This window comes from Gymnoscopelus braueri (assembly GCF_963280865.1).
Source record: "Gymnoscopelus braueri genome assembly, chromosome: 6".
Classification (NCBI taxonomy): Eukaryota; Metazoa; Chordata; class Actinopteri; order Myctophiformes; family Myctophidae; genus Gymnoscopelus; species Gymnoscopelus braueri.
Genome location: NC_137607.1, coordinates 49,789,054 through 49,852,910, shown reverse-complemented (window position 1 = coordinate 49,852,910; position 63,857 = coordinate 49,789,054). Strand labels below are relative to the sequence as shown.

General features: G+C 40.3%; 4 protein-coding genes across 9 annotated transcripts in view; 3 read left to right on the top strand and 1 right to left on the bottom strand.

The window, feature by feature from the left end:
* The window catches only part of atcaya (ATCAY kinesin light chain interacting caytaxin a), a 13,668-nt gene extending 11,953 nt beyond the window's left edge, over positions 1 to 1,715 (bottom strand). Inside the window, exons 1-2 of the mRNA XM_080430688.1 lie at positions 1,593 to 1,715; positions 11 to 110 (exon numbers count right to left, since the gene is read on the bottom strand). Coding sequence (XP_080286814.1) covers positions 11 to 87 — 77 coding nt within the window. The 5' untranslated portion in view covers positions 88 to 110; positions 1,593 to 1,715. The remainder of the gene's footprint in view (positions 1 to 10; positions 111 to 1,592) is intronic.
* A 2,245-nt stretch (positions 1,716 to 3,960) lies between these two features.
* On the top strand, positions 3,961 to 32,795 carry zfr2 (zinc finger RNA binding protein 2; the record flags this gene model as incomplete). Of its 6 annotated transcripts, none has more annotated exons than XM_080431775.1 (19): positions 3,961 to 4,089; positions 10,395 to 10,638; positions 11,345 to 11,459; positions 11,834 to 12,034; positions 14,256 to 14,572; positions 14,899 to 15,087; positions 15,835 to 16,084; positions 16,567 to 16,727; positions 18,431 to 18,550; positions 19,203 to 19,366; positions 21,213 to 21,339; positions 21,508 to 21,791; positions 22,220 to 22,388; positions 24,834 to 25,008; positions 27,241 to 27,329; positions 27,643 to 27,738; positions 28,610 to 28,721; positions 30,116 to 30,213; positions 30,324 to 32,795. In XM_080431775.1, the coding sequence occupies 19 exons, from the start codon at positions 4,037 to 4,039 to the stop codon at positions 30,495 to 30,497; spliced, it is 3,138 nt and encodes a 1,045-aa protein (XP_080287901.1). The 6 variants fall into 6 exon arrangements, with proteins under 6 accessions (XP_080287901.1, XP_080287900.1, XP_080287902.1 ...); XM_080431774.1 differs by having other exon boundaries at positions 10,395 to 10,653; positions 11,837 to 12,034; XM_080431776.1 differs by having other exon boundaries at positions 10,395 to 10,653; positions 19,203 to 19,348.
* A 1,008-nt stretch (positions 32,796 to 33,803) lies between these two features.
* Positions 33,804 to 46,978, top strand: matk (megakaryocyte-associated tyrosine kinase). The gene is made up of 13 exons (XM_080429975.1): positions 33,804 to 33,926; positions 34,051 to 34,114; positions 34,253 to 34,366; positions 34,848 to 34,963; positions 35,555 to 35,774; positions 39,789 to 39,882; positions 40,329 to 40,394; positions 40,530 to 40,629; positions 41,175 to 41,259; positions 41,693 to 41,766; positions 42,166 to 42,361; positions 44,011 to 44,097; positions 44,665 to 46,978. Exons 2-13 carry the CDS (start codon positions 34,106 to 34,108, stop codon positions 44,896 to 44,898), a joined length of 1,395 nt encoding a protein of 464 aa, XP_080286101.1. The 5' UTR covers positions 33,804 to 33,926; positions 34,051 to 34,105; the 3' UTR covers positions 44,899 to 46,978.
* Positions 46,979 to 54,264: 7,286 nt separating this feature from the next.
* On the top strand, positions 54,265 to 59,388 carry rx1 (retinal homeobox gene 1; the record flags this gene model as incomplete). The annotated part of the gene is made up of 3 exons (XM_080430074.1): positions 54,265 to 54,580; positions 57,501 to 57,754; positions 58,876 to 59,388. 3 exons carry the CDS (start codon positions 54,265 to 54,267, stop codon positions 59,386 to 59,388), a joined length of 1,083 nt encoding a protein of 360 aa, XP_080286200.1.
* Between the last annotated feature and the right edge of the window lie 4,469 nt (positions 59,389 to 63,857).

Here is a 63,857-nt window from a genome sequence, read left to right as displayed (position 1 = left end):
TGAATCCAACCTTGGGAAGTCTTCATCCTGCCACTCATCCTTTACCTCCATGTTCTCCATTCTGAGAGTTGCCTCTGTTGTGCCCATCCCTTGGAGGGGAGAGGAGGGGCCTAGGAGTGTACAGAGAACTGCATTATTTATTCATGTTCACCATTTATAATGACAAAAGAAAACTGTCACAAAAATGCTTCTAACTATAGACAGACAGCTGCACTGCTGTGCTATATTAGCTGCACAGCAGAAAAACTAGAGGATTTTATCCTGCTAATTAGCTTTCTATGGTTACAATTTAGGGTCTCAATCAGGGTCACATGGCTTTCATCCTTCTCCTCATAGGGCTCCACATGAGAGGCGTGTGACTGATTCTGACAGGTCCCTTCTTATTGGTGTTGGCTGCTTTCAAAGTCAACTACCATGCGGATCCTGGGTGGAATTCAAGAGGCTGGGAAAAGGGAGCAGAATTAAAACTTAATCCTTCTACATCAACCCTAATCCTTCTGTGCTGGCAACTTTTTGATCAATATTCAGAGTTACACAACAAGTACATGCTGGCTGTGTTATAGCCTGATGTTATAGCTGATGTATAGATTAATTCCCTTTATTCGAATTCAAAAGGGATTAAGAATAAGGGTGTAGATGTTTTATGCTTATTCTAATGCATCATCATAACCTACATTCAGGAATTTCTACAGGAAAATTTACTCTCAAACTAAATTATTGACAGAAAAATTGCTGACATTAACTTCACTAACCGTACAAACAGTAAGAGCACAAAATAGCATTGCACTAAGAGCCTAACATACTGTAGATCCTGTTCTACCTATCCACTCATGTGTAAAACAACCTGTCTTCCATTGAGTGTCTGAGGACATTTTTCATTGTCTTCTACACTGTATGTTGCTGATGATGACGATAAGCTTGCATCAACATGAGCATGGATGTGGTGCAGTACATGTCCCTGTGAAATATTTATAATTCATGGAAGTGGTAGTGTTACTCTTTTTGGACAGTATTTACGCTGAAACAACATCCACTGCAGGTTTTGCATCATACATTACTATGCAAATGTCAACCTATATTTTTCAGAAATTCTGACAATCATCCTTTCACACAGTAAATATGCATAAGATTGCATCATAAGCCAAATACACTGTGCAAATCATTATAACCTACAGGGTACCAAAATAAAAAAAGAGTGTTAATTATCTTCTTCATGATGCCACGGCTGCCAATACCAATGGTATGGATTTGGTTCACCTCTGAATTGTGTGGTAGATTACATCACAGCGTAAAATTATAGAATAGACATTTGGATGGATGGACAAATGGGTTTAACTGGCTACCATGCATCAGATCTGTTGTTCACTGTTACTCCACCTGCTGTGGTGAATCAACAAATGTGTTGGGAGAGCACCACAAATAGTACCCAGTGTTCATTTCAATGAATTTATTTTATTTCGTTTAAAAAAACCGACCCAAATGGAACCTGTTCATTTGACCCTGACCATTTAGGTACAATTTTAAATGTGTAATGATTTTGATGTGTAGAACACAAATGCAAAGGCATTGTAATGAATGACTATAGTACTCACATGGGCAGTGTGAGACCCCTTGAATATCTCTTGCTCGTCTGTGCCTGGGCGTCCTTCCTCGTCAGTCACAGATGCAATGTTTTAATGGTTGAAACCTGGAGTCCTCCAAATCAATGCATGAGTTAGGGCTGAATCTCCCGCTCATTCTCATGTGCATACAAACACATACACATGCACACACTTTCTCACACACACACATACACTTCCAAAGTGTCCTCACGCCAGTAGCAGGTGCCTCAAGACAGGGGCCACCTCTGTGCTCGTCTCCCCCTCATCTCCTCCTCCTCTTCTGCCCACCTTTGTCTAGGAAGGAGAGAGTAAAAAACTGGCGTGAAGAGACAGCCGACGCGTTGCCTCCCAGCTCAGCGTTTCACCCCACCAAGACACAAAATCCTTTAATTAGAATACATCTGCTCTGGCATCATGCTCTCTCTCTCTCTCTCTCTCTCTCTCTCTCTCTCTCTCTCTCTCTCTCTCTCTCTCTCTCTCTCTCTCTTTCAGCTGCAAACCCCTTCTTATATATTTCCTGTCTACCCAACAATCAGCTCTTCATTCTTCACTGATTTCACACAAAATCTATGTGGTCCATAAACAAATAAATCACATAATAATTAGGTCATCTGTTTGCTTCCTTGGTGTCACAAATCAGCTTGTTTAGTCCTAAAGGATCCATTTGGTAATCCTGCTGCTGTCAATGGTCCCCTATGTGGCCACTGTTCCCTGGCAACAGCATATCTCCCTATTATTATTGGTCCCTCTCTCTCTCTCTCTCTCTCTCTCTCTCTCTCTCTCTCTCTCTCTCTCTCTCTCTCTCTCTCTCTCTCTCTCCTCCCCAGTTTTTCCAACCCAGTCAGTTGCATAAAAAAGCTGTCACCCTCATGCATTGCTTCTATACGCAGACACACACAAAAATTCAGGTCCACACTTCCATCCAATCATATCACTCTCATCCAGTTTTCAGCACACGTTCTGCTCCACCCTTCCACAATCCTGTCTTTTCTGTTTTCACTCTGTCTGCTTGCAATGGCAGTGGCACGACACATCCATTGTCCACGTCCATTTAGCCACTAAAAACCAGTAGCTAAATGGACTTGGCCTGTCTGCTATACCTGAGTAGCAGGATGCCCTGACCTATTAGCTATATTATATCTGTCTTTATTAAACATTTATTTGCAAACTGTCTTACCTCTACATAATCAATTTGACCCTGTTGCTACAGTGAGGCAAAGCAAAGTGCAAGAATTGGGGAGGATACAGGATAGGTGCCGGTGGGCACTAGGGACATCTGGGCACCTCGATGTAAAATTGGCTATTTTGTCCAAAATTTTTAAAATATATAAATAATGAAAAATGGTCTTAAGTAATGTAGTAGAAGTATACATGATGTGAACATGCACGGTACATCATTATCAGACTTCATTTTATCCTTTAACTTCTTGCCCAAAATGACTGGTTTTGTCGCAATTTGTAGCAATTGTCGAAATATTAGACCTTAATTGTTGTGTTTTAAGCATGTTCACATCATACTTTACATTACTCAAATATTTTTACATTTTTCAAATATATATTCTTTTATAATTTTGGACTAAATAGCCAATTTCACGTCGAGGTGCCCAGATGTCCCTAGTGCCCACCTATTAGTTACCATTGGAAGCCAAGGTCAAAGATGTGGGCCTGTCAATTAATCATCAGTCAGTTGGACAAAACACTTATACATAGCTGCTACAGTAGCCTATGAGGAGAGCGCCCGTGAAAGCGAGACAGTTTGTCTACTGACATTAATTCAGATGTTAAACTGGTTCACAGCGGTGGGTGGTACAGTGTCTGCATCATAAATAAGTACAGTCGGCTCTCAGCTGAGCCTGTCACTTAGCGCTGGTAGAGTTAACGCAGCAAGCGGACGGGCGCCCCTGAGTCAGCGTTGCCATGTCTGCTTATTATAAGCGACTTTTGGGCTTGTTTTTTTTCGGTAAAGTTGCTTACAAATATTGGAAGTTGCGAGTTGCAGTTTTTGGGGCTTGTTTCTAACACGTAGTTGCTTATTTGGGCTTCCTTCCTAAATATTGTTTAAAGTTAGTTGTAAGTAGTTGTTCTAAAACATGGTCATTGGTCAGGTCAAGGACCCCCAGATTAAAATGTATTTGTTCGTAGACCACCCCCGTACCAGATTTGCGTTGTTAAATTGTTTCAAAAACTTGATTACTAGATTCTTGAAAATAGAAGATCTACAAGCTCACAATGCGTCGCATCGTGGCGCGTTGTGAGCTTGTAGATTGTAGCATAGTGGTCGCTTCTTTTGGACTTGTTTTCATAGACCTGGTTGCTTATTTCTCTCGCAAAATCTGGCAAAGCTGCCCCCTGAACAAGTGACAGACACACGTGACGACGCAGCGGATACTGGCCCGTCCGTACAGCGCTGCTGCTGAACGGAGAGAGATGCCAAGATGGCTGCGAGCAATTATTATGGCTTTACACATGGTGCCGGTCCGCAGTACAGGTAATTCAGTTGATGCGTGCGGTTTTTTTATTGTGTGTGTCAGCGTGCTTTGGCGTTTCACATTCACATGTAACGCTGTCATTAGTCTTATTAGCAACCTCCCACACACACACACCGCTGTTGATGCGGGTTATTAACTGCGTGTCCGTGCAGTGGACGAGCTCGTTTAGCTAGTCTTTCTGGTAAACGGAAGACTCGCCCCAAAACACGCCCGCCCCCCATTTTTTTTCGCGGACCAGCGGTTCTTGTATTCTCGTGTTTGTTTTACTGAGGATAAGGTTAGAGTTAAGTCTCGGCCGGGTTAGACATAGTTTGGCTGAGGTTAAGTTTAGGAATAAGGTTAGGTTTATATATAGTTTCACTGAGGTTGAGTTTAAGAATAAGGCTAGGTTATAGGCATAGTTAACTGAGGTGACGTTTAGGAATACCGGGTGGAGAGCGTTCCGAGGTCGCCGGATTTGCCCCGGGGCGACTGTGTTTTGGGGCGAGCGTTTTGGTGTTCGTTCTTCTGCGCTAGCTTTAGCATGCTATCCTGCAGGAGGCCAGCGGTCGCAGACGCATTTGGCATGAAGCGGCGAGCCTAAAAAATGGTCACACTTGGGATAGAAAGTTGAGAGAGCAGCAGCAGCAGCAATGGACTTCTATGTGTTCAGCTAGCTATGTTACGAAGGCAGACAAGCCCCCCAAGCTATAGCTAACGTTGCTGGCAGCCTGGCTGGCACTGTCTGTTGCAGACTGCAGTTTTTAATGTCTGTGTGACTATAGCCTTGGATCAAGACTATCATAGATGTATTTATTCGAGTCTGACTTTTACCTTCGTATCTATCATAGTCATAGATATGCAAATGTAAAAATCGATTAAAAAATACATCTATGAATCTATGATAGTCTTGATCCAAGGCTAGTGTGACGGGTAGAGGTTTTGACCAACATCACATACCTATTTGATCTTAAAAAGAAGGAAACAAAACAACTGTTTGGCATTTTGTGGGGAATGTCTCTTGACAGTAGTGTGCTAAAGGTAACAGTATAGGTGGGCGCTATGGACATCTGGGCACCTCGATGTAAAATTGTCTATTTTGTCCAAAATCTGAAGAAAAACATTTTTTGGTAAGTAAAATTTACATGATGTAAACATTAGACAATTTCTCTAATATTTCTACAATTGCTTCAAAACCTGTATATCCAGTCATTTTGGGCATAAACAATAATTTGAAGGATACAATTAAGTCTGATAATGATGTATCGTGCATGTTCACATCATGTATACTTTACTTTACTTAATTACCATTACATTTTTCAAAAATATATATATATTTTTAAACATTTTGGACAAAATAGCCAATTGTACATCGGGGTGCCCAGATGTCCCTATAGTGCCCACCTATCCTGTATCCGAGGTAAACAACCGTTGTAATATTTGTCTTTTTATTTAGTGTTTATTTATTTAGTTTTGCAACATCGTGCAAGTTGCAACTGGAGTAGCCATGGATCACAGGACGATGGTATGACATCATGTTTCAAGGCTACCAACTGGAGGAGCCTTTTCTAGTCTAACGATGACAGGGTGGGAAATAAACACCCCATCAGCCAAACTTTGGGTGCTTTACTTTAGTCCGAGACTTGTAAGGAGTGTCTGGTTAATCACTGCATTTAGCAGCCAACGTGGAGTGGACAAAAATATGTCCTGCCTAATTTTGAGTACAAAGTTTGATTGATATTGCTATTCTGAACCATTGGCACACATACCATACCATCTGGTCTCCACATTAATGAGTTCTGACTTTACTTTAAAAGTTTTACCTTTAGCTACTTAACTGCACACACCATCTCATGATTCAAGTATAAATTAAGCACTTTGGTATCCACATTTATAATGATACCAAATTTAGTTTAAAGATAAAAAGAAATAAGTAATAATATTTATTGGCCTTACATAACACTGGGAGATATCTGGATATGGTCTAAATTTGCTATATCATCTGATATACGTTTATATTGTTTTAAATATATAGACCTATTATTATTTAATATTTTTTTGCCTAATTTAGATATTCAATATGGCTTGATGTGTGTGAGTGAGTGTATTGTATTGTATTTATTGCCGAATATTCCTAAATATTAATAGGTTTCCTTTCAGTGTTAATTTTGAGGTTATGACTATATTTATATGGCCTGTATACATGTTGAATACAATTCTAGAATAAAATAATTGCTACAGTACATATAAAGTGAATACAATTATGTACATGTTTGTAATGTGTGCTAGAGAGAGAGAGTGAGAGGTGTGTGTGTCAGAAAGAGGCAGGTAGGGCTGTCACGATTACAAATGTAAGTTGACGATTCATTTGTCACACAAATAATTGCGATTTAATTATTTGAACATTGCAACATATGAATACAATTAAAATGTCTGTTTGGTTTACTTTTTAGGCTTCATAATCACAAATTTGCACAGGGCAGATATGACAAATAACTTAAATATACAAAAGAATTACACAACAAGTTTATACCTTAAAAAATAGCGGAAAACTTAGCGGGAATAGCTATTTCTGCTATTTTTGGGAAATGTTTGAAAATTTACGATTTTGGCGATTATGACAATTATGCAAAATAATTGCGATTATCTCGTATAATTGCGATTAGGCGATTATGTAATAATTGTGACAGGCCTAGAGGCAGGGGGAGAGAAAGAGGAGGAATGGCATTCTCTTACCGATGACAAGATGCAGCATTGTGCCCAAATTATTGCACTCTTTGCCAACTACTTAAACCCTAGTTGATCAGGGTCCGCCTCCTCCAGGGGTCTAGACTTGGACGGTCCGCTCCTTTTTTTCCCTCTGCACCAAATCTCTTTGCAAGCTTTTGTGAGCTTGTAAATCTGCTATTTTCACCAAAGGTTCGCCCCAGAATATGGACAGTCGGACACTAAGTGGTTAAGGCTCTTGCCTTGATAACATTGCTGCCATTATCTGTGGTGACACAAACCAACCACTCCCCGTAAAACGTCCAGGAATTTAACGCATCTTTAAGCAATTGTCTCGCCTGTATGATCTGTGCATAGCTTGTCTGCAAACATGTACTTCTCAGCTCGAGGTCTTCGACATAGTGCTCAGTGAGGCTCAAATAGAGTTGCATTTGTACGACTAGACCACGGGATGGTCGTGAAGTGGTTTACAGCTGACATTTTTGCTGGAACTTTTTCAACTGTGCTGAGCCGAGTGGAGTCACGTCTCACTTTAGCTCGATACATTCATTGTACTTGACGATGTATTTTATCTGATCGAACAGATTTGTTGTGTTGCCTGTTTTCATCGCAACAGCTTTCATGCAAGACTTACAGACAATGATTGTTTGTTCAATGTTCTGTATCATTTAGCCTGTAACCAAACCATTTGCAATTGGTTACAGGCAAACGGCTGATATTTAACGTGTCCTCTTGTTGGAACTAATTGATTTAATTTAGACTCATGATCTATAGCCCAGCAGCACTAGGCTGGCCTAACAGGACATCAGCTTGTTAACACTGTTAATACTTAGAGATCTGTTTTCCTATTCAAACTCTTAATCAGTGTTACTTTTTTTGTTGCTACTGCTTGGTTTTCATCCTGGGTCCAGTATCATATTATTGGATAAAATAGTGCCATTCTTACAACCCTGCTTGCCTTGAATACTACTAGTTTATGTCCCTATTTTGCTGCATCCATGCACCTGTAGTTGGCCAACACTTAGCTATCTATTCCATCCTCCATTGCACTTGTTTTTTCGCCCTTTCCTGTCCTTGTCTATCTTGACACCAAATGCTTTGCTGCTGACAGCATCGGGTACAGTCTGTCAGTGCCAGTGACGGTAACAGTATAGGTGGGCACCAAGGAAGAGTGGGCACCTCTGTGTTAAATTGGCATTTCTTTCCCAAAATGTTCCAAAAAATAAAATATTTGGAAAATGTTTAAAGTAAAGTATACATGATTAGAACATGCTTAAACATTCGAGAATTAAGGTCTAATATTTCTACAATCGCTACAAATTGCTACAAAACCTGAGGTATAAACAAGAAGTTGAAAGTCTGATAATGATGTACCGTGGTGCATGTTCACATCATGTATATACTATACTTTACATTACTTCAGTTCAGACCATTTTAAAAATATTAAATTTTTAACATTTTGGACAAAATAGCCAATTTTACATCAAGGTGCCCAGATGTCCCTAGTGCCCACCTGTCCTGTATCCCCAGTGACTGCTATTGGTTTGCATCGCAAAGAATGCTAATGTTATTGCTTCCATAAATACACATGGTTGTCTTCTTGGCATTACTGCAAATTCCGCTGAGAATACGATTTTCTTTTCTTTTTTCAGTAAGTAGGTCAGTGTGTACTGGACGGTGCCTTCTGACTTTACTGCCCAATGTAATGCCTAAAGTTCTTTTGGCCAATACACCATTAGTACCTGTGGTATTAGTTGAGCCTCTTGTCGGTGCTTCATTATGAGAAACACATTGTACAGCACCTAAAGTAGTCTGCTCTGACATAAGGAGCTTAATAATGGAATGCATCTGATTCTGGTAGAACCTAAATTAGAGGGGAACTGCTGATATTTAACGTGAGACACAGAACACATTGCGAAGTGTTATGTACGTTTTTTCACATGTCCCCAGTCCCCATGATCCCATCAAATTATGGCGATAGGATTCACATTAGATAACAGCAATGTTCCCCTTTGTCTAGATGTTTAGGCATACTGTCAGTGTAGTGTGGAGTGTAGATGGAACCTACCTAACCTCAGCCAGCTTAACACACTGAAGTTACTGCTGTGAAGGATTTTTCTGAGCAGGCTTTTTCACGGCAGGATTTTAGAATAGAACACATCAACACAATCAATCTTTAAACACAATTTGAATCAATGGCTTATTTCCAAACAAAAGATTTCTATTGAAGGCAATGGACCCTTCGCTAAACCCCACCCCAAAAGCGATTGTCCAATGCCAGCTTAGCAACTGTTGTTAGCCTGGCATAGGTCTGGCAAGCTTTCGTCACCTGCCATGGCTGTCAATGTTATTTCGCCCGCACACACACAATCATTTGCAACATAATAGCAAGAATAGGAATACCACGATAACGCAATGGTGACTATGAACCACGTACCCAAACCCGTTGGAGGCTGCTTTTCCCAAGCTGAAATCTGCACTTAAACTGCAAGGCTGCATGGCTGTGTTGTTGAACACATACACAGCTTAACGTCGGGAAAGTTACACGACTCACTCGCCCAGGTGGTGTCAATAATAGGCTGCTAATCACCGTAATCGTAACAAAATTCAGATTCGCAGCGCTGCCTGTTTCGGATTCCGCACGTTAAAGTATATTAATTCATTTGTTCGTCTATTTATTAACCACTACTGCAGTCTTACCCTGCGGTACATGAAAACTCCTGTTACAGTCATGGATCAACTTCAACCTGGTGTTTGAACTTTCTCCATTTACGCCGTACATCTATATAAACGTTCAGATTTCAAATATAAAGTGCTTACCCCATGGCCACGGATGTTACAATTATGCACAGGACTCTTAAAAGTGCCCGTATATTCTGTATTGTTCAATAAAAAGCATTTTAATCCGATCAGTGGCCATTTTCTCATAATGTATCGGAGTGCAATACACCTACCAACCGATAGGGTCACTCAGTTGAAAGCATATGGAGAAAATGGCCACCGATCAGATTAAAATGCTTTTTATTGAACAATACGGATGATACGGGTACTTCTGAGAGCCCGTACATACATGTAAAATCCGTGGCCATGGGATAAGCACTTTATATTTGAAATATGAACGTTTATGTAGCTGTACGGGCCATAAATGGAGAAAGTGCAAACACCAGGTTGAAGTTCATCCATGACGGTCGTGACAGTCGACCGTCGTGTATCCATGGCTATTACTCCCTCTAACATTTCCCATGTTTTTAGTGTATTGAAATAATATCATGCACATTTGTCCAGTGCATAGCCTACTGCAGGCCTTGTTGACTAGATTTAGAAGAGATTTTGAAGCTCTTGCTCCTGAAATGATCGATTATTTTTAAGGGGAAAAGCCATAATTTAACATGCAAGTCAATGGGTGAGAAGCAGAGCTTGCCAGGCGCTGCCAGGCCTGGGTGTGACTAACTTCGCACCACCAGTCACAGAGTGGAGTGGGTGGGGCTTACCGAAGGGTCCATTGCGTACACACCAGCTAGTTAATTAAACTGTGCTTCTCTCTCTCCTCTCTTCCCGCTCATTTCCTTCCCTCTTCCTCAACTGTTCCTTCCAACAGTACCCAGCCTCCCCCATCCTACACCCACCCCTCCACAGCCAGCTACAGTGTGCAGCAGGCTCCGGCTGTGGCTCACGCTGTGACTGCTTCCTACGCTCCAGCCCCAGTTCAGGCAGCCCGACCAGTGGTCTCTGCTGCTTATCCTGCCTATCAGACCCACCAGGCACCCCCGGACTATGGCTACAGGCAGCCAGACCCCCCAGCACCCCCCCAGCCCACCACCACCCCACAGACGTATACTCAGGTATACTCAGACATGGTCAGTCTGATTTCACTTTGCTTGTGATACTGTTGTAAATTCTCATGGCACGTTGTGTTCATGTTTGATTTAACATCCGAGATGTTATGACTCAATAAAAAGCGTTATTGAATGCAATATTTTACAATGTGGACATTACAACTGTACATTAATTGAATGAAATGCTTTGGGGTTACTTGCTGCAATTCTTCAGTGTAGATCTATTATTTGACATAACTGTTTGGTGGATTTTATTACACATAAAGGATGGTGGATTTTATTACACATAAAGGATAATAAAGGAGTGACAACTTATTGATGATAGACTATCATAATTATGTAATTATAACTAATTATAGACTGTATGGATTAACTTGAAATTCAAGTGCCGTTTGCAATTTTTGTTCACGTCTGTTTTTGCAACATGTTCAATTTTTGACATAAGTAAGTAAGCCCTGCCGAGCCATGTGGTCCGTAGGGCAGGAGCCTATCTCCTGTTTCTTTAGCGCGAGGCGGCTTGATGTACAAGTACACCCCCTGGACATGACGCTAGTATGTCGCAATTCTTCAGTGTAGATTAGATATAACATTTGACTTAACTGTTTGGTGGATTTTGTTACACATAAAGGATAATAAAGTAGTGACAATTTATTGATGATAGACTATAGATTGTGCATCTATTGATGAATACCTTGGATACCAACACTTACAGGACAGCTACAGCTATGGACGGGCCCCAGCAGTGACTGCCTATGATAATAAACAGTACTACCAGACCAGTATAGCCCCAGCCCAGAGGACAGCCACAGACAACTACTACCAGACTGGTAAGTCCATCTGCATTTATTCTGTCCGTCATCATTGCGTTTCATATAACCTGCAGCTGGAGACTGTTCCCGTTTCAATTACAGTTGAGAACTTAAAATAGTAATTTGCAGTACTTTGGTGGAGGGGTGATTTGCCTACAATCTTTGTATTGTTTGTTTCACACTTTCTAAGTATATAAGTGTAATGTGATATGCTAAGGAATGTGTCTGGTGTCCAAATGCTGGTGTAAGGTGGATTAGATAGCTTGACTGCCTTGCCCGTAGTTCTCTGACAGGCAGTCCCAGAGGATGTGATTCGAGAATCAAATATCTCTCTCTCTCACTCTCTGCCTTTCCCTTCCTTTCTGCACTGCTCTTCCCTTCCTCACTCTCAGTAGGTGTAAAGAGTGGCTACACTCCTGCCTCCTCCACGGTGTACAGCCAGCCCCCTCCTCCACAGAGGCAGGTGACAGCCTTGAAACCCCTGACTCCAGCCTGCTCCAGCTATAACATCTACCCAGTGTCCACAAGTGTCCAGCAGTCTCCCTCACCCATATCCTCCTACACGCCCACGGCATCTGCCACCTCCTATTCTGGTGAGAGAGATGAGGAACTGCAGTACATTTAGATTGTCCTAACGTCTAGTTTAGCCCAATTCCACATGTAATAAGACCGTTATGTCAGAAGTAAGTTTCCCATATTTTTTTCTTACCAATGCACAGGATCTAGCAGGAGCAGGAAGAGCATGCATACGCCTGGTTTGCGTGTTATAGGAAATTGCTTGTTACCAAGGGAGTGCTTCTAATGACTGATGTTTAGTTGAATTCGGTCCACAACACTAGGAACTTATGCAGACTAGAATTGTATATTGTTAACTGCTCTTGGCGCTTGCAAGACATACACCTGCTTAGTTGTGCCATTGTGTGCATCATTTTGAGTGTGTTCGTGAATTAACTCTGGGGGAACGCTTTTGAGTGTTCTGGCTTGTCATTATGGAATTCAGAGCATTCACTGCATTCCTGATCGAAAAATTCAGAGCACTGTGCTCTGGGAGCACTCAAAGCGCACACCAGATACTCCAGCTGAAAAGACTCTTTGTCCGAGCATCAAAATGTGATGGGTATGGCAAATGGTGATGGTAGGTATTGTTATCAGCTATGCAAAAACAAAAGTGTATTATTCATATACACTATAAGAAGTAGACAACCCATAAGTTGTTTTCAGAACGTGCAACGTTGGCAAACATAACTTGGGCTTGTGTCTGTTTGCCATCTTGACACACTGGTTAATGCAGTATGTCTTTCTGAAGAAAAGAAAATATATATTTTTACAAATTCTACCGTCTTTCACAGCAGAGCGTTAGAGTGGATATACGAACGCACCTTTTATCGAAAGCACTTCACAGTATCATCTTATATTAACCCATTGACTGCCAATCGCGTAGATCTACGCGAACCTATTTAAAGCCGCCACGTGCCAGTCGCGTAGATCTACGCAAATTCTTTTTTTGAGCCAAAGACCAAGGAGATATGATTTTTCGAAGATCTAGACTCCTATCCACTTCCTTGTTAACTTAAAACTTAAAAATTCTGTATCTCGGCTCCTGAGTATTTATTAATTTTCAATGAAAAATCTCTGGCAGTGGGCAAACGCGGCCAGAAATAATTCAGGCAGTGAATGAGTTCAAATTGGCTTAAGGGAGGACCGGCCGGCAGACCACGTCGTCACGCTCTTGTCACTATGACTCAGTTATAACCATGTAAGGAGTTCCCAATGCAGCGACGCTCAAATATGGAATGTGTTGTCTAACCTCATTGTGTCGTCATGGCATCAAAGGCGCAAACAAATCAGTCAGCTCCATATATGAGCACAAAGGGGCATGCCCATATATGGACATATACTGATGACATGAGCGATCTCCATATATGGGCATAAACGGCACAAGGACTGACTGATACAGCGATCCGGTTGTCCAGAAGAACCACAGTTCTGACTGATATGCCCACATTATGGTCACATGCATATATGGGACCTTGCATTGTCTCCTTGCTTTCTCCTAAAACATTTATGTGGAGACAATGAGTGAAAGAAAGAGTGTCTGTTTAATTGGACAAAGAGATATTGAGTGACTGGCAGGTGCCTCTCTACACGTATTCAACTCCTGCATTTGACTTCATGCTCCTTGCTCAGTCTACTAATTATAGACTGTATGGATTAACACTTGATGAAATTCAAGTACCCTTTGCATATCTTGTGCATGTCTGTTTTTGCAACGTGTTCAATTTGACACAAGTAAGTAAGCCTTGCCGAGCCATGTGGCCCATAGGGCAGGAGCCTATCTCCTGTTGCTGTAGTGTGAGGCAGCTTGATACTAGTACACCCACTGGACATGATGCATTGGGTCCCATTTTTATGGAGGTCTTTTCTTTTGGTATGACCCGACTGGGGAATCAAACCCCGACCTCCCAATCTCAGGATGGACACTGGCCACAAGGCCACTGAGCTGGCATACACGCTCTCTGTCTCTCTAATGGCAAAGTTGCCAATTTGTAACCCGAATCCTAATGTTTGATTGCGAAGAGCACATCTAAAAATCATAACATCACTTAAAGCATTGTGTGTGTCTGTGTGTCGAGACCTCGTTTCAAGGGAGGTGGAACATTTCTGCTAGCCTACTTAAAACGAAGCATTTTACATAGGCTAGCAGCTAGTAGGCTTCATCTAAAAGGGCGACGTTGCCCTTAAAGCATTTCTCTGTCTTTCTGTCTGTCCTTCCAGTTGCCCTGGATCACTATTTTACTGTCCTCTCACTTTCAGGCATCAGCTACTCCAGTTACGACTCAAGTGGCTACACCTCCACTTCCACCCCCTCATACTACCAGCCAACACAGGTTACAGTCTCCCAGCCCCAGCCCCTTCCCCAGCAGACCCAGCCCTCCATCCAGCAACCCCCCAAACAGCTGACCAGCTCTTCCTGGAGCAATGCGGGCAGCAACATGGTGACAACCCCGGCTATAAACACCTACAAAAAACCAATGTTCCATCAGAGCAAGTTGCAGAAACCCAAAGGGCCTCCCAAGCAGCCACAACTCCATTACTGTGACATATGTAAGATTAGCTGTGCTGGCCCTCAGGTAAGAGTGTACAACAATGCATTGTGAAAATCCAACTCCTTTTATGACTCCTTTTTCAGTGACCACGTGGTTGGAGGCACTTTAGGTTCAATTCCCTCTACTACCAAATTATGATCATAATGGTATATTATGATCAATCATATACTGTATGTCCTCTTGACATTTCCTTGAGCAGCAGTACTGTAGCTCTGAATCAGAACATTAGCTAAGTGTAAATGTGTTTATTAGACTCTTAACATAAACAGGATTATCACATGGTGCTGTTATAGAACAATCAATGGTGGTCAGTGATGTCTTGACCCTTTAACTGTGTCCACTTCTCTTAGACGTATCGGGAGCACCTGGAGGGCCAGAAGCACAAAAAGAAGGAGGCGGCCCTAAAGTCTGGGGGCCAGGCAGGCGCCAACAATGGGCCCAGAGGGATTCAAACTCAGTTACGCTGTGAGCTTTGCGACGTGTCCTGCACCGGGGTTGATGCCTATGCTGCTCATATCCGTGGGGCCAAACACCAAAAGGTTAGCAGTTAGCACAACTTAGCAGCTTTATGTTACTGACTGGCTGACTGCTATCAAGAAAAGTATATTTATAGGAGGAATAGGAGGCAGCCATAGAAAATATTGAAGCAAATAAATCACACTGGATATTGGTGCAGTGAGTACTCATGTGACCCCTGAAAGCTGCCAAGTCTCGTACCGATACCTCCCTCAGGGATCTGTTAAGGCATTAGGTGTCTACAGCACTCGCACAGTGCCATCTCCCCTTTTCTTTTTTGAGAACGTTTTTTTCGGTTTCATGTTGCCATAAAATAACCTTTATACATAAAATGCTGGTATGCACCAGCACATTATGTGCACAAAGACCTAAATCCATATGCTTACATACATCCATATTACTATACTATGTATGCATGTACACTTCAAAATATAAAGAAATATACAAATTAACCCCCCAAAATTCAGTGGCTTGTAACCAGAAAGACTGTACCTCAGAGCGTTCCTCAAACAAACTGTATGTGTAAAAGTAACTATGGAGCTTTGTAGACATAGTTGAGATCAGTCTAACTTGATTAGATGTCTAATTCTAGGCTTTAAGTTCTATTTATGAATCTTAGGTCAAAGTTTTGGTGATTAGGATTTTCTGAAGCTTTTCTAATGTTATTCCAAATAGTTTTCTATAGCTATTTCAGGAAAAATAGAGCTATAGTAATTTTGTTTGGATTGCAATTGGTTTATAGGAACATTGTCTTGTATTTCTTTGGAAAGGTGGTGAAACTCCACACCAAGCTGGGGAAACCCATACCTTCAACTGAGCCAGTGTTGGTGAATTCTGCACCGGTTTATACGACAACGACAGCCGGGAAACATCCCGCGTCAGCTTCGGCTCCGACCTCGTCAGCTTCTACAGCAATGGCGACCACACCTGCAACGCTGGCCAAACCAGCAGTCATGAACACCACTACCAAAACAACGCCATTGGTCAAGAAGCCAGCTCCTTCTAAAATAACCGTCCTTTGTAAGTTGGCTGCTTAAATCTGCACCTTTTTTTTATGTGAGTGAAAGTAAACCCATTGATGTGTTGTGTAGCTTTTATAATATGTTGTGATATAGATGGCGGCCATTGCTGAATGCGTTGATAGGCCGCCTGGGAAACAGATGGTCCCTGGTTTTTGTGTCAAAGTGTTCCTGAGCAAGGCACTTAACCCTAACTGCTCCCTGGTCACTTTATTAATGGCAGTTGACCACTGCTCCTAATAGTTAGGATGGGTTAAATGCAAAGCAAAACATTTGTATGTGCATAATGTACTGTAACAAAAATGTACCTCAAAGGAGTGGGTGGGGGACCATATTGTTATGTTAATATTATATTATCGCCTGATAGAATGTTACAGTGGTTATAAACCAACTTTGCCTCCATTAATTCTAGGTTTTATAGATCATATTTAAAGTGTTTCGGTAATTAACATCTGGAATACTGACATGTTGCTCGTCTCACAGCCAGCAAGCCGGCCAGCGCTCCAGCAGTAGTACCAGTGAAAGCAGAGGAGCCTAAGCATCCGAAGATGGAACAACAGAGTGATGATGAAGAAGATGAGGATAGTGACAGAGCAGGGGGTCAGGGAGATGTCCAACCTGTGGGACATGACTATGTTGAGGAGGTAGGTAAACAACAATTATTATGTGTGATATAGTATTCATAAAAAATATTACATTTCAGTTCCTAAACTCGCTAATAATCGTCCATCATTCATTAATTTTCCCTTTATTGGCAACAGTGATGATTTTGTCGACTAAAACTATGACGGAAAAAGTTCGTCGACTACCTTTTTTTCACTGACAAAAACGAAATAAAAACGTAAGCTACGTTGACTAAAACTAAGACTAAATATATTGACAATTTCATCAACAAATAACAGCTAGACTAAAATGTTAGTGAGGGACGAGTGGAGAAGAGGTCCAGTAGAACTAAAAGACTAATCACTTTGTGTTTGGTTGCGCTCGGGTGTTGCGCTCTGAAAATAGCAGATCTACACGTTGTGAGATTGTAGATCGGCTATTCTCAGCATGCATTCAACCAAGTGTAAAATCAGCCATTACGACGCCATCGCGACCCGCCAAAATACATTTTAGTCGACTAAATCAACTGTAGATTTAGTCGACTATTATCTTATGATATTTAGTCGACTAAACTAGGCAAAAACTAAAACATTTCAGATGACTAAAACTAAATGGAATTTTATTCAAAAGACCATGACTAAAACTAAATAAAAATGTGCTGTCAAAATCAACACTGATTGGCAACGAGAACTGGGTGTCGCTACTACCTGTCGCTGGCTGTACTGTCTGGAGGTGCTAGAGAGATGGCAAAGTTGCCAACTGGCTGATGTCTTGTCTTGCGCTCTCGGAGACTGCAAGACATAAAACTGTACACTCTCAGATCGATGCCATGTCCACTCATTATTCTAACAACCATGCATGGTGCAGTCACTAAGTGTACTAAGTGCTAAAATCACTGTCCCCCATCCAGCCGACGGTGCTTAAATACGTGTGCATATACTTGCACCTACATGAGCTATTGAAGGGTTTCCTATAAATACAACAAGCGCTCAAAATGTTATCCACAAATGGTTCAACAACTACTGCTTTCCACTGTTCGTTATGGAATAGGGAATATGAGGCTAATATTCATTACAGTTCTTAAAGTTGACAATTATTGATGTAACATTAGTTTAGAGGGACAGTTGTTAATTTAAATATCTGTATTTTCTGGACAAAACATTCCAGCATTGCCTCTATCTCACGTACTACTAATATACACAGTTTGTACAAGTAGTACTAAATACTATTTACTTCAGTTAACGCTTAAAAGAAGAAAGATATTTTACCTCTTCACACATATATGATTGAGTTTTCTTTTTCTTTCTCTTCTGCACTGTAATTGTATTTATTTTTTACTTCTATTGTTTTATGCATCCTAATGTAATTTTAGAATTGTGTTTCCTTTGTTTGATGTTTTGTGTAAAGCACATGGAATTGCTGTGTGTGTTTGTGTGTATATATTAGGGCTGTCAGAACGAATTTCACTATTCGAAAATAATTCGAATGTGAATTCTTTTTTATAATATTCGAATGCTAAAATTGCCGTTACGTTTAAAGTTACGTTTTAAAAAGTTATGTTTAAAAAAAAGAATTATAAATTATATAACATATTCGAAAATATTCGAATATTAAAAATAATAAAGCATTGAAATTCGAATGGGATTATAGAGGAGAACTGACAGCCCTAGTATATATATAAATATGATTTTCAGCCCTTCATCTGTGTGTATTTCATGTGTCCATTGTCTTGAATTATCTCCAGGTTCGTAATGATGATGGCAAGGTCATTCGCTTCCACTGTAAACTCTGTGAATGCAGCTTCAATGACCCTAATGCTAAAGACATGCACCTGAAGGGAAGAAGACACAGACTGCAATACAAGGTAAAAGATTTAAAAAAAATCTCTATTGTTAAGACATCTTTAGAGATGGATGCTCCAGTAGAAGGTCATTTTATGGTACTTTTAATTGCAGGTTAATGAAGTTAATCATACTTGGATAAAGTATTTGAGTTCTGAGTTAAAGTGATATTCCATGATATTTCAAGCCCTATCTACTATCTGGAACAAGGTTCTATCATCTCAACTGGTCAAAATGGTCTATGAAATAAAGCTCCTCAAAGTGCACAACAAAACAAACATTACCCAAACACAGAGAGAGTGATTTCCTACATTACTCATGATACATTTTGCCCTGCGACTAGCAGACAGGCAATAATAGTAAATGAGAAATAGTGTCACTGTGTGACATTGTTATTCACTGGCCACAAGATGTCGTATTTGCTTCTGAAAAGATCTTTGCTACCTCTGGATTTTTAAAGCAGTGTACAGCTCTTTGTACTTATTTTTTAAAGATAATGTAACTAATAATATGTATTTAATATAATTATTTGCAATACAACTATAATATATATTTAATATAATTTTATATTAGATATTTTATGATATGGTGTCTGAAATATTGTGTCTGAGAGATTGCAGGAAGAAGTGCATGCATTAAGTCTCTAGTTTTGCCCGGTTCTTGGTCCCTGTGCAGAAGAAAGTGAACCCGGAGCTTCCTGTGGAAATCAAGCCCAGTAACCGTGCCAGGAAGCTGCAGGAGGGCAAGCTGAGAAAACAGAAGCAGAAGGCAGTGCTGAAGAGACAGAGAGATGACGAGCAGCGCTGGCACATGGAGATGAGGTCAGACTCATGGCCAAGGCAAGGATGATCAGTGCTGTAGTCCGGCTGCAGTGTGCCAACTCTTTTCATGTGTGATCTGTGAAATAAGGTTTGATCTTGTATTTGTTTGGTACAGAACAAAGAGAAAGGGAAATATATGGAAGATACCAATGTATCGCCAAAGTATATGTAAAAGAGGCTTTAATGAAGTTGATATCAGTATGGGGAAAAAGTTGGTCAGTTCACTGTATATGGCACACATGGGCAACATACGGCCATGTTAATGGTTTTGAGAGTAATTAATTTAACTTGACTCCAATTAATAGTAATTAATATTTACCATTTCAGTACTATACTTGCATTCCTCCATCCGTATATGTACTCAAATGTTCTATGTTTATAATTTAACAGTGAAACAGTCAACCTTGAGTCCATATTTATAACAATGCAATGTGTTTTGGAGTGGTGCATATCAGTTAAGATAAGATCCTGTATAAATGTATAGGCTCATTTAAAAGTTGATACGGCATTGACGTGGATTGTTTTATGTAAGTAATCTTTTCATTTTAACGCCAGAGTACACCAGAGTGATACAGTACAGTACAGCTGTAAAAAAAATCTACATTTTGTAACTGAAAATTCTTGAAAGCAAGGACCTTATTATAAAGATAGTCTGGCATGTCTACCAAATTCATGCAGTTTGAACATAATTCAGCACTATGTTTTTCAAGTTTTCAATCCAATTGTACAATGTGTGGCCCCTCATTCACTTTATTGTGAAGTATGGCCCTCTGGAAATAAATGCTGCCCACCCTTGGTATATGGCTATCAGTACTTACGGTATTAGATCTTTCCCTATTGCTTGACCTTTTTTTTGGGTGATTTTATAATTTTGTTTTATCATTTGTGTGACTGCAGGAGTCTAGCTGTCAATAAGATTGTCAGTTTCTCTCCTCAAATTGTTTTTCATAATTGTTTTCTACTTTTTCCAATATGTAACTTACATTTTTATAATGTAAGTCAATGGGGCTGTGATCGGGCTGAAACGCATTTTGAGTATTGTGTCATAGATGCTTGACATCACAGGCTGGCCACATGAACTCTGAGATCCACATTAGAGCCAGTGTTGATTTCGTCGACTAAAACTATGACAAAATGTTCGTCGACTACCTTTTTTCACTGACGAAAACTAAATGAAAACGAAATAAAAAGCTATGGTGACTAAAACTAAATATACTGACAATTTCGTCAACAAATCAAAAACTAGACTAAGATGTTATGGAGGCATCTAGTGGAGAAGAGATCCAGTAGAGCTAAAAGACAAGTCATTTTATGTTTGGTTGCGCTCGGGTGTTGTGCTCTGAAAATAGCCGATCTACAAGCTCACAACGCGTCGCGCTGAGACGCGTTGTGAGCTTGTAGATCGGCTATTTTCAGCATGCAACCAAGTGTAAAATCAGCCATTACGACGCCATCAAGGCACCGCCAAAATACATTTTAGCCGACTAAATCAACTTTAGATTTAGTCGACTATAACCTTATGATATTTAGTTGACGAAACTAGACAAAAACAAACATTTCAGATGACTAAAATATGATTAAAACTAAATAGAATTTTATTCAAAAGACTATGACTAAAACTAAATCAAAATGTGCTGTCAAAATCAACACTGATTAGAGCCACACCGTTCCCATGTGGATCCCGACATCCACATGATTTGATTTTATTTCCAGTCATGATTATCTGTACTGTATGTGTAGATAGAACATCCACAATCCCCCCCCCCCAATGTATAGCATGTGCCCTTTAATCTGTGGTTTTATGCACAGATGGATTCATAAATGTCTTGTTCTACTGTCACCTCCCTTTCCCTCTCTCCTCCAGACGCTATGAGGAGGACCTGTACTGGAGGAGGATGGAGGAGGAGCAGATGTACTGGGGGGAGCAGAGACGTAGGTTGGCTCCACCTCCCCTGATGAGCCGCCCGGGGATGCCAGTACCTCCTCTGCTGGTGAGCGCTAACTGCAACGCTGTTTTGCGGTTGTGTTCAATTTGTTTTAACAGGATGGATTTAAGATAAGATCATGGATTTGGATTGATGCCATCCACTCCCTCCAAAACATATTCTATTTTGTAGTGTATTTAACATTTTCATCTAAACTTGCATCTACCCCCTCAGACATGTGTCCGGCGGCCAGATTCCCCTGATGACCGCCACATCATGGCCAAGCACTCCACCATCTACCCTGTGGAGGAGGAGCTGCAGGCTGTCCAGAGGATCGTCTCTCACTCAGAGAGAGCCCTCAAACTGGTGTCTGACTCCTTGTTGGAGAAAGAGACACCACCTGCTGCTGCTGCTGCTGCTGCTCCTCCTCCTGCTACTCCTGCTACTCCTGCTACTCCAGCTACTCCAGCTACACCCACCACACCCACCACTGCTACTGAGGATGGAGAGGAAAAAGAGTAAGTGAAGGGTTCCCATATATTTTAAAAAGGACGTTCTATGTATGTCACTTAATACATGGCATCATTAAATCACAGCAGGAGACTATCTGATATATGGTGCAATTTTATGGTCAAGGTTGTTGATTGGTGAACCAATTGATCTGCCTGTTGGTTCTATTCACTTGATTTCCTACCATAGGGCTAATTTAAGTGTTAACCACTTAAACCCCATACGGGTAACAGGAGTCCCTCAGGGCTCAATACTAGTGTATTTTCTGTTCTCTGTTATTGTGGGGAAAGATTTCGCTGAAAATAGCCGATCAACAAGCACCCAAACTGAGCTTGTCGATCTTCTATGTTCAGTGAAAGCTTTCCTCGCAATACCGATACTGAGGTTTAAGTGGTTAAGGTAAAAGACTTGATTTCTGACTCTTTCTCTGTGACAGTGTTGAGATTCCTGGACGGCTGCTAAAAGGAGTGATGAGGGTGGGCATCTTGGCCAAAGGCCTGCTTCTCCATGGAGACAGGAACGTTGAGCTTATCCTGCTGACTGCTAAGAAACCCACTGTTACTTTACTGAGGACCATAACCAAGCAGCTACCCAAGGAACTGGCTGTAAGTAAAGTCACCTGTCTTGCCTCAGGCTTACAGAGATGTAGAGGTCATTCATTGACTGTTAATGTAGGAAATGGTTGGATCCCCTTCCCAGTGCTCTGCATCAGGTTATGAGAGGGCTTTTGGTATATATTTGGAATCCATGCAAGTCATTTAATGATTTTGCTTAAACAAAACTTTAGTCTCATGTTTTCATGAGAGCAACTCATAAGCCATTGCCTTCCATGGGGGTGCGTGTGAGATACATTAAATCTAAAACTTCTTAAATTCTTAAATAATTTGTTGACCGGGGTCTCCCAGGGTTCTGTACTTGGCCACCTGCTTTTTTCGCTAAGCCGAAAATACAGATCTACAACTCGCAATGTGTCACATTGAGACACGTTATGAGCTTGTAGATATTATTGCCGAATGTTAACCTATTTTGGGGAATGTTCGCCTATTATGACATGCGCAAAGTAGGGATGCTAGGGTTAGGTGGTTAAGAACCATGGGTAAAGGTTAGATGAGAAAGAGTCCTAAATTACCCATTATCACTATTTTACTCAATGTCATATGGAAGAATGCTGTACGTAATCACAAACAGGGAATTATTTTCTGTCAAATAATAAATCACTGTTTTCCTTTTTATGCATGAAACCAACAGGACTCGCAAGCATAAGAGCATGGGTGCTCCGCTCGCAAAGATTTATTTTCCGCTCTGGGACGGAAAAAAAAGCTTGTCTGTGCGTATTCTCGTAGAAATACTTTGTATATTTTGGATGACTAGACGTGCCGGTTTGGGGACACAATCAAGAGCGTGTGCGACACGTTTTGGGTGGGTTCGGTGCATAATTGTGCTAGAGTAAAGAACATGGGGGCAAAAAAGTGCTTTATTAATTGAATGTCATGATTTAGCAGTGATACAGTTATGTATAGCAGTGATTTTTTTAATTGAGTTCTCTTTATCTGCCTTTAGGACTGATTTAGCTGATATCCAAGAAGAAATGTGGAAGATTCTCAAAGGCTTCACAAACTTTCAAGCACCAATGTATATTCATAATATGAATATGAATGAATTTTATTGTCTTGGATGCTTAACTCTTTAACTGAGTTTTTCAGAAAAGTGTCAAGCCACTGCCAGCGATTCCGAGTGTCAATCATGGAATATTTTCCGTGATCGCCTCATTACATGTACGGGGGTCTCAGAGAATCGGGGAAAAAATGTGCCCGGTCGCGATAATCCTTTCCATAGTTAAGGGCAGTTCAATGTAGTTTGTTTTCGCCTAAAAGCAACAGAAAACAGAGTAAAATGGATTTGTATAAATCCTATAATACTGAACAAAACCAGCTATAAATCCTATAATACTGAGCTTAATTTTGTTGTGATCCCGTGATTTCTGTGTGTACTCTTCTTCGGTGATCCTGGGATCATTTACAGGCTGCGGAACAGTGCCCTCTTTCGTAAACCACTGAAAACAGAAACTCGTCATTGGCGGTGTGAGCCTTGGCAAAATATGACGAGATTTCTCGTCATTCGCAGTCAAAGAGTTAAAGACTATATTATAGTCTTTTAGCAGCCAGGACAATAAAATCAGTCTCACTAAATATCACTTCATGCTTTATACCCGTAGCTTTTGAAATGCATATGACTGAATTTGAGAATGCAAATGGATTTTCTTCTGTGCCCTACAACAGTTCAAGTTTGCATCAGTTAACATTCATTACAGTGTCCAAAGATACTTAATCCTGCTCCTTGCTCCTGCAACTTAAACTTGGAGTAAGTGTCTGAGCAATTATCTTAGGATATCTTGCTCTAGTACTACTGTATTATAAAATAATTTGATTGGAAGTGCAAACAGACATTCTTTATGTCCTCAAAGCGTTCCCATTTACTCAATTTCCAGACTGCTTTGTCTTAAATCTAAATGGCATAATAGGAGTCTTGGATTTCTCGATTCAAGCAGATGAACTGTCTTAGGCCACAGGAATGACGTGTGGAGTTTTAAATTGACTGGTATTTCCCTTTTGAAGGCTGTTCAGGAGACATGTAAAGAAGACCGCTAATTGGGATGTGTTTTATAATTAATCTCTTCCTCCTACTACTTGCTGTAGTTGTAATGAGTGTTTCATCACAAGTGCTTTTAACTGATCTTTAGATCCACTGCCTGGTTATGACACCCAAATCCTACAGAGTGAGACTGGGGAATTTATTTTTCAGAAAGAAAACATGTTTCCCATGTTTAGCACATCTCATAGAAAACATTATTTGTACCCAAACTTGAGAAATACAATTATCAACATAGCTCACCATTTTAAATAAGGGGTCTCAAATCCCAGTAGTTATTTGAAAGCCCCCCCCACCAAAGCTGGCCCTTTTGCCTATTTTTTATATTCACAAAGAGACTGTCCCCTGCATCCCCTAACTCCTCTGTAGAGAGTAATCCCCAGTGTCCTTTTAACCGGCAGACATTTTCTGAAGATCAGTATGAGGTGCAGGCTCACCCAGAGGAGGCCAACATCGTGATATTTTCAAGCAAGGAGCCCAAAATGCAGGTGACGATTTCCCTCACCTCGCCGCTGATGAGGGAGGACCCTGCCACTGAGAAGGACAAGCAGGCAGGAGGAAAAGCGGCTGAGAAAGGTTAGAGAAGCCAAAGCTTTTAGTACCAAGGTGACTTTAATGTTAAGCCTGATTTATACTTCGTCGTACGAGGGTGTCCTGTGCCAAAAATGGCCGATCTACAAGCTCTCACAATGTATCAAAGTGTGTTGCGAGCTTGTAGATCTGCTCTGGTCGGTGTGAGGCACCGTTGTACAACAGAGTATAAATTAGGCGTTAGCATTGTGTGTTTTGCACTATAAATCCCTCCCACAATTAGCCTATATTTTAGGCTGAAAAGACCCTAAATGAGGCCAAACTAGAAATGGGACTTTTAACCAAGCCCATATACAGTATCATCTTTCTAACTAAAACAACAAAAACGGTGTTCATATATATTTTTCTTTATCCCCTTCCCACTTTAAAACCCAAAAGATTTGACTCACACCCATTCATTTGTCCCATTGCTTTTTATTTCCCCATTGTTTGCAGTTATACTAGTGCCAAACAGATTCTTTGTTTTTCTCCAACATGGGAATCTAAAGCCGGGCTCTCCGACCTTTCTGTGCCTGTAAGGGTGTGTGTTTTTCTATGAATACACACTCTGTTAAACCTTTTGGAAATTCGAATGAAAATGGACAATGGAAGTGATTTAAGAAGTGATGTTCAGATAATGCCCAGGGATGAGACTGCATCACAGCATTGATACGAATAGTAGTTTTTAAGATTTCCTATTGCACTCTTCATGAGATGTTTTGTTGATAATGATCATAGGAGGTCCACGACTTCCCACTCCCTTATCTCTCATCCCTGCGATGTTAAATGGCATTATCAGTATTGATAAGGTGTTGGAGTGTCATTCTATTTCCTCGCAATGGTCTCTACTGAAATAATGAGATTAGTAACACCTTTATTGTTACTCGCCCCCTGCATTGCAGTGCCAGATCATTGTGATATAAACACTCCTTCACCTACTACAATAAAGATGCCGTTCAGCATGTACATTTTGTTTTTCTCCCCATTTAGAAAACATTAAATAAATGTTTTCTGTGGCCTTTCTTTTTTTGCTTGGGTTTGTTGATCAGTGCCCCCCAACTCCTGTATCAGCAGACCTAGGCAATCCATTGGCTATTCTGAAGTCCACACTCGTATACATACCACTAAGAATGGTGAAATGAATAAATAAAATGAAAACACTCACCTATTTGTTAAAGCTCTTCAGAGTAGGTATGACTATGACCTTCTATTGCACAGTGATCAGTCACTCGCATCAATTGACCATATTCACACGGTCATTTTGCTTATGCTGAATGATATACTAGAATAATACCCTGCACCCAGTATGACACTATGGTGAAATGGCCACTGTATGAATATGTTCAATTCTCCCTACTCTAGATTGGTTCTAAGTGGTATGGCAGAGTAGACTTTGCAATCTAGCCTGCTTTAATGTACAGTATTTCCCCTGTAATAAATCTAATGTTTTCTGTTCTTGATACAGTGCTAGTCAGCATGGAAGTGTGGAAAGCCCCTAGAATTGTGAAGTATTATCACATGACAATTCTCATTAACTGAAGTGGATGGATTTGGGAGGGAGGGATGCCATTTTCATGACAATTTTCACTAACTGAGGTGGATGGATTGGGGAGGTGATGCCATTTTGAGGTGACAAACACATTTTTGAGAGCATATAATCAATTGGTCATATAATCAAACAGATTTTCTGGCATTAAAAAATCCATCGCTTCCTTAACCAATGAAGCTTTGCTTTCCTATCATCCATAGAGGTCAGTGATAAGGCTTGCTTTGACATTTTGGTGAACAGATTTTACCTCTCGGAGAATGCTTTGCTCTTTGTCAGTTGTTAGAATAGTGAGACGTTCAATGACATTTTCTTTTTGCTCTTGTGCTTTACCAGCTTGGGACGATACGCCATTACTGTACATCCAAAATAGTGCTTGACTGATTGGTCGGGCCCTAATGGAAAAGCAGTGCTCATATGCTTTCCTTCATTTCTTATATTGTAAAACCACATTAAAGGAATCAAGGAAAGATTTTAGGGAACCATGGGAATGTTTTTATTTTTTTATTTTTTACGTTCGACCAAACATCACTCAAGTTAAACAAAATGCTTGAAATATTTTCACACTCACTTCCTTGGTCAGTGATCGCACCAATAACATGTCATTGATTGACCTGTGTCAGTGATCAGTTTAGCTATCATCTGCTGTATGTCTAACAGTAAGCCATGAGCTAGTCTGTTATCTCTGTCAGGTGTGGCTGAGAAGGAGATTCCTGATGTCCTGAACAAGAAGAAATGCCTAGAATATCTTGCTGCACTGCGACATGCCAAATGGTTTCAGGTAAAGACATTGCTGACTATTACCTGGACATCATGCAATAGGCCATGCACCAGGCAGTCATTATATGGCATTAATAATGAATATTAAGGAACACATGGATTTGTTTACTTAAATTTCATTTTTTTTTGTCATATAACCAGGATAGTGAAATTCTTTACAATACAGGAACATTTCATTTGACATTACCACAGATAATATGCAGCCTACTTTTGCTTAGGCACTATGTCCATGATTTGTATTATCACAAGCAGTTTCAGTGAGTATCAAGTCTACTTGCAGTGTTGATGATGGTGACTTGTTTGAATTTCTTAAGGCTCGAGCCAATGGTCTCCAGTCCTGTGTGATCATCATCAGGGTACTGAGAGACCTATGCCAACGTGTGCCAACCTGGGGCAAGATGCCAGCCTGGGTAAGGCTTAATTGAACGTAGTAATCTACCATTTGTTAGGGTTAGCCTATTTATGTATTACTTTTGTTGTATTTTACTTTTTATATGTGGGTTAGCCTGTTTATTTATATACTACTTTTGTTGTCTTCTACTTATATTTAACTTATTCTCTTTGTTGTAATGTCAACAACAATATACAGACCGTTAATAACTTAAGCCTGCCATACACTGCAGGACAATTTGTCACAGCCTATAAGATTAAGCAAAGACTAGGGATATTGCAGGATCACTATTGGCAAGAATACAGCAGAAGCCACATACTACATACTAATCAGTATTCTGTTTTCAACATACTTTTGAGTTTAATTTTGGACATATTAATCATCTTACATAGAGTCTTGCCGCACCATTGGAAATTTGCCGTGGCTTAAGACAGCTCAGTTTACCTACCACCAAATGATCAAGATAACGGGAGTGCACAGCGATTCAAGCAAAAACTGTCATTGGGAAAACTTGTCTGCGACAGTCAAATAGTTGATAAGTTGTTTGGTGTAAGCCGGCATTTATTATTTCATCTACAACATTGTGCCATTAATTCCGTGTGCGTGTGCGATATGGGCTTGAGACCTGCTCTAGGTCTTTGTCACATACAAACATGTCCTTTACACATTATCCTGGCCAATAGCAAAATATCATGTAAAATTATCTATGCTCAGATGTGTCTATATGTAATGGAGAGGTAACGTACGCACACTCAAGAATTCAGGCAATGCATGTGATAATTAAGGGCAAGATACTGAAAGAGACGAGGTACTATTCGGGGAAGAAGAATCCAGTTGTTGTTTTCTTCCTCCTACCATTAAATCTTCATTTGTTTCTCCCTTCCCTTCAGGCAATGGAGCTGCTGGTAGAGAAGGTGATTAGCAGTGCCACAGGTCCACTCAGCCCTGGAGAGGCCATGCGCAGGGTGTTGGAGTGCATCTCCACAGGCATTCTACTTCCAGGTCAGATTTGGGGTTAGGCCCCACTACACACTGCAAGATATTTGACCCGATTTGGCTGTTGCAAAGCTTTTTTGGCGTTCGCCGACAAAATCCCCAATTTGACGCAAGATCGGCCGTTTCTCGCCGAGGTGGTGCTTGCGCGGTATGAAACGCACTCAGAGAAAATCCACCCCCGATAAATGCAATCGCAGAGACCTTCCGGACTGGATTTAGATTTCTAGTATGTTTGATATTTGTCACTATTATTTTTATAGGTTGCAGGTATGAGGGGATATAATTAAATTTTCACTTACTGTAGGCCTATAGAGTAGGTCTACATAAGTAGGTACATAAAGGTTCGTCATCATCAACACTGGAAAACGTTTTATCACTGTGGCGTGAACGAGCGTGCTTCTGACCAGCGTTGCCAGATTTTGAATAAGCAACCAGGTCTATAAAAACAGCCCAAAAGAAGCGACTAGGCCACACAAGCTTTTTAAACCTATATAGAAATACATTGGATATTTGAAAATAGCCGATCTACAATATTTTCCAAATCCACACAAATCTTGCATGAGGGTATATGGCACAACATATTTTCAGAAGTTGTTTGAGAACCACTGGTTTAAACAACATTAGGAAACAAGCAACTACACTTTAGAAACAATTAAGCCCAAAAAAACGCAACCCGCAACTACCAATATTTAGACAAGCAACTTTACAGAAAAACAAGTTGCTTATAATAAGCGGACATGGCAACAATGCTTCCGAATTGCAGCTGGTTGACTTGTTTGTTTCATATAGAGAGAGACAGACTGAGACACATTCAAATGATTTAATGTCAATCATTAGCGTCCTGGCCTGTCTCGGTCTCAAGCATATATCACGGGAACCTTGCACATTTTTCGTGAGAGGTCGGTTAAAATTAATTGGAATAAAAACAAATGTATGTATTGGGTCGGGATCACATCGTGGTGAAACATCTTGCTGTGTTTGATCCCTTGTCGGCGATCAATCGTATAGTGTGAAAACAACAACGATATATGACAGCCGATTTCAAGAAAAATACTTATCTATATCTGGCAGTGTGTAGAGGCCCTTAGCAGTTATCAACCCTAGGGGTTATCACATATCACCCTCTGTCTTTTTCTCCTGGGTAAAAAATAAATTATAGTTCATTATACAGTATATTATTATGATATACTTATCTATTTTCTCTTCCAAGAATGATTGTTTCAGTATGGTTATCTCAAGGGATCCAATCAGCACACTTATCTTTACCCTTTCTGCTGTCAAATCAGCTTGTCAAACATGCACGTTCTAAGTGGAATTGTGAGGAATTTCAACTGATACATTGTTGAATTTCATAATTCCATTGGTCATAGTCAACTCATTATTCTTCCCTCATCACTCAGATGGACCAGGTTTGCTGGACCCCTGTGAGAAAGACCCAACAGATGCCTTGGAGAGCATGACTGGTCAAGCCAGAGAGGACATTACCGCTAGTGCACAGGTAACTCGCTCTTGTTTCCATATAAGGAATTCATGTTTATAGAAGGTTGTTGGAATTCAACTTGACCACTTTTTTTTTTTTTTTCCCTTTTACTTCCATTCTGGTTTCAGCATGCTTTGCGGCTGCTTGCGTTCCGTCAAGTCCACAAAGTTCTGGGCATGGATTCTCTCCCAGCGTCCAAAGCCAGCGCACGCAACCGCAAACGGAGACGGGATGGCAGCGACAACTGCGAGGAGGAAGGCGAGGGCAAAAAGGACAAGAAGGAGGAAGCAGCGGAGGCTTGACCTCAGCCTCTGGAGATGTGTGTTTGTTAGCGTAGAGACTGGTATAATTGATCATTTCACATGGCGGACATTATGCTCTTATGTGATACTTTGGGGGTGGGGATTCGTGAGTATGATTTAAGATCAAAATGGCCGCCTTGTGAATTTTGTCAGTGTCACAACTTTAACCTTTTTCTTATCTTAAAAGTAATCTTAACACATAAGCTATATAGATATGAATACGTGTCTGTCCTTCAGGTGAGCGAAAAGAACGTTGGAGGGGCGGAGTGGAACTTGAATATTTTACCGTAATAATTTCTCCTGTGCTAAACGTTAAAGATGTAATGTACAGAGAAGTGTGCTAAACATTGGCCGTAAGATCATGTCACAGAGGTTCTAAGGGAGATAATGATTGTCATTCCATTTCTAGAACAGGTGTACACTAGCTACATACTACCCCTCCATTCATTAACAATATGTGTACCAGCCACTGTTAACCTAACAACTATTTTGTATGTATTGAAATTAATCCGATGTTGATGCCTCTAGTATAATTTAATCATCGGCACTTTTAGCTTTATTTTCAGCTTTTCTCATTGAAGAAAGGTTTGAATCCCTACTGCTGCACAGGCCAGTCCAATATTGTTGTTTAACACATGGTAGGAGTTACCATACAAACTTAAGTGCATGACATTGTACATTTAAATATTATTTCCAGGTCTAAGCTGGAAAGAGATGATGGTTTACTTGTTATGTTATTTACAGAAGACTTTAGAGAGAATTATGATTTACACACCGTGCAGTTAATTGTGCCTAAAATACAAGCAGTAGTGACATATAAATAATCAAAGTAATGGTGTGATGCTGTTAATCTGAAAGAAATGAGTGTACCTAAAGTCTTTCTTTAGACCCCTTATGTCCTGTCTTCCCTCCTTCCTTCAGCTGTGTTGAGCTCTGCCGCCTCTTGGGGTTTCCCTCTGACATATTCCAATAACCAGCCCCAATATAAATTATTACTCTTATTCCTTATTCTAAATTATTTATCTTCATCTCTTAACATGGGTCACAAAATCTGAACAACATGCCATGTAACAAGAAACAATTTAATATCACCACATTCATCACCTCCAAAAAAAGGTGCAACGGTTGATTTTGGTGTGAAAATGTAGAGAATATACAGTAGCACCACAATGCATGCACGCTCTTCACGAGCCAGTGTTCTAGCAGGTGCAATGCAAATCTGAAAATAACATTTGATACTGGAGAAAGTGTTAGAAAATGTTTTAATTAATTATTCATTTTAAATGTGACCCATTTCCTCAGTTGTGGAAAAAGGCACTGGCTATTTAAAAAAAAAAGGATTTGATTTACATTCAAAAGCATTTATTTTGAATACCCATGTTTAATTTCTTGCCACCACTCATGTTGCCCAGATTTCCTCCAAGATTTCACATTGTCCAGGTTTGGATGACACGAGCGATGCAAATGAATATGAAAGAATAACCGCAGCATCTTGAATCTACTTTGCATTTACCATAGCTACGTATGTGGTGGCCATTTTGCTCTTATGTCATACAAGGGTGGTGGGGAAACCCTAGGGAAGCCAGAGAAAGGACTTGGGGTCCAGCCAAAGACCTAATGTACATCATACCTCAGTTGCTTTTCAAAAAGCCATTAAGTTTGTCAGATACCTGCAAAAATAATGCTTGGTGCAAGGTTTGATTGCAACAGAAAAATCAAAGGCTTACATTGGGGAATAATGATCTGTCTGAAGAAAGAGTTCTATGTTGCACAGTTGAGCATGCTGAGGGAATGAAGCACTTAAAAATGACTGTTTATGCAGCCATAATTTTTGTCATTTGAATATGCCTAGCAATCTTTTTTTCTTTTATTTTAAGAGTATGGTTAGCAGAGGAGACATGGTGAGAAAAATGTCAGACTGAATATCTACTGAAATGGTCGAGGGGGTTACTAGTCTTGCCTTGCGATGTGTAGAGATATCTTATGAAGACTGAAGGTGTAGTAGACGGGAACACTTGTTATGCTGTCATGCAATATTTTAAAGATCTTACTTCACAAAGTTGGATGGAGGAATGAGAATTGCACAAATCTTTGACAAAGGTTTATGAGAGAAACGATGTGCTATTTTAGTTTGTTTTCCTTTATGAACATAGACGTTTTGTTTTATTTAAAGGATGTTGCAATCAGTTTTGTATTGTTAAACAAGTGTGAACATTGCTGTCCTGTTATTTGAATGTCTTTGTAGTGCTGCCTATAATTAAGGGGAAATATTAAATAGGATACTTTTAAACCGCATAATTTGTCTCCGATTGTGCGTTTCTTTTCTGTTTTTATTAAAATAAGTGTTGCATAGACTTCTGCATAGAGAAGAAAAAAACACCATAGCAATGATTACTACAGTATAAGAATATAGAGCTTAACCAAAAATATAATTTGGACTACCTTTAACAATCAGATTTCCAAAGAAGGTAGCCTACATTAAAACATTTAAAATGATGTATGCCTACAGTACATATATAGCTGTGCACATTATAGCCTATAATGATAAAAGATTCATAGGCTTTTGAATTAATGAGAGTATTCGCCAGGATATGTCTGAAGTACTGTACTTAAGTACACTTTTGAGGATTTTTTCCTTTACTGGAGTGTTTACAATTTTCAATACTTAATACTTCTACTCCGCTACAATTATTTGAAAGCATTAGTTACTAGTTACTTTGTAGATTTTGATTATTATGACAAAATATGCATTAACCACTTCAGCCCTATAAATACTTATGCTATTTGAAAATTAGATCTGCTTGTAGATTTATTTTCAAAGCATTTTTATACATTTGGAAACTTGTGAAATGGGACATTCTGCAGTACTTTCACTTCCAGTACTTTAGTATATTTTAATGCGAATACTTGTATACTTTTACTCAAGTACATTTTTAATACCAGACTTTTATTTGTAATAGTATTTTTACATTGTGGTATTGGTATTTAACTTAAGTACAAAATGTGAGTACTTCTTCCACCACTGCTCAGGACAAGGTGTACTTTGTGCTAGTGCATTATGACTTGAGTTTTCTTAGTAATGTTCTTCTTTTACTAGCAACAAGGAAGTGGTAAGCATGCGTACACAATAGGAAAAGGGGGGCATTTAAAGACGCGGCGATCATTCTAGTTTTAGGACGACGCAACTGTGATGACATGTTGATGTGAAGTTCTATTTGAGGAATGATGTCATGTAATGCGCTATGAAGAGATGAGAGGTCTGGTGAATCATCAGTGAAGCTGTCTTTCTGAACCTCGCGTCTTTGTGCATATAGCATATGCAGAGCTCTGAGACAAGGACGTAGTGCTGAGGCTGAGCACAACAGGTCAGAGGTGGAAAAAGTATTCACATGTTTTACTTACTGTAAGTAAAAGTAATACTCTGTAAAAGTAAGTACAAAAGCATTTATTTTGAATACCCATGCCATGTTTATGTAGACATTTCTTGACCCCACTTTTTAAAGTTTTTAATCTAATTAAATCTACAGGTTGCTCATTGTCTATATCTTTCCAGGTGTCTACGTACCTTAACCATCACTCTGCTGTGATATAGCAGGCTACTCCTGAAAATGCCAATGGTATGTATGAGGAATGGATAGGTTACAGGAGTTATGGAATGGACTTAACCAACCCCTTTGTGAAATAATGTCTGTATTTGAGTAGCTCTTACTTAGAAATCTAAATATAACTGACTGTTTTCTCTTGCACTTCTCTAGAATAGCTGGTGTTCTGGTACACAGTGTGTGGCTAAGAGAGACCACAAGAAGCCTACATCTGGGGAACTGTCTTACAGAAAGGGAGACATCTTCACTATTCTAGAGACAGAAATGGTAGTTACCTTCCTTAATTTTTCATGCGTTGAAGAAGCTTCTGTATATGTATGAATTAAAAATAAAATACATTTCTTCAATATTTGTGCATTAAATAGCCTACTACACAACTATTACCACCATTAACACTTGTTAAAGGAGGAGTTCACCCAAAAAATTACTTATTTTCTATCAATTACACACCCCGTGAAGCCTTGATTTCATGGATTTCTTTTAGTTTTTGTGGCATTCCTAAGACAATAATTTGATGACCGTGTGTATTTCCGGTAGGAGACACAAATAATCTACTTTGTGTCTCCTACCGGATACATTAGCCGGTAGGAGACGGGAATACAATTATTAGCTTAGGAATGCGACAAAAACAAAAAATAATCCATGGATTCAAGGCTTCATAGGGTGTGCAATTGATAGAAAATAAGTCATTTTTTGGGTGAACTCCTCCTTTAATTTGTTTCTGTATTAATTTGTTTCTGTGTTCTAGGGGAAGGGTTGTTACAAGGCAAGACACAACACCACAGGAGAGGAAGGACTCATAAACTCTGCTAATGTGCGAGAGAGAGCGGCCATACGCATTGACCCCAGTCTCAGCCTTATGCCGTATGTCATCTGTTGTTGCATGCATTTCACTTACCCTCATTTATTGAAACACTGTGACACACACACAGAGTATACAAATGTGTTAGAAATGGGTCAATTAACACCTTACTGTAGTGACAAAGCTAGAGGTAAGTGACAACTCTTAATTATTGCGAAGGTTTTCGCCATGGCTTTTCACACTGATATGGAATTGTAATGTAATAAGTTGATATTGGGTTCACAGAATATTTTCCTTTGTTCCTTCTTTGGTTGCCTCTTAGCTTGTTAATTTCACTGCCTGTTGTGTGTTGTCTATAACTGGTGATGAATTGTATTGTCTTTGGCTAGTGTACATTTTTTGTAACTCAACAACTGGTACTTAAGTAATGCCTATTCTTCCAGTGGTCTCCATTTTAGGGTTACAAATGGGCATATTCTTCTCCAAGGACTGATTCATTCTGATTCCTTCATTCCATTGCCCATTCTGTGCTGTTCCTCCATAGAAATACTAATGTATTTCAAGGTTCAGGGTGTTTTATTGCCATGTACAACATTGCAGCGGGTAGCTGCAGGCAGTGAAAGATGTATGACTTTGTGTCTTTTCCTTGATAGCTGGTTCCATGGGAAGATCTCTGGCCCAGAGGCAGTGTTTAAGTTGCAGCCAGTGGAAGATGGCCTGTTTCTTGTGCGTGAGTCTATCCGCCACCCAGGTGACTATGTTCTGTGTGTCGGTGTTTCTGGAGAGGTCATCCATTACCGGGTGATGTATCGGGACAACAAGCTGACCATCGACAACAAACAGTTCTTCTACAATCTCATCGACATGATAGAGGTGAGAGTTTGGGTCCTGGGTTTTTACACATGGTACATCCATCCACCAGACCGAGTGAGAGGGGGGGGGTATAGATTTGCACTCCATCCATTCAAGTTCTTGTCCAGACCATTTCTCCTACAATATGTACAGTAGCCTACAGTAGGATGACCATGATTACATAATTATGTCTCAGTAAATAAGAAAGGGAAGACTCACAAGCAGCAGTCATTTTGTTGTTTATCTTTATTCTACAACTGTGCGTGTCTGTGGGACTGTTGAGTCTATTGCTGCTGTAGTGAGGATGGGTAAGACCCGATTTTTTAAAAATGTGGACACGGCTCACAAAAGCGCCAATGTTTTTCTACATGCTCTCCATCACCATAGGTTTCATTTTGGAAGGGTAGCCACGTCATCAAGATGGCAGAAGGCGGCCATCTTGGATTGCAAAGATGGCCACCATGTAATATCTATAAGTGCCAATATCTCGGCTTCCAAGCCACTTAGAATGTCAATCTTGGTGTCTAAATATACATTTTATGGGACAAGGAATGCAATAAAACTATAGGGAATATCAATACGTGACTAATTCTGCCATTATTAGATCATTTGGTTGATTCTGGCCATATATGTACACAATTGTATTAAAATGTATGTGTCGGCTAGATTATGCACAACATATTGGTATGAATTTTTATCAAACTTTGACAGATCTGACTATTGAGCAGGAGTATGTTTTTAGAAAAAGGAAATAAACAACACCACCATGAAGAAGGAATGGCTACACAAAGGACGTTCAAAGAGCAAACACTAGCACTTGTGCACACCATCAGTGGGATGGGCAATCCGTTCCTAGATGATAGCCACGAGCTTCTAATGTTGGACACACAAAATGTGATTGATGAGTCAGTGGTTAACACAGTCCGCACTGTGGAATCAGTGGGCAGAGAACAGTACGACAAGTACCATAAGACAGTGATCATGGACCGCACACACTCCATTCATGAGCCCATCAAAAAGAACTCACTGCCTCTCTTCAGATGCCCAACACTCAAGATCAAGACCAAGCAGGCAGGGCAGATCTCAATGTTGAAGGATGATGTGGCACTCTTCTCCCGGTTATATATAGCCACGCAACACAGAGAGGGGAACATGAGCACCTTCTTTAAACATGAAAACCATCCATACCCTCCCTCTCTATCTGACAGAGGGAAACTACGGCTGGGAAAGAAGTCAGATCTGCTAAATATTCTGACACAGAAGACACAAGAAGAACCTCCAGCTACGTTTGATGTCAAAGTACTCGATGGAGCTGCTGTGGTGCACTTCCTGTCCACTACCAACATTACCACATTTGACGAATATGCCAGTTGTGTCTTTGTTCCCCACATCATGAAACACCTGGAGATCTCCAGGTGCATAAAAGAGTCAACAAGGGAGAAGCGAGGCAAAGGGATACGACGGAAGGTGGCTGGTCAGAACAAGCTGCCGGGGAATTGGTCAGATTTCCTGCGTGATCCTACAAACAAGCAGGAACTCTTTGCCTTTCTCTCTGGGAAGATTGCATCCACTGCCTGGCCAGAGGGCAAGCTGGTCTTCATCACATATGGCATCACAGTGGTCGGCACAGACACCAGCCACTCGATGCTGCCATGTAACCATGAAGAGGCCGACACCAGGATAGTGATTCACCTGCTTGATGCCCTGGAACATGGCTGTTCTACCTGCTTGATACGCACTGTGGATACGGATGTTGTCGTTATCCTCATCGGCAAGTTCCATGCCCTGCTCGCCAAGTATCCAGCTGCAGACATCTGGGTTGCTTTTGGCACTGGCAAGAACTACACCTATGTTCATATAAACACGATCTGCCATGCTCTGGGCAAAGACAAGTCCACAGCACTTCCCGTCTTCCACTGTTACACAGGCTGTGACACAACATCAGCATTCAGCGGGAAAGGGAAGAAGTCAGCATGGGTGGCGTGGAAGTCCTACCCTGAGGTCACCCAGGCCTTCAACTACATGGCAGAAAATCCATACACTTCTGTGACCATAGATGCCCAACACTTTCAGCTTCTTGAGCGTTTCACAGTCATCATGTATGATAAGACAAGTGATATGGAATCTGTCAATGAAGCACGACGAGAGTTGTTCTGCCAGAAGAACAAAACGATGGAACACATTCCACCAACGCAAGATTCACTGCTGCAGCACGTGAAGCGAGTTGCCTACCAGTCTGGGATCTGGGCCACATCTGAACTGGCCCAGCAGCCGACACCCAGTCCAGAAGGATGGGGATGGACATTGGATGACAACAACCAGGTCTGGCTTCCTGTGTGGAGCATTCTACCGATGGCGTCAAAAGCCTGCAATGAACTGGTCAAGTGCGGTTGTAAAAGACCTTGTGGTGCAAGGTGCTCATGCAAGAAGGCACACAGGAATTGCACAGATCTTTGCAGTTGTCAATGTGACAAATAATTTGAATGTTGTTATCCTGGAAAGTGAAGCTAATAATTTTCAATTCTCTTCATGCTCCATTTTTCAATGTGTCTGAAAATTATGTACATACATTGACAGAATCAACCAAATTATCTAATCTTGGCAGAATTAGTCACTTATTGATATTCCCTACAGTTTTATTGCATTCCTTGTCCCAGAAAATGTATATTTTGACACCAAGATTGACCTTCTAAGTGGCTTGGAAGCCGAGATATTGGCAATTATAGATATTACATGGTGGCCATCTTTGCAATCCAAGATGGCCGCCTTCTGCCATCTTGATGACGTGGCTACCCTTCCAAAATGAAACCTATGGTGATGGAGAGCATGTAGAAAAAATGTGGCGCTTTTGTGAGCCGTGTCCACATTTTTTTGTTAACAGCCCTCACTACTGTGAAGTGCTGTGAAGATAGCCGTGACAGAAACAGTCTTCGCTTATCTGTGAGGAACAGATGCATTCAGTCCTGACTCACTGTGGCTGACTAAAAACTCCCAAGAGGAAACGATGGGAGAACGTTCCATGTGAATTAGGCCTGTCACGATTACAACATTTAAGTTGACGATTAATTGTCATACAAATAATTGCGATTAAGGATTTATTTTTGGCATTGAGCATTGGAACATAATATATAAAGGCTTCATAATCAAAAATTGCACATGTCCTCCGACAAATGATGAAATCACTGACATATTTAATAATGTTATACTTTTTTTTTTTAAAGTAAAAATAGATGAAATAGATGATGCGTTGTAAGCTTGTAGATGGTTCTGCTTTTCTTTTAATATTTGAAAATGCATTAAAAAAAGTTCAACATGGAAACAATTGTGATGATAATTTCAAATAATTGCTATTAGGCCATTATGTAATAATCGTGACAGGCCTAATGTGAATATCAAAGGCACAATCAACTGTATATAAATAACATGATGTACGTCATCATTACTGTGTGTCACAGTGCATGTGCTGACATTCCAAGGCAGGACATAGATGTTTCATTTTAGATATTAGATTTAGATCTGTCTTCGTGTCTACATACTACATAAATGTTACTGTATATTGTTGCTATCGTTGCTTTAGTTTTTTTTGTAAATGAATGCCTTACTTCGTCATACTACAGTGTCACACAAAAGTAGCAAAGAGCTTGTAGATCTGCTATTTTTGGGGAAAGTAGCTATATCACAGCCTATTGCCAGTGGCCTCGTGGCTGCGAAGCCACTTGTCAGTGGAGGGAAATTCCCATCCAGTGATGCCCTGAAATGTCTGCATGAGCTTCTGTCATGCTTCTGAAGAATCATGTGGTTTGGTCTCACAAGGTCTTCGTACTGTATCTTCCTCTTCAAAACCACTGTGTACATTGCGGTCACTGTGAGTGGGTAGGTACTTAAGTGAGGAGGCTCAAGCTGTGTCATTGCCAGTGAGCTTATTGTTCTGCCCAGATTGAGGGTATTCCCATCTACTATAAATGGCTGGCTTACCAGTGTCTGTGAATGTATATATATACTGTATCACTGACTCAGTCCTATCACTTCTTGCAGTTCTATTCAAGGTGTAAGGGTTCTATTGCCACTAGACTTTTGAAGCCCAAAGAAAAGCAAGGAACCAAGTCAGCTGAACTGGAGCTGTCTAAAAGTAAGATATCTTAAGATGTACAACAAAGCATTGTGTGTGCAAAGAGTATCCGTTCCTTTTAGGAGTTAACAATAAAAAAAAAGATCACAGGGTGTTTTATAGAGTGAAGAGAGGTTGTTATAGTTTTTGCGTTATACATGTAATACAGAAATCATTTATAACCTAAAAATGACTTTTTAACATAAATCAATGTTACATGTTGATGTACTATAATAGTTGACTTGTAATAGTATAGTGATGGTGCATGATGGGGGAGTGATGATCAGACTGCACATCATCTTACTCATAATTCCATGGACTTAAATACTAGCACATGCTTTGCTGTCTTATGACTGTTGCTCATGTGTCTATTCTCCTGTCTAATGTCTAGTCCAAAAAGCTAATAGAGTTCTACATGGTACAGCTAACCATGTTGTTTCTGTTTCGTTCATGTATCACTGTTGTAGCGGGATGGCTGCTTGACATTGGGAGGCTCACACTGGGAGCGAGCATTGGAGAGGGTGAATTTGGTGGTGAGCTTTCATTCTTCAAAGTGTTCATGGTCATGCCATTATACGGAAGCCACTTTTTCAGTCTTTAGTTTTCTATTGTACACGCAACGCAGCACAGTCATAGTTCATATGAATTCTATTTTTGTTTCTTAATAGCGGTTTATGAAGGAGAGTATATGGGCCAGAAGGTGGCAGTAAAGAACATCAAATGTGATGTCACAGCTCAAGCATTCCTACAGGAGACCACAGTCATGACGTGAGTTTGAGAGGAGATACCTTTTCATGCCATGACCCCCCAAAATTATCATATTTGAACTGGGGACCCCCCCACCCTGACAAGCACTGCATTCGATTTAGTTTGACTCTGTTCCACAGATAAATATTTTGCCAATGTTTGACCATTTTAATAGTATAGTTTGTTGATTACTTTTGATGCAGTAATGGTCTTTTTCTTTTCTTTCTATCTTTTGATTTTGAGGAATTAAAAAGGCCTTAAAAGTCCTTAGATTGTGACTTCACTGTCATCTGGGGACTCCTCATCTGGGGACCCCTCCAAAATCATGTGGGGACAGTTACACCATGATGTAGTGATGTTTCCCACAACACAGTTCCTCTATTTGTACACCAATATTCCTATCAATCACCGATAATAGATTTTCCAAATGTCCTTTTTGTTCAGATTGATTATTGAAATGTTTTCCTCTGTGTAGTTTGCCAATGGTCCCTTTTGGTATCCCAAATAATACTCCTGTTAATCCTGTCAATGTTTGTCTGTTTTGCATGTGGATTCTCTTCCTCCAGCAAGCTCCAGCACAAGAACCTAGTGCGTCTGTTGGGGGTTATCCTTCACAATGGTTTACATATCGTCACAGAGCTTATGGCCAAGGTACTGTGGTGGATGTGTACTGTATCATATACAACAGTGTTTCTATACTGGTGCGGTAAGCTACTGTAAAGTGGAGCATTGCATTTAATAAATAACAAATCATCAAACATTATCAATGCAATTAATATGTAATCAGTGTAAATATGATAATGTGATATCAAATGTACTTGTGATGTTTTGTAACAACCAGTACCTTTGCCTTGAAGAAATGCTTGATCATAATTCCCTGTCTTATAACTCTAGTATGTTTCCTTGTACAAACTGAATCTTTAAAAAAAGTTGTGTGTGTGTGTGTGTGTGTGTGTGTGTGTGTGTGTGTGTGTGTGTGTGTGTGTGTGTGTGTGTGTGTGTGTGTGTGTGTGTGTGTGTGTGTGTGTGTGTGTGTGTGTGTGTGTGTGTGTGTGTGTGCGTTTGCTTTTGGTCTGTTGTACAGGGCAACCTGGTTAATTTTCTCAGGAGCAGAGGCCGTTCAGTTATCAGCTCTGCTCAGCTGCTCCGCTTTGCACTGTGAGTCTCCTCAAATGTCTACAGCAAGTCTCAAGTTTCTGAATATTTGTGTTTATTTAAAAATAACAGAAATTGTGTGTGTGTGTGTGTGTGTGTGTGTGCGTGACACACATATCGTCGCTGCGTCGCGGACCGCCAGTGAACACATACACACACACACGCGCACACACACACACACACACACACACACACATAGGTCCGTTGCGCTGTGCTCCGTTGTCTAACTGAGTAAACTGTGCTTCACTAGTGAAGCAGGGCATTGCTGAAACATTTTCCAGGGTCCACTTGAAAAAGAGATGGAAATCTTAATGTGAGTAACTGAGTTACCTTGGTTAGATAAACGAAAGGATAAATCAAATACCATTCGTTCTTGTCTGTATGTTTATGTGTCGTGTACAGGGATGCGTGTGAGGGAATGGAGTACCTGGAGTCTAAGAAACTGGTCCACAGAGACTTGGCTGCTCGTAACATCTTGATCTCTGATGAGGTTGTGGCCAAGGTCAGTGACTTTGGCCTGACAAAAGCAGACTGCAAGGCCTTGGATAGTGACAAGTTACCAGTCAAATGGACTGCCCCCGAGGCCCTGAAAAAAGAGGTGACTTTGACCTTTACGGGTCAATTTTTACACTGTCAGAGTGAAATTAATGTAGTGCAAACTAATGTAGTACATTAGTGATACATTACATAGAGGAGGCATCCTCTATGTAATGTTAGCACACAGTTTTCCTGTTTTACGCCACCTCAGTCGCTGTCGGGCAGAAACCAGCTAACTCCATTTTCAGCTTTTTTTTTTTTTTTCATAAATCAACGCTATTGAACAATGAACACCCTTTCCGTCTGTGTGTGAGTTAAAAAAATATTGAACCAATGAAATGTCAGCGCTTCTGACCAAATCAGCTAACTCCATTGGTTCGTCAAACTGTCAGCCAAACCAGCTAACTCCACCCCCTCTCCCCTGTGGGCCACACGCGATATATAGCTGGCGTGGCACACAGAGCTCAGAGCTGCTGGCTGCCGAGCGGAAGATAACACTCTTTAACAAGGCAGGGTTTTTTCCCCTGCCTCGTATATTATTGTTATTATTATTAATGTTAATATAAGAGCAGCTTTAAGGTTTTTTGTTCACAAACTGCACACCTACTGTACTATATAACTAAATATTGGACAGGGAAGCCATGATGTTACTAGACTCTGTAGTGTTAAAGTGGAGAAGGAAATACGTTGTCTTATTAAATTAGAGAAGGAAATAAGTAGTCATTCAAGTTAACTGGAAATGAACATATATACCGTCTTACCTCATTTGATGAATGCACTGTGGTTAACACTTTGTGAAGACAACGGTGCTCAAATAAAGCACACGCCTTTCGCACATACATCATGTCAACATGTTAAGAACAGATAGCTAAGTTTCCAACCACAAATGCAGGTGTCACAGGCATGTATTTACAGAGAACTGAGTCACAATGGTGTTTAAAGTAGCACATTCATATATATGAAACATAATTCATTGTATTAATCATAAGAACAATTGAATATTGAATTTCAAGTCTGTTAAAAGTAACTATGCAGTGTACCTGTTTATCAAACTTAGCACTGACGCTAATGTTATGACAATAATTAATTATATTTCTAAAAGCTATAATGTTTTCTGAGGAGAGCAATGTGACAAGAAATGAGTTCATATAGCATTCATCTCACTAGTTCCACTGAAAATGCAACTCCGTGAACCCCTCTTTGCAGAAGTTATTGTAATATATTAAGTCCTGCTTATTATTGTAGGCCTATAAGCAGTGTCATGAAGCATCAGGGCATTAATACACGCGTTGTGATGCATTGTGAGCTTGGAGATCCATTGTCAGCTGTTCTTATCAATGATGGACAAAACCTCCTAACTCCACTTGAGCTGGATTTGGGTAAAGTGGTGATAATATAATGACACATGTAAGTATCTGACAATATATAAAGTCACAATAACAACTTTGATGAGTCAGTATTGCTTTGTTTAAAATATATAAGGTTTTCTTCATTTCCTGAAAATGTTATATTTAGTTTTTTCATTTACTGAAGATTTTACATTTTGAAGTTAGCTGGTTTCTGCCCGACAGCAGTTATTTACTGTATGTATGCTATTAATATGGATTTACTGAAACGTATGGCCCCCCATGTCAGCCAGATAAACATGTATTTGTTTACGCAATGATTGGTGTAAATCTAAATACAGTTGTTTTTGTGGTTGTCATGTAGAAGTTCTCAACAAGGTCAGATGTCTGGAGCTATGGTGTTCTCCTCTGGGAGATCTTTTCTTATGGTCGACAACCCTACCCAAAAATGGTAAGTACTTTTACTTCTAAACGCTTTAGTAGTTTTAGTTTTAATACTTTACTGTGTAAGTATGTCCACATACTACAAACCCTAAACACACTGCAACTTAGAGAAGCACATTGGTGCGGTTGCTGTTAACACCCTCAACTAACATTAGACCTGCTTGTTTTGCCAATTAATTATAGCAGACGGAAGGAAGATGTGTTTAACTTTTCTTTGAGCTTTTAAATTAGATGATTGGAACTAATGATAGGGATTTAGCTTGCTCACTTTAAGTGCAACTTAAGTGAGCATGGACATAAAAGCTTTCTTGTGTAGTTTATTGAACTCTCTGAACTTCCTGAACTGTCACTCACACAAACCAACAGGAAAGTACAATTTGAGTTATTTAGCCAAATTGGCATGAAACTTGCTATGTAACAGTATTTGTGTAATGTGTTCAGATGTTCAGGTCAGAGTATAGATGTTTGGTCATATTTATGTACTGTGTACTCTGTCTAGACTATACCAACATACAGTATGCGTCTTTGTGTATGTTTGCATGTATATCCATTTCCATCCATCCTTGTACCCCAGTCTTTGAAGGAGGTTAAGGAGAGAGTGGAGGAGGGATATCGTATGGAGGCTCCAGAGGACTGTCCTCCTGGTGTTTACACCCTCATGAGAGACTGCTGGGAGGCTGAGCCACGCAGAAGGCCCTCCTTCCACAAGTTGAGGGTCAAATTTGCCAGCGATCTGGGTAAACTCAGCCCATATCCTGGGCCTGCATGTGGGGATGGGACCAGGGTTGGACCTGGATGTTTATCTTGAGACTAAATGCCGGATATGAAGTGGTGTCGAGAGTCCATCTTTAGACACATGAACCAGGAAACTGTACCCATCAGCTGCTCTGGTATTATGTGGTTCACACCACTTGATATTGTGACTTGGTATAAACACACTCTTAAGCTGAAATATGCTCCGTCATATGAATTGGATACGTTCAAGTTATGGATCACAGAAGACATGCATCTTCAACTTTCACAGCCATGTGGTGCTGGCAGATTGAACGATGCCAAGGACAAGTTTTGAACACGAAGTTCCTTTCATTGACCAGTGAAAGTTAAAGGAACTTTCACTGGTCCTGTTTGGGCTGGTAACTTCCTGTCCATTCCTGAGTCTGTTTGGAAGCAGTGGTCATTGGACTATTACATTCAAAGGGACTTCTTGATGGTCATTTACTGTGGAGACGCTGGTACAGTATACAAGAGTTACTTCCACAGTATTATAATTGACAGAAGCACAAATGTAGCAGCGCAGTAGTGCAGTATTTTGGAGACATTAGCTTGCATCTCTAAAAAAGATCCATACATAAATATGTAACAAGTCTGAGTATATAAGTATGCACTATTCTTTTGGGGTTTTAAGGATTGTAGAAGTGATTTTGTTTTATAGACAGTCCTTGAGGTCTATGGTACTAAATGCCAGGTGTTACAATACTGTTTATTTGAAAAGATGTACTTTAATGTATTGTGTTTCACTGTGTATATTGAATGATGGTTGCTTCTTTGTGCTGTTCATCTGTAAATATTTAGACATTAACCCATTTTGGGCAGGAACCCCTATTTGTAACCATACCTTTCAGGACGGGAACCCCTTTTGGGATTCCTGTTGCTATGTACAGTATATAGCAAGATACATTTGTTGTAATTTTTTGAATAAATATTTGAAGTTTTTCAGAAAACTTAGGTCAGGATTTAGAAGGCGTTTTTAGAATCGGTCTCAGGACTAAATGGGTTAAGTCTACATTTGTTTAATTTCTTTTTCATTATCTGAATCTATTGGCCCGCCCATCACCCATCCAAAAGACAATCGCTACAGTCCCACTCAAGTCTCTTGAAAAGTTTAAAATTATTTGGAGAAAAAGGAACACAACCACAAACTGAGACTAGAATCAAGTACTTTAAAATCCTCCAGTGAACCTCATGAATAACGAATAGTCCCTTAGGGAGGAAATAGCGTCTTGCTTGGATTATTGTCACGTTACAATGTAGTTGCTTTTCGGCCATCGTTGTTTTTTTACACAGAGCGGTAGTAGCTTGGTGTGGAAATACAGTAGTACTTGCATCCTGGCCAGAGTGGCTGCTTGAGTCAGACCAAAGACCAGACTAAGTACTGTATGTCACGGATAATGCTGTTTGAAGCCAATATTGTTGTTGATAGCAAAATAGGATCATGTTGCTCTGTTGGCCAACAGCCAATAATCTGGCTTCAGCAATCAACACTGACAGAACAAATACCTGTCGGCCTCCAGCTTTTCTCCGATGTGGTGAGGTGGGTCAGACCTGGCTTATTTTAACCCACCTTTTCTCTGGCTAATCAGACCCAGCTCTGCTCCACTAATGAGCACAGTCTGCTCTGTTTAAAGACGGCTTTAGAGATCCACTTTGGTAAAACCAGTGACCTTGAATAGAACATAGTAGAATAGTAATTGTCAAATTCAATATAAATGCCATGCTGGAAAGTGTGAGAACTATTGATTTAGAAGGCATTCGTAGAATCGGCCTCAGGTCTTAATGGGTTAAATCAGATTCAGCACTTAATCATATGGTCATGGTAAACAGGTCTGGTTTACATAGGATTATGTCACGTTTGACCGACTATAGACAGTCACCTAAACACAGAGTACAGTATTGATTTTGTTTACCTTGTACTCTTGAGGATTCAGTGAGGCTTAAATTATGGTAACAAGCACCAGTATTGTAACAATAAGATTGTGAAGAATACTTTAAGCCATGTTAACTGATCTAAGTAGTTGTTTACCAGTGCTCATGGAATAAAATCTTCCCTGCCCTGCCTAACGTCATTGTAGGTTATTCATGTAATTATTTCTTAGTACACAGTTATAGAGCTGTCCCTAGACATGCCTTTAGAGTAGTTATTACCCGCTTGCTGGAAGCTGCGGGTCTATGAAGAGGCAGACCTACGACTCATCATTCGACAGATTTGCATTCGACAGATTCATTTGCATTCGACAGATTTGTTCGACAGATTTGCGTCATTGGCTGTCGTTTAAGCCAATGGGATACTTTCCCATACTCTGAACGGGCGGCCTCGTCCTCCCAAGCTATGGGATTATGCAGTCCTCCGAGCGCTAGCCGAATTTGGCTAATAGTTAGCTTGTATGATGTTACTAACTAACTGTTTTTAGCCAAGCGCGCTAATGTCCGCTCCCCATTAGTTATCGACGCACGTCGCGTTATTACTCTCGTAATTTTCATGTATTGTACATCCCAAAATAAAATGTATTAACCATGTTATGGTGCTGTAATGACTTTATATTTTCTCAACATAACACTGTCTTTCACACGGGCCTTGGAAAAGAGGATCGCTTCCGCCATTTTCTTCTTCGTTGGTCTAAACAATGACACGGCTGCCAGATTTTGAGAGAAAAATAAGCAACCAGGTCAATGAAAACAAGCCCAAAGACTTAAGTCACTATTAGGCTACACAGTGGTGGAAAAAGTACAAAAATTCTTTACTTAAGTAAAAGTACCAATACTGCAATATAAAAATACTCTTGTTACAAGTAAAAGTCCAGAATTAAAAATGTACTTGAGTAAAAGTACAAAAGTATTGGCATCAAAATGTACTTAAAGTACCAAAAGTAAAAGTACTAAATATTTGAAAATAGCAAATCTACAAGCTCACAACGCGCCGTGATGCGACGCGTTGTGAGCTTGTAGATCGGCTATTTTCAAATAGCCTTGGTATAAAATAGGTTTAAAGTGGTTAATGTATGTTTCATTATATCATAATTTATATCTGCAAGTAACTAGTAACTAAAGTTTTCAAGTAAATGTAGTGGAGTAAAAGTACAATATTTGCCTCTGAGATGTAGTGGAGTAGAAGTAAAAGTATCGGAAATTGGAAATACTCAAGTAAAGTACAAATACCTCAAAATTGTACTTAAGTACAGTACTTAAGTAAATGTACTTCGTTACTTTCCACCACTGAGGCTACATGAGCACTTTAAACCTATATGCATCGGCTATTTGATAATAGACGATTTGGAAATAGCCGATCTACAAGCTCACAACAAAATAATAACAAATAAAAAGCAACTACCTACATTTACAAGCAACTTCACAGAAAACGAAGTCACTTGTAATTAGTATACATGGCAACACTAGTACGAGTACTTCTCCCACCACTGTTGCTGTTTTTAACATGACTGCCCTGTTCACAAATGAATGAATACACACTACAACCAAGGTTACTGTAGCAACATTTTTCATGTAAGGTATGACGCTAAAATCAGCTGCATTTTATCAGAAATAAGCAGATCTACAAGCTCACAACGCATCGCCGCCTTGTGAGCTTGTAGATCTGCTATTTTTTATTATGACGTTTCATTGAATACTTCATTTACAAAAGACATTAATGAAACCAAATGGACCCATTTGGGTTTTTCTTTCATGTAAGCCAGTAGTGAAAAGGGCAAACTTGCATTTATGCATTACAACTCTAGCCTAGCTGTTTCAAACAGTGAAATCAAAAGACAAGTTGTGAACTTCACTTTTATAAAGGGTTAGGGTTACATTGCAGTATTGATACTTTTACTTAAGTAAAACATTACAGTACTTTTTCCACCACTGTTGATGTTTTTAACATGACTGCCCTTACGCTACCTGTATTCTATGGACTCACTTAGTTTATTGTGAAAATAGTTTATTTCTTTCATACATAAATGAATACTAACTGGTCACCACCGGTCTTTTGTCCAGGACCAATGCATACAACACTATCAACCAGTCCTCCTGGGTGTGTGTGTGTGTGTGTGTGTCCATTTTTGTTGTTCATACATTTCTAAGTGAAACACTGTAGTTTTGACTTGGGTAAGGGTAGGCCACATTATGAAGTAACTATATCAGCTGGTGAAAATAGCAAATCTGTGAGATTGTAGATCAATTATTTTCACTATCATTGATATTGTACACACCACACACACACACACACACACACACACACACACACACACACACACACACACACACACACACACACACACACACACACACACACACACACACACACACACACACAATATTGGTAGCCAACCAATGAACCTCTGTGGAGTCATTTTTGTTGCATTCGAATGGCTGAGATTTTATTTTAATGACAACTTTTACATTTTGTGCTGCAGATTGGGGCAAAAATAGCCTGCCGCAAGCGGGTATATTATGACTTTGTCATTTCTTGTTTATTATTAGTCAGGAGGGGGTTCTTGCACAGTACAACAACAACACGGACAGTATATGTGCAATGTTCAACCATTTCAGTGATGGGACAATAGTTTTATTCAGTATGTTATGTACATGATACAGCAGTTCATCTAAAAATCACAACATTCACACAATTATTGTGTTTAATGGAATTTAAATCATGACAGAGACTGCAGTGATCTGTCTGCCTTTGTGTGCACACTTGTGTGTGAGAACAAGAGAGTGAGAAGAGGATCACATGAATATTCTTTCTTCATCTCACAATATTTCACCCTGCCATTCCACCCACACAAAAACCTTTGAGTATTCATTTAACTCTGAAAGTGTAAACATGTACCCGTACTCTCAGAGTTAAAATAACACCACCGATTTTACTGTGCTCCCCTCCCCCATCACTGTCTCCAGCTCTCTCTACTTTTCTTACCATTGCTGATTGCTCTCTCTCTTTTTACCCCACCCCTCCCCACCTGCCTCAGTAAGCTGACACAGCGCATTTACGCGTTAGCTGCTTTTGTCTCTAATAGGATCAGGGGGACTTACATTGTCATCTGATAAAACTAAGCAGCTTGATAACTGAACTGTTCCTTCTTAACCAATTTATACTCAATTAGGATAATGGCGAAACAACAGTAGAAGTACAAAAATGTATTAACAAAATCAGGAGAGGATATTGACACCTTAACGCTATGATCACCTTGTAAGCCTGTTGGCAGTGAGAGTCATTTTACAGTCAAGTAAAATTGACTACAGTTTGTACAGTACATTATATTTATTTCATGATCATCTTTTGCTCTGTTTTAATGGGCCCCAAAAGGCACATGTGCGTGCCACTCTGAGGCCCTGAGTTTGACAGTTTTAAATGGGTCCTCAACCCATTCCAGTCCTTACGTGAATATTCATACAAACCTTTCTGCCCCATGGTGGCCAATACGATGCGGACTGGCATGGAGGTGTCTCAAGTTCTTTCGAAAAAGGCATATATCTTGAACGCAACATCCATTCATTCCCAAATTGGAATCACATGTTGAGGGACCTCCAAAAGTGCTTTCACTTCTGCCCATAGGGGGCGCCTCAAATACACAAAGTTGCATCATCTGTCGTTCAAACAGTATTTCCCCGCACAGCTTCCTTGTGTGACGCTGCACCGCATGACTGACACAACCCTGGGTATAGGCAACCTGGCCTGGCGGAGATCTGTGTTCCGATGAGCACACTTTTACTTATTATATTGTCTTAATTTACTTTTTTATTTATTTAGCAACATGCAAGTGTGGCAAGGTCCACAAGAGTGTGTGGACCTTGCCACACTTGCATGTAGCCGCTTGTACTTGTATGAGTAGAGAGAGAGAGAGAGAGAGAGAGAGAGAGAGAGAGAGAGAGAGAGGGATTTACTTGTGTCTTACTCATACAGGTACAAGCAGCGAAATTTGGGTCCATTTCTAACATTTTAAACACAGTGAATTTTACTTGACTTCAGTGGATTGTCTGCTTGGCAGCCATACCAGATTGTGTCCTGACCATTATAAGTAGTGAGGAGCTTACATTTACTCATGTGACCCTGAAAGTGTTTAGAAAATAATTTCTGTGAAATAATGCTGTTCTCAGGATGACACAGAGGTGTGCATTGCCAGATCAACACCTGGACCTTTGCACCATATGTCAGATATTGTGTTAGAGATCTACTATATGATTTGATGTCTCTGTGTTGTGATTTGACAACAATACAGTGTATTGAATCATTGGAGACAGAGTGGCATATATACTGTAGTGTACACAGACAGACAGACAGACAGACAGACAGACAGACGTATCACAGTCTTGCTGGGAAAATGGAAAATGATAGGGAGTAGATTTTGAACATAATAAATAACTAGAGTTGTGCATAGTTGAACCACAACTCTCTCTGGTGGACAAATCTGTGGATAGAGTGACATACACAGACAAACAAGCAGACTGACAGCCTCATTACCATAGTTCACCATGAATAGCTGCATAATCTAACCCGTGAGATCAGTTTAGGCCTATACAAAATAGAGAGAGAATCACAGAAGGAGAAAAAAAAACGCTATTACGGTATTAAATTAACCCGTTAAAAATTACAGTACCTCTGACATTTTGTTAATTTTTTCCTCCTAGAAATAAAGACCAAAACTGAATCAACCTGCTGTCTTTAACACAATCTGTCTTTCTTTCACTTTATCTTTAGATTTTTATTGAGGTCAGAGGAAATCGCTTCAGCATAATTAGAGACATGCTTGATCTCTGTGTCATTTACCTCACTAAGCCAGGATGAACCTTAGTCTATGGCCTTCACCGACTGTAAGCTCCCAGCTGACATTTCTCTGCCTCAACATAAAACACTATGAACATGCATGATGTTATCACAAACTGCCAAAAACTGCTGTTGCACGGTTTATACAGTTTAAATTGGATTCTGATTAAAATCAAGGATCATAACTGACGTCTATAATAAAATACAGTCAAAGCTAGAGTGGGTGATGTTATTACAGGTTAAAAGTTAAAAGGATCCATAACCACATCGAGTTCCGACCCATTATGAGATTGTAGAGCTGTTATTTTCACCAAATGTTTTCCTAATATGACGTGACCAGGATAAGGTTGAAGTTCAGATCTTTGAAATTAAGATGAACAAAGTTTTTACATAGTTCATTTGCAAAGGTACTGCCAGAAATGGCAAAACGTGACCCACCCCAATGTGTCTAAATTTAAAGATTTATTGAGTTGTAGTCAACTCCAAATATTACTTGGAAAGTTAAAAACAATACCTGAACCTTGTTTTGGGATATTTTTTCATGGCTGTTTTTAAAAACAATTAAGCTGTAAAAGTTAAGTCTTCTGTAATTTATTTGTATAAACCATATTGCCACTTGAAACATTAAGGCAGCCTGTCGGGTCCTGCATTAGGTCCTAACTTGTGGCTATCTCCACATAGTTCCTGCTTTTCATGATTGTATTGTCCTCACATGAATGATGGGGGGGGATTAGTGAAAACTTTCAGTGGTGCTTTTGTCTCTAAAACAATAAATAAATGAAAGAAAGTTTTGTCGAGGCTTCATTAGCCTGGGCCTCCTCCTGTGGGTGTGAGTGAAAACCCACATTTAAAACAATTACTTGACCAGAAAACAACTGCCAATCATTCTTAAAGGGGAAGGATTCCAATTAATAAACCTCTGCTAATCCCTTCATTTTCCTTCCATTCCCCAGTCTTGTCTGCGTCTCTCTCTCTCTCTCTCTCTCTCTCTCTCTCTCTCTCTCTCTCTCTCTCTCTCTCTCTCTCTCTCTCTCTCTCCCCCTCTCTCTCTGTCCCACTCACTTCTTCTTCCTCTTCTTCCTCCTGTCTTTCTGTGTGTGGCATGTGAACCTCTACTGGCAAAGTGTGTTTGCATTTGTCTGGGTTATTGTGCACTTCTATAAAAGTTTCTTTCTATGCAGATTGATCCATCGTTGCATCAAGAAATGATTTAGAGACATGCATGGTGAGCAAAGCCGTCTGAGCGGGTGCAATCGGTGCACATAGAGGATCGGGGCGGGTGCACGGGTTACTGTACAACAGCAGTTACAGAGCAATCTGCTGAGAGGAACAGGTGGAATACTGGCATCAGCAACTTCAACAGCTCAACTCATTCATTCTGTAGAGGTAGGCTCCGTTACTTTTTGCCTTTTATTTAGTTTATCATAGTTAATGAGAGTGAAGGCAAATGAAACATCCTTCATGATGCTGCATGTGAAATTAAATAAAGTTTTGTCCCATGTCAGTTACTCAACCTGTCAAGCATCGCAGGGCCTTATTGCTACAATGTTTATTATGTTGGACATTCGGTGGTACATTTTTCTGCACATCTTTTCATTTGGATAATATTTAGTTTATATTCAATAGTAAAACATATTTTACAATACATTATAGCTATACAACATTTTAGTTTTGCTCTTTTTGGCCTGTGTACATATGAAACGATTAACTGTTACAGTCAAATCTTACTCAAGGATTTATTTAATGAGAAACTTAGATAACTTGTTGATTTGATGTATTGCTCTCCATATGCTATCTAGTTATATATTATAATAAGAAGCTGGTTCATTAATCTGGTTTTACTTCATTGAACATGTCTGTTGAGAGTAATATACGTTTAGCAGGGGCTGAAAATGTTTTGCTGTTTATAACCATATGAACCCTAGCATCCCTATTCTGGGGTGAACATTCGGCAAAAATAGCAGATCTACAAGCTCACAACACATCATGTTGCGACAGGCTGTGATCTTGTAGATTGGCTATTTTCAGTGAAGCAATTTGGTGTAGAGAGAAAAAAGGATCGTACCAAGTATAGAGGCCTTGGGGGACCCCGGTCAACTAAGTATATAGAGTTTAAAATCAGTACTTTGTTTTTCCAGCTAATGTTTTGATGCTGAAATTATATAGAAAGGTGATTATTCTTACTGTTTGATAACCATAAAGAATACTAACAGCAATCGGTGCCATGTGAATTGTTGGTTATTACTGATAACCTAAGCTATGGTCTATCAATAGTCATCATAGCTTATCAATTGTGTAATTATCTCTTGTCTTGGGTCGTTGAAAATGGGAGATTTTTCCCCGTACAGACTAGATTTACAAAGTCTCAAACTACTGTGAGATTTTCTGTTCCTGTATAAATTCAATTCAATTCAATTTTATTCAAGTGTCAAATAACAAGTTGTCTCAAGACACTTTACATGTAGAGCAGAGACCCGGGGACAATGACAACTATGTGCTGAACACACTGTACAGCATGTAGTTTACAGAGGAATCATCAGACTGCCATCTACGAAGTTCTCTGACCTCCTCTTGTACCCCTTCTCCCTCACTTGAACACTTCCCCTGCTTTAGGACAGGCTGGGTGCCCAGACGCTCATAATGCATTTATCACTGGATACCATGAACATGGTGGACGACAGCTGCCTCTCGCCCAGCAACTTCCACGAATTGGGGAAAGGTGGGGGGGCAGCTTCAGGGGGCCGCGTCCACAGCATTGATGTCATTCTGGGTTTCAGTAAAGACCAGGAGCCCCTGCTCAGTTCGCCGGACGATCCGGGGCCCCACAAGGTGGGCGTGGGCATGGACGGCCTTGGAGAGCCTGGTAAGCAGCAGGAGCCCTCATCAAACGCCTCGTATGGTGGCCACCTTTCCGCTTTGAGAGACAGCAGCTCAGAGCAGCAGCCACCATATCATGGTATGTCATCGGCCAGACTCTCAGTGGTGTTAGTAATGAATAAATACTTGATCACTAACCGTGAATCCATCCAGGTGCATATGACATTAACACATGACAGCACTCGTTTGCCCCTCAAAAAAGACGTTACGGTGCATGTAGATCTCACAGGCGCGGTTATTATATAACCTTTCATAACATTTCTTATCTTAAATTCTTGGCCAAACACAAAGGAGGGAGCGCACACCTGTGTTGATGAGGTGCTGACCACGGCAGGTAATAATGTTGAGAAGGATGAGGCCACACTACTCTTAGCCACGATGCAAAAAGTTATTAAAAGGTACAGGAAACCAACGTTTCGACAATAGTCTTCCTCAGGGTCAAGTCATTATCTTAAATTCTCAACTTCAAAGGCAGTAAATGTTGCTGATACTGAATGAAGTGGTTAGTTTGGAGCTTTTAAGATGGTGCACACCTTAATCATAACATAATTGTATCACCAGTCTGCAGCAGTCTGCGGAAAATACAATAGGCTATACTGTTTCCATGATTAGAGCCTTAACCACTTAAATCCTATATACTTTGTTGATTGGGGTCCACCAGGAGTCTATCCTTGGTCCCCCTCATTTTGTCCCTCCACAAAAAAATCTCTTCGCTGACAATAGCCAATCTACAAGCCCCTGAACAAGACTGTTGTACTTGTAGATCTGCTATTTTCACAGAATATTTACCTATTCTGAACTGCCCAGAATAAGGACGTTGATGTGGTTAAACATCAGTTTACTATGAACTGTTGGCTGAGATTGAGAGATAAATCATAGAACAAGATGTGCATGGGGTTGTCCTCAGTCCCAATCCCATATCCTTGTGGAATTCCTCCTTATATTCTCTTCACTGCAACTTAGATTTATTGTGGTGTTATAACTGCTATCATTCTTCCATTCCATTCCATTCTCCACATCTAATTCTAATTGTGTAATCTGTAGTTAGCAAAAGCCCTGTAACAATCCCTTATTTACACACTTATTGACAAAAAAAAGTCATTCAGGATCCAGTCACTGCATCCAAGAAGGACGATATGTTGTGTTGAGTCAACATAAATCACCACATATGTCATTTCTCTTTTGTAGATGTCTATGCTGTTAAGTCAGGCCTGTTCTCCCTGAATGGACACTACCTTGCGCATGGCGTCACTCATGTCCCCCACACCCCACCCCACTTCCCCCGTATTGAGAACCGGTGCTGGCCAGTGAACAGTGGCAGCCTTCAGATCGGTGGATGTGACGGGCTGACAGGCAGAGAGCTGGTCACTGAACCGGGCCTGACCTCTGCCATTGTGAAAGCCTAGGCTTTGTCATAGTTGCTTAATGAGAGGTAGATAAATGAACCCCCAAAATCCTCCTCTGCCCTAGCTTCTGTTCATGTTTGGTAATTGAAAGACTTGCACCCCTCCTTCTCCTCCATGTGCACACATGGACGCATGGACACACTCTGTCCCCAGTTTCACTGAAGCAATGAGTCGAACATGAAGTTTTGGAGTCCTTGGCAATGGCATCATGTGTTGACAACCCTTGTCAAATTTTGGATCCCAATGAGTCGACATACCCTCTGTATGAGGTCAAATGGCCTAAAATGATTTATAATAATAAATGATATTATACATTAGAATAACTAAGTAACCTTATTCCTAAATGTTTTCTATTTTAAATGCTGGTGAGACTTCTCTTGAGGTAGCATTGTATCCTTCACTGCCTCACCCATATAAAAGTTATGAAATCCAAAGTCATGGTCAAAACTTGGCCTAACTGTAGTTTCCGACAGATGAGTGTAATTTGCCAGGAACCTTATATAATCACATGGGAGTATATTTCATAGTAAGTTTAGCTTGCCTTTCCGTGTCTGAGAACCTGACACCATGTCATTTGCACGGACGCAATAAACAGCTACTAATTGAGTCTGATCATGACAGTGACACATACTGGTGTGATCTAATCATCATCTTTGTACTTAAATTAATTAAATTACTTGCTAGTTAGGCAAAGGCTAATTCACCCAACGGTCTGACAGTGTTAAGGACTTTCCCAAAGGTTTTCTGTAGGCCTATTTCTTTGCTGCTGCAAGTAATACTCACAGACATTAGCTTGTTAGCCTATAGGTAGATTAGGAATATGAGGAAGGCAAGGAGGAATTATCAGGTTGCACCTGTGCCTTCAAGGATTTAAAGTATATAAGCCTGCCGTGAAACCCTTCAAGGCCGGAGCACAATATGGCCTGTCACAGTGTGTGCTACAATAAATGTTCAGAAAAACATAATACACTAGCAAGAAAAGGTTAGTATGTTATAGGCATTAAATACATTAAATGAATAATAATCATATTGAATAAAACTATACTAAGGACATATTCTCAGAGTATGGTATTGTTTTTAATACTCATTACATTGAGGTAAAGTATGTAATGTAATTTACAGTTTGAGTAACACAAACCATCTCCCTGAGGTCCTCTTTCTGAGGACTGCTTATATTTGCAGTTGCAAAATGATATTAACAACCTCTCAAAGTGAGAGTAGGGGTGTTTTCAAGCTTCAGATTAAATTGGAGGGGACCGCTTGCTTCAGTGACCTTACAGGAGTCTATTGTTGCAGGTGTCAAACAAATGTGTGCTCTACTGGAAAGTGGTCGTTACATTACTGTAGGTCAATGCAAGAGTTCATATCACTTTTGTGCTGCCCTTTGTTTATGTTCTAAAATGTGTGTTTTCTCACAGATGTCATCTAGCCATACAATATTATGTTCAGGACAAAAAGCAAAAAGCCAAATGGACACAATACATTGATTGATCTCTCTCTCTCTCTCTCTCTCTCTCTCTCTCTCTCTCTCTCTCTCTCTCTCTCTCTCTCTCTCTCTCTCTCTCTCTCTTTCACTCCTTGTATGTTGGACAGAAGTGGGCCTATTCACAAACAAGTGTGATGAGGACCTAAGTGAACTAACAAAGAGTATAGACAGCGATGAAGGCAAGTCCCCAGAGCCATGCAAGGACGATCAGCCGAAGAAGAAGCACAGACGCAACCGAACCACCTTCACCACCTACCAGCTTCATGAGCTGGAGCGTGCCTTTGAGAAGTCCCACTACCCCGATGTGTATAGCCGCGAAGAGTTAGCTATGAAGGTTAACCTCCCGGAGGTCCGGGTTCAGGTAGGCTAGACCTTGGCATCAGAAGCCATTTCCTCATGTGAGCCTAAGCCTTTATTGTATTCTCTGTTGGACTCTCAATAGAGAGCCACAGGGATGATGTATTTTTGTATGCCAACCCAATTGGCATGTGTTCAGGGGAGGGAAGCCGGGTGGGGAGGGCGATCTTTCACTGCACGTACTCCTCCGGACTGGGGTGGCACCTGTCAACAGGGAATGTTGAACGGGAGGAGTAGGACGGAGGTGCTAAGTCCTCCCGGTGGGGGCTTCTCACTGACAGGTGAGCCATTGGGGTACAACAGCAGTGGCAAGCAGTGGGAGGAATTGGGGGGTTCAATTAGCGTTAGACAACGCTAATTGGCAACTCAAAAAAAGGTTAAAATTAAACAAAAAAAACTGTTATAAATTTGTGTGTGTAAACAATATACAACCCTATGTTTATGTTAACCACAGACCTTAGTTTGGAAATACTTCAAAAATCCTAGAAAAAGCGTTGACATTTGGTGGGGGAACCCATTGCAAACTCACTTCCGTGGCAACTGTGGCACTCTATTTTCAGTTTTTCCAATAACATACAGGTAGAATAAGAAGTCAATACTGGCAACGTCAGTTATAATAAAAAGCTTCTTTGAAATGAGAAATGTATACTTTGTGTCGTGATATTTTTCTAGCAAAGCCTATTTGGTATAGTCAAGTAAGCAAGTGCCAGCAATCTTGAGATTTTGACCATTCATATTTTTCTCTTTTTGCTTCACTTGTGATGACTATGGTAATAGTTTGTCCACAGCTCTTAAGAAGCTAGTGTTAATCTGATTGCTATCAGCATGGGCAGGCTGGAGCAGAAGTTCTCCTTATCCTGTGATATCCTACTGTCTTTTGGCAGGAAAGGCCAATGATCATGCTATTTCACAGTTTACATAAGGTTAAGTGCATGTATTCATTTTACAGCTTATGGCTTTCTCACTATTCAGGCTGTGAGATTATTCAAGACAATTACGATAGCAAACCTTGTGATGCATAGTAAAGTAGTGGGAGGGCACAGCTTTGAAATAGGACAGGCCCTTTCAGTGGAACAAAATGACAAGCTTACCGCTAATAATGAACTTCTTTGTTTTATTATCTAGGTGTGGTTCCAGAACCGCAGAGCTAAATGGCGTCGCCAAGAGAAGATGGATGCCAGTAGCATGAAGCTCCATGACTCCCCAATGCTTTCCTTCAACCGGCCACCACCTGTGCACACTAATGTAGGACCAATGACCAACTCCCTTCCTTTGGATCCCTGGCTGACGTCTCCTCTGTCCAGTGCTACGCCAGTCCACAGTATCCCTGGCTTCATGGGACCAGCCCAGGGCCTCCAGCCCAGCTACCCCAGCCACAGCTTCCTAACCTCCTCTCCTCATCCTACCCATCCACCTCATCCTCATTCTCATCCTCATCCTCATCCTCATCCTCACCCTCATCCCTCCATGAACCAGGGGATGCAGAGTATGGCTCCTCCTCCATACCAGTGTTCAGCTCCTTTTCCTGAGAAATACCCTTTGGAGGATGTGGACCAACGCAGCTCCAGTATTGCTGTACTGAGGATGAAAGCCAAGGAACACCTTCAGTCTATGGACAAGACATGGCACCCTATGTGACTAACATCCTGGCCACCCGTGTGAGAAACAATGACAAAGGGAGATGTTCAGGTTGTGTTGCATCCTCATTCTGACATCGGACAGTCCCTATTCTACAGCACATAAAGGAAATGGAGGTTAAACAAACCTGAACACTGGTGAAAGGATACATGTTTTTTTTTTCTACAAATACCTTTTCACTGAAGACAGCAAGTTAACAGATTGAGTCAACAGCCTGGTTAAATTCCTAATGGTGTTTGTGCTAATTAGCAATCTTGTGGTCAAAAGATATTTAATGATGCCTTGGCTGCTATCAAAACACACATATATAAGGTATAAACTGTGTTTATAAACTGTTCCATTGATGGCCACAGATTTTTCATATCAAACTTCAAATTATCATAATATCACAATACCCTAAAACAAGCATTCCTTTTGATCTAGTTTAGTTTTCTGTCCCCATTATTTTACTTTTGAAGAAGTAATTTTTTGTTTGCAATTAAAACATTTGAATGCTATGCTGACTTCTGTAAAAAACAAAATAATGTTTTAAAGTGAAATCTTATTTTAAGTATTGTTGTTGTAATTGATTTTTATTTCTCTATCACCCAATAATGATCACACATTTAAGTGTTCAGTCATTCAATTTTCTTCCTTAAGTTAGTGATCTTACTAATTAATCCAATTGTCCCACTTTCATGGGTCAGCTAATCAGTAGCTCCAAGTATTTTGTGATGAGGGGCTGACTTACTTTCACATGACAGCAGCTTTGTAAATGAGGGATGAAGTCAGTCTCTGTGTAAATGCAATCTTGCTTATCTGTTGATTTATAATTGTCATATACAGTACTTGCTCATAATCTCCTATTTTCATACAGAATTGTAGAATGGGCTAGAGTACCCATTCTCTACTTCACAGACAGATGAGCTGTTACTTTAGAATTCATCCTGATTTAAGTTCTTAGCTGAGGACCAGTAAGCCTAGTTGCTGCCTATCATGGGTTTGACTGTGAACACACAACTGTAAACTGGTACCTTCTTGGCGGATTATGGCTGAATTCACCAGCATAATTTTGATACAAGACAATCTTTACTCCATTGTATAAACCAATGGACTGTTCATGATGAGATGCTTATATTTTATACAATGTATGACAAGTAGCCGGTAGTGAACAGGGCTTCATTACCAGGGACTTACTTTTGTCGCATGGAATTGTATGGACAGGAAGAAAGAGGCTAGTGAGTGAAGTTACTTTTTTGTTTTTGCTTCAGCGACTGTGAGAGTAGAAGACCTGCTAGCAGCTCAGTGTTGGGTAGCTGTGGTTACGTGCAGGGCAGCAGAAGGAGTCCTGTCTAATGTGTCACCCCCTATAGTTTAGTCTTTGTTCAGCACAATTGATCCAAGCCTGTCCTCTTTGTCTAGAGTTTAAAGAGGGGAAACGGTCACAGGCTGCACTAAATAGGCCCTTGTAACCATCTTTGTTGCAGATGCCTTTTTCCACTCTGTGTCAAAAGCAAGGAGACATGGGCTGTAGCTACTCAGGTCGTCTGTGGCACAGTATTGGCAATTTAGGGTCTGTTGTGGAGTCTGTTGTTAAGTTCTAATTAAGTAGGAGTGTCAACTATAAACAAAAGTAACGATAAACCTCTTTTGATATTGAAAAGGAGAGTCAGACAAACTTTGCTATTGCAAGTTTCCTATGAGGCATGGATCAGTATTTGGATTGACAATAACATCAATACATCTCATCAATACACAGCATCTTCTAGATTAGAATTGAATGTGTTCAAACAGGATGGTATACTGCAATCCATTTGATTAACCATGGAGGTGGATTCCTTCATCAAAAAAGTGCAATTCCAGCATTATTTTTTATTTTATTTTTGGGGAAAGAAAATGATTTTTTCCCTGTAACTGTCAATGTCATTGTACTGTTTCATTTAAATATCATGCGAAGGTTCACTCTTAGCTCCTGTTATTTAGTTATATGCGCGCATATAGGACCTCAAACTGTACAAATAATAATGCTGCACAAAGGTGTTGTTTATAAATGTGATTTTGGACCAAGAATAAGCCAAAGGTTATAGATAATGGGCAGAAATGCACTTGAAGCATTTTTTTTTATGTGAAAATGTACAGGATTCACTTTGTTTTATTTTTCCTGTACAGCCATTTTGTTTATTATGTCCTAGTTCTGCCATTGTTTACTTTAATCAAAATTGTTATCAGAACCATGATGCCCACATTCTGGAAAAATGAATACTGAAAATAAACACATCTAGTTTAATAGAAGAATTATCTCCTTATCCTCCTTACTATCTTCCACATGTACACTTGCTAACATTTTGCACAATAAAATCCTGAGTATTAATTTAACTCTGACAGCATCAAGTTTTATGCTTTCAGAGTTAAATTAACACTGGATTTTCCTCCGTGGCCTCCACACTCATTCCTGCAGAATATGTTTTAACCCGAATTCTGCAGGAATAAAATGAAACACAAGGTTACTACACAGTCAAATCCACAGTGTTAATTTATCCATTTGTAACTCAGAGAGTGTACAAATGGACCTGTAAGGATTTTACAGAGTACATTATAGAACTATTTACAAGATAGGCATTTAGCAGGTGCTATTATCCAGAGTGACTTACAAGTGCAAGCGCATGAACCGTAGTCTACAAATGACACGGTAAATGGTAACATAAGTAAAGTGCAGAGACAACAATGTAGTACCTCAAAGAAACTAGGGTACCAGGTAAAGAATTAACCTAGCATCTGTCTATGACAACATGCTATCTAAATATCATTCTAGCGTTTGTGGTCAAGCAAAAATAATGTCTATCTATAACATAATATATGTGAACATGGACCAACATAAGCATCTATCAAAAAATATGCAACAAGAAGGGATAGAAGGAAAGAAGAGAGCTAAAGGATGAGGTGAAATCTGAGGAGGTGAGTGCTAGGAGGTGAGGTGGAGTCTGAAGTGGTGAGTTTTTAGACTGCAACGGAAAATAGGGACTGAGTCTGCAGTCCTGACTGAATCGTTGTCATCTGACATACATGGGCAGGGACACTTTTCTCGCTAGTTCCCCATTTCTTTCTGGCCTTGATGTAAGCACTCTTTCTCGCACTCTACTCCTCCCTTTCCTCTCTCCCAGTTCCATGGCTGGTGGCAGGGTGCCAGCCTGTTAGGAAGATGAGACTCCAATCAATCAGGGCTTCCCAGGGGGGCCTCTGACCACAGGGCCCAGCTCCTTAATTGCCCCCAGGCAGGCAGGCAGGCACGGCCGCTGCAGCACATGTTCACAGAAAGGCCGGTGGTGCCGCTGTGCTAGCTGGTCTCCTCAGCATGTGAACCACTTTCTTGGACAGATGGAGGCCAGGATGGACCGCACTACATGGGGCCATATGGGTAGAGCAGAGAATCTAACAGGGAGGCATTGTAGTCATGGTTGTTTTTTTCTACACATGCTGGAACTGTGTGGAAAGATGCTGCAACATGATGGTTGAAAATTTATTTTAATTCTTGTCATTTACATTCAGACGTGAGCCTGCGAGAATACAAACAAATGATGAGTATAGTTACCTTTTCACCATGAATGTGTAGTCACTACACAATATGTGAACATGTACACTACACTGTAGTGTGTTCACAAGTGGACTGGTGAGGCTGGACAGCTTTTCAGAACCTCGGTCAGATGCTCATTGAGGATTCCATGTCACTAGTAACAAATAGCACAGTGTGTTATATAAGATGAAAGAGAAAAATACACTTTCATTGGCTACAGACGATGGGAGGAAGAACGACTATAACGATGAAAGTAATGAGAGAGAAAGTAAGGCATAACATGTAAGTAAGATGAGAGAGTGAGGAGATGAAAATGGGAGAGGGGGAAAACAGAGATGAGAGGGATTAATAAGGAAAAGTGTGGGAGAGGAAGAGAGAGCGAGAGAAGAAAGGATGTAGAGTAGCAGTGGAGAGAGAAATAGGAGTGTGAGAGGCAGAGAGAGGAGGGGCAGAATGGCTGCTCATCAGAATTAATGATGTAGAAAATCCCCCAATTAGAGCATTTTCCTGCGTTGCAGGATGAGTTCAGAGCAGGGTCCCCTGACAGCCTGGGGATTAGTGCCCGAGCTGGACTGGGCCAGGCTGAGCTGAGCTGAGCTGGGCCGGGCCTAAAAATACATTTTGTGACTGCTGTACAGCTTGGCACAGCTCGGCCAGTACTAGGATGGGTCCCTGGCCACAGCCAGGGGCCGGGGTAGGCATGCGTTGAGTCGGAGTAGGTGATACAAAGAAAAAGCATGGGAAAAAGAGCAGCAGATCAACAGGGGAAAAAAACGTTTTGTTCAGAGGTTTTGCTCTACTGTGCGAAATCTCCTTTTGTTTTGAGAATAAGTCATACCAGAGTTAGGCCACCATACTTTTTTACAGAAACTTACTATTTTGCTGATGATTAACTTAAATTGAACATTTAAAAGACATA

Excerpts from the sequence above, each read along its gene's own strand:
- matk (XM_080429975.1), top strand. Across the intron at positions 35,775-39,788 it reads ATCTCATCGACATGATAGAG|TTCTATTCAAGGTGTAAGGG; the intron begins GTGAGAGTTTGG and ends CACTTCTTGCAG. Across the intron at positions 44,098-44,664 it reads GACAACCCTACCCAAAAATG|TCTTTGAAGGAGGTTAAGGA; the intron begins GTAAGTACTTTT and ends CTTGTACCCCAG.